General features: G+C 42.1%; 1 protein-coding gene across 7 annotated transcripts; it reads right to left on the bottom strand.

The window, feature by feature from the left end:
• Positions 1 to 40,969: 40,969 nt before the first annotated feature.
• On the bottom strand, positions 40,970 to 68,459 carry TMEM144 (transmembrane protein 144). Of its 7 annotated transcripts, none has more exons than XM_038400000.2 (13): positions 68,292 to 68,459; positions 67,513 to 67,665; positions 65,094 to 65,294; positions 63,358 to 63,480; positions 62,128 to 62,227; positions 61,529 to 61,609; positions 59,715 to 59,796; positions 58,497 to 58,573; positions 57,023 to 57,141; positions 55,290 to 55,409; positions 52,993 to 53,090; positions 44,380 to 44,433; positions 40,970 to 41,652 (listed from the first exon to the last, which is right to left on the bottom strand). In XM_038400000.2, the coding sequence occupies exons 3-13, from the start codon at positions 65,230 to 65,232 to the stop codon at positions 41,569 to 41,571; spliced, it is 1,077 nt and encodes a 358-aa protein (XP_038255928.1). In that variant the 5' UTR covers positions 65,233 to 65,294; positions 67,513 to 67,665; positions 68,292 to 68,459; the 3' UTR covers positions 40,970 to 41,568. The 7 variants fall into 7 exon arrangements, with proteins under 7 accessions (XP_038255928.1, XP_038255932.1, XP_038255933.1 ...); XM_038400004.2 differs by having other exon boundaries at positions 67,595 to 67,665; positions 68,292 to 68,438; XM_038400005.2 differs by having other exon boundaries at positions 67,595 to 67,665; positions 68,259 to 68,432.
• Between the last annotated feature and the right edge of the window lie 3,630 nt (positions 68,460 to 72,089).

The raw sequence follows: 72,089 nt of genomic DNA, 5'->3' as shown, positions 1-72,089 counted from the left end.
TGACTTTAGTAAGACTTTTGATACTGTCTCACATGACCTTCTCATAAATAAACTCGGGAAATACAACCTAGATCAGAAGTGGGAAAACTACAGCCCGTGGGCCACATCCGGACCACAGGACCATCCTGCCCAGCCCTTGAGTTTCTGGCCAGGGAGGCTAACCCCTGGCCCCTCCCCTCCTGTCCCCCTTCCCTGCAGCCACGCCACCATGCAGGCAGCACTCTGGACGGCGGGGCTGCCCGCTGATGCAGGGCAGCGCAGCAGCATGTCTGGCTCTGGCCAGGCAGCATGGCAGCCAGACATGCTGCTCTGAGTGGCATGGTAAGGGGGCTGGGGGGTTGGGTAAGGGGCAGGGGGTACTGGGGGGCAGTCAGGAGACAGGGAGCAGAGGGCAATTGGATGGGGCAGAGGTTTGGATGGGGGGCGGTTAGGGGACAGGGAACTGGGGGTGGTTGGATGGGGTGGAGGTTCTCGGGGGGGCAGTCAGAGGATGGGGAGCAGGAGGGTTGGATAGGGGGTGGGGTCCCAGGGGGCAATTAGGGGGTGAGGGTGTGGATAGGGGTCAGGGCACTCAGGGGACAGGGAGGGTTGGATAGGGGGTGGGGTCCTAGGGGGGTGGTTAGGGGCAGGGGAGGTCCAGGAGGGAGTGGTCAGGGGACAAGGAGCAGGGGGAGTTGGATCGGTGGGGAGTTCTGAGGGGGGCAGCCAGGGGGTGGGACGTGGGAGAGGGGCGGAGGCCAGGCTGTATGGGGAGGCACAGCCTTCCTTACCCAGCCCTCCATACAGTTTTGCATCCCAATATGGCCCTCAGGCCATAAAGTTTGCCCACCCCTGACCTAGATGGAGCTACTATAGGGTGGGTGCATAACTGGTTGGAAAACTGTTCCAAGTGAGTAATCAGTGTTTCACAGTCAGGCTGGAAGGGCATATTGAGTGAGGTGCCATAGGGATCATTTCTGGGTGTGGTTCTGTTCAATATTTTCATCAATGATTTAGATAATGGCATAGAAAGTATGTGTATAAAGTTTGCAGATGATATCAAGCTGGGAGGAGGTGCCAGTGCTTTGGAGGATAGGATTAAAATTCAAAATGATCTAGACAAACTAGAGGAATGATCTGAAGTAAACAGGATGAAATTCAATAAGGACAAATGCAAAGTACTCCATTTAGTAAGGAGAAAAGGAGTACTTGTGGCACCTTAGAGACTAACAAATTTATTAGAGCATAAGCTTTCGTGAGCTACAGCTCACTTCATCGGATGCATTTGGTGGAAAAAACAGAGGAGAGATTTATATACACACACACAGAGAACATGAAACAATGGGTTTATCATACACACTGTAAGGAGAGTGATCACTTAAGATAAGCCATCACCAACAGCAGGGGGGGGAAGGAGGAAAACCTTTCATGGTGACAAGCAGGTAGGCTAATTCCAGCAGTTAACAAGAATATCAGAGGAACAGTGGGGGGTGGGGTGGGAGGGAGAAATACCATGGGGAAATAGTTTTACTTTGTGTAATGACTCATCCATTCCCAGTCTCTATTCAAGCCTAAGTTAATTGTATCCAGTTTGCAAATTAATTCCAATTCAGCAGTCTCTCGTTGGAGTCTGTTTTTGAAGCTTTTTTGTTGAAGTATAGCCACTCTTAGGTCTGTGATCGAGTGACCAGAGAGATTGAAGTGTTCTCCAACTGGTTTTTGAATGTTATAATTCTTGACGTCTGATTTGTGTCCATTCATTCTTTTACGTAGAGACTGTCCAGTTTGGCCAATGTACATGGCAGAGGGGCATTGCTGGCACATGATGGCATATATCACATTGGTAGATGCGCAGGTGAACGAGCCTCTGATAGTGTGGCTGATGTGATTAGGCCCTATGATGGTATCCCCTGAATAGATATGTGGACAGAGTTGGCAACGGGCTTTGTTGCAAGGATAGGTTCCTGGGTTAGTGGTTCTGTTGTGTGGTGTGTGGTTGCTGGTGAGTATTTGCTTCAGATTGGGGGGCTGTCTGTAAGCAAGGACTGGTCTATCTCCCAAGATCTGAGAGAGCGATGGCTCGTCCTTCAGGATAGGTTGTAGATCCTTGATGATGCGTTGGAGGGGTTTTAGTTGGGGGCTGAAGGTGATGGCTAGTGGCGTTCTGTTGTTTTCTTTGTTGGGCCTGTCCTGTAGTAGGTGACTTCTGGGTACTCTTCTGGCTCTGTCAATCTGTTTCTTCACTTCAGCAGGTGGGTACTGTAGTTGTAGGAATGCATGATAGAGATCTTGTAGGTGTTTGTCTCTGTCTGAGGGGTTGGAGCAAATGCGGTTATATCGTAGCGCTTGGCTGTAGACAATGGATCGAGTGGTATGATCTGGATGAAAGCTAGAGGCATGTAGGTAGGAATAGCGGTCAGTAGGTTTCCGATATAGGGTGGTGTTTATGTGACCATCGCTTATTAGCACCGTAGTGTCCAGGAAGTGGATCTCTTGTGTGGACTGGTCCAGGCTGAGGTTGATGGTGGGATGGAAATTGTTGAAATCATGGTGGAATTCCTCAAGGGCTTCTTTTCCATGGGTCCAGATGATGAAGATGTCATCAATGTAGCGCAAGTAGAGTAGGGGCATTAGGGAACGAGAGCTGAGGAAGCGTTGTTCTAAGTCAGCCATAAAAATGTTGGCATACTGTGGGGCCATGCGGGTACCCATCGCAGTGCCGCTGATTTGAAGGTATACATTGTCACCAAATGTGAAATAGTTACGGGTCAGGACAAAGTCACAAAGTTCTGCCACCAGGTTAGCCGTGACAGTATCGGGGATACTGTTCCTGACGGCTTGTAGTCCATCTTTGTGTGGAATGTTGGTGTAGAGGGCTTCTACATCCATAGTGGCTAGGATGGTGTTTTTAGGAAGATCACCAATGGACTGTAGTTTCCTCAGGAAATCGGATTGACAGATTGACAGATTGACAGAGCCAGAAGAGTACCCAGAAGTCACCTACTACAGGACAGGCCCAACAAAGAAAACAACAGAACGCCACTAGCCATCACCTTCAGCCCCCAACTAAAACCCCTCCAACGCATCATCAAGGATCTACAACCTATCCTGAAGGACAAGCCATCGCTCTCTCAGATCTTGGGAGATAGACCAGTCCTTGCTTACAGACAGCCCCCCAATCTGAAGCAAATACTCACCAGCAACCACACACCACACAACAGAACCACTAACCCAGGAACCTATCCTTGCAACAAAGCCCGTTGCCAACTCTGTCCACATATCTATTCAGGGGATACCATCATAGGGCCTAATCACATCAGCCACACTATCAGAGGCTCGTTCACCTGCACATCTACCAATGTGATATATGCCATCATGTGCCAGCAATGCCCCTCTGCCATGTACATTGGCCAAACTGGACAGTCTCTACGTAAAAGAATGAATGGACACAAATCAGACGTCAAGAATTATAACATTCAAAAACCAGTTGGAGAACACTTCAATCTCTCTGGTCACTCGATCACAGACCTAAGAGTGGCTATACTTCAACAAAAAAGCTTCAAAAACAGACTCCAACGAGAGACTGCTGAATTGGAATTAATTTGCAAACTGGATACAATTAACTTAGGCTTGAATAGAGACTGGGAATGGATGAGTCATTACACAAAGTAAAACTATTTCCCCATGGTATTTCTCCCTCCCACCCCACCCCCCACTGTTCCTCTGATATTCTTGTTAACTGCTGGAATTAGCCTACCTGCTTGTCACCATGAAAGGTTTTCCTCCTTCCCCCCCCTGCTGTTGGTGATGGCTTATCTTAAGTGATCACTCTCCTTACAGTGTGTATGATAAACCCATTGTTTCATGTTCTCTGTGTGTGTGTATATAAATCTCTCCTCTGTTTTTTCCACCAAATGCATCCGATGAAGTGAGCTGTAGCTCACGAAAGCTTATGCTCTAATAAATTTGTTAGTCTCTAAGGTGCCACAAGTACTCCTTTTCTTTTTGCGAATACAGACTAACACGGCTGCTACTCTGAAACCTGCATTTAGTAAGGAACAGTCAATCAGTTGCACACATACAAAATGGGAAATGACTGCCTAGGAAGGGATCTGGGGGTCATAGTAGATCACAAGCTAAATATGAGTCAATAGCATAACACTGTTGGGGAAAAAAAAAAGCAAACATTCTGGGATGTATTAGCAGCAGTGTTGTCAGCCTAGGAGAAGTAATTCTTCTGCTCTACTCCATACTGATTAGGCCTCAACTGGAATATTGTGTCCAGTTCTGGGCGCCACATTTCAGGAAAGATGTCGACAAATTGGAGAAAGTCCACAGAAGAGCAACAAAAATGATTAAAGGTCTAGAAAACATGACCTATGAGGAAAGACTGAAAAAATTGGGTTTGTTTAGTCTGGAGAAGAGAAGACAGAGGGGACAGAACAGTTTTCAAGTACATAAAAGGTAGCCCAGGAAAAAATATGGGCTTTTTAGCAGGTGCAGAAAGTTAAAAATATCCCAGCTTTGACAGACCAAGGGGGTGACTGAGTTTCACATGCAAAGGCCCTTCATCACGAATGCCCTGGACATCTCCATTGCAAGAAGATTGAGTAATGCCATAGGATAGTTTACATTTCATACCCAGGCCTAAAACCTACTGACTGGGAGAAGGGTATAGAAATCCAAGGACTCAGATACTTCTAGAATTGCCCCTCTACAATCTTTTCAGCAAGTTTCTGTCCCCTCTAAAACACAGATTGGACATTGGTTAATACAAGGTGCAATATCAAGGTTCATTTAGAAGACCGTAGCATCCTTAGAATAACAAACCCTCTTCTCCCATTCCTTCAGGGAGCTATTCATAATATTGACCAACAACAAACCCTGTACTTCCCTACTGGCCTTCAACGTTTGGAAAGGATGTGGATTCAACTTATAGCTTGTAGCTCAGAGCACTTCCAGCATCCCATTACATCAGTGAGTAACACTAGCTGAAACTGAAGTAGAGAAGATTTCTTTAGCATGTGTGTCCTGGAGATAATTGTCTTGTCACCATGAAAAAACAGGAAAACTGACAGGTCAGGTCAGCTCTCAGTGATTTTGAATCTGTAAAAAAAACGTGATTCATCATGGCAACAAACTTGACTTAGTAACTGACAGACAGAAATCCAGATTAACCAGACTGCCCCCAAGCCAGAATACTGTCACCGTATGAGACTTTGCATATACTACTGATGTGGCAAAAAAATCCCCCAAAAAACAAAAAAAAAATCTGCCTTTTCCTCCTGTACAGCCATGACATAACTTATAACATTCTTTGTCACCATTTGTCAGATACCTTATGAGACTTCTGCCAATGGAACTCGGGTCATTGATCTTCCTGCTTTACTCACCTCAGGTCTTCTGTATAAACCATGATGATGTATGAGACAGAAGTGAGGTAAGGGGACACTTCAGGGCTATTGTACATTAATTATGATTATTCATATTACTAAGAGCGGTCAAATGCTGTGGCAGACCACAGGCTCGGTTGCCTGCTGCAGGTGGACTATCAGAAGGGATTTATTTTCCCCAATAAGAAAGTTGTGCTTTACTCTCTCACCTACAGAGAAGGTGGATAGTTGACTGCAACAGAGTAGTTGCTTCCTCTTCATCCTCCAGTCCATCTCATATACCATGTCCAGAATACAACCATCTATGGTTATGTTTACACTCCAAGACGAGGTGAAATTCCCAGATTGAGGAGGCATACCTACATACCTCTGATGAAAAGAGTATGTTGAAAATGCAGCATAGCCATGGCAGTGCATGTAGCAGGAGGGCTCACATAGTGGATGGCTAGCCCCCTTCTTCTGCTTGCACCACTGTGGCTATGCAGCCTCTCAGTTTTTAACACAATATATCTGCTTTAGGTTGACATTACACCCCCAGCTCCAAATGTAGACATACCCTAAGTGAGTTGGAAAAAATAAAACACGCTAAGACAGTCTTATGGTTGTCATGGCAGCCATGAGACTTTAAGCAGAAAAATTGTGTGTGTGCGTGCGCATGCATTGACATCACCAGCACTTCCACAGTGAAGAGCCTTCTCACCCCAATTTGGGTTTTGGTAGTGTAGTGTAGGTATTTGTATCCCAGATTAGACTCATGTAGCTGGGCAAAGGGGATTTCGTGAGAGTAAGGATCTAGCCCCACCTGTCCATATGGCAAAACATACAACCACAATTGGCACTAATAGATATTGTATTGGCAAGCTGAGCAGAATGGGCCCTAGGGCCTGAACTACCTTCTTATTTTCAGAGATGAACACTCAAGGTCAACAAGGAGACAAATTGTCAGGATGGTCTGAGGAAACTTTTACTACTACTGCTGCTGCTGGTGCTGAAGCTGTTCTGTATGTATAAATCAATCACAACAGGTACAATCCAGCACCTTTTACAACCACTAAATTTCAGACAAAAAGAAGCATTGGGAATTGTGCTAAGTGTTTTGGAGTAGTCATAAAAGAATGTGATCTACAGTTTGTACAAAAAAAAGCCTACTCCAAAAGGCTTAGCACAATTCCCAATGCTTCTTTTAGCACAAGTTCTAACTCTATAAATCATCAATCATCATCATCACCACAAAAAAATCCTGGAATTACATTAATATAATCCAGAAGGCACTCTCATAGTTTTAAACTGATTTCCAGACATTTATTTATTACTAGCATATATAAAACAGTTAGGTCACCGTTATTTAAATGAAAACCATCTTTGGGATGAAATGGAGCTATTTTAAGAGCGTACAGAAAGACCACACAACCATTTAGGAGAGGAAGTGAAGAATGCTATATCCTTTTGACATAAAATCTGCAGGAAAGCAGAATGTAATCCACAATATTGGAATTTGGCCAGGAACAAAACCAAGACTTGTACAAATAATGCCTTGGGATTGTTCATATCGTAAGTAGTTAGGACCTTGGTTTTGCATATCTTCAAAGATGGCTTGAAAGATTCAATGGAAGAGTTTCACAGATTAGAGAGCACCAATTCTTGGCTAATTCAGCCTAATCTCGACACTGAAATAACACACTCCAAAAATGACACAATGTTCCAATGTCCACTGATTTAATTTTAACTGCTATAATGCATTTCTAGCCAGTGATTTTCAAACAAAAACAAAATGAGGTATAAATGGAAAAATAGGTCATCTCAGGTTTGCCTTGGTTCCATGCATATAATTGTAGATGTTGCTTATACTCAAATGCTTGTTTTATCAAAATGAATCCAACTAGGGATTAAAATAATGAATCATTTTGAATACAATGCATAAAAGATCATCAGTCTCTGCTGTGCGTCACTACTATCCAGTGCCATCCAAGTTCTTCTCACATTGTCCTCTTCTGCCGAGCTTATTGCTCTTTTACAAACATCATTCAGCCAGCCTACTATCTTTCCAATATTGGCCACCCATAGTCATAATTTGAATTCATAAGATGCGGATCTGAAACATTGATTCTCCTCCAAATCCTGAAAGCTAACTCATTTATCAGATGTTTTCCAGGTCAATACTGCAACTTGATTTGGAGAGGTTAATCTTTTCTTCATTTCTCTTCATCCTACAACAATGAAATGATATGGGTTATTTATGGCACAGGTGAACGCCTTGGAACTGTCAGTTGTCCCCCCCAAAATTTGTAACAGTTGAAGGCTGAGTAGGCCTATAAGAGGTTATGAATGTCAAAGTAAATAAGATCACTCGTCACTAGTAGCTCACATAATAAAGCATCTTTTGAAATGGATATGCTTTTACGTCTATAGCCCAAAGTACTACAATCATTGTTCCATTGGCTTTTCCCTTGTATTAATGCTAAGGAGTACAGGATGTCAGCAAGCAGGGATCTTGTTCTTCACTCCATGCTGATTCATGCAAGGTCACTGGTTACAGTTACTGCCATCTGTGATTTGTTCAAGAATGAGACCCCCAACTCTGCATGTATAATTAGGGCCTGGCTGAATGACACTGCAGGCTTACTGTTGGAACAGTTGTCCTCGGTCAGGTTTTGATTCAGCATGAGGCAAGGGGAGATCAGGAAGGCAGTGTGCCAACAGATTGCAAATATACAAGGTCACCTAGCCCAGGGCTAGATGTGATTGTGTCCACCTTGTGTGGAAGTCCCTGGACAAAACTGAGGCTATGTCTACGTGAGATAGCTTACAGTGGCACAGCTGCACTGATGTAGCTGCACCTCTGTAGTGCTGCTAGTAAAGATGCTATAAGCTGATGGGTGAGAGCTCTCCCATTGACTTAATTACTCCAGCCCCAGCTAGCAGCAGTAGCTATGTAAATGGGAGAAGCTCTCCCACCCACATTATGCTGTCCACATGGGTGATTATGTTGGTGTAACTTAAGTCACTTGGGGAGTGGCTTATTGACACCCAAGGGACATGAGTTCTACCAACTTAAGTTGTAGTGTGTACATAACTTGAGATAGTCTACCATTGGTGTACAAATCATTCCATTGAATTACTAGAGCCCTACATGGAATCACCCCAAACACTCCCACTTGATCTCATATGTAATATTGATCTCCTCTTGAAGGCGTTCAAATTATGATCCAGTGGCCTTCCAGAGTCACAGGCAAATCCTCAGGGGCCCTCCTAAATTGTGGACATCTCATATTTTGTATTTTTAGACTCTAACCTGCCTGACATAGAGACCATGGCAAGCACACTGTTGGCACTTAATGAACGATAAATAATAATGGAAGTTTTTCTGAAGCTGTTTTCCACTACATTATTTTTTGGAGGTAACAAACTTTTGCAGTTCTGTAGAACTAGGCTCATACTGTAATTATTTTTCAATATTGTATTTAACGTGGCAATACAGCAAAATCCTCTGGCAGAGTGCAAAAAATAGTTAGTTAAAACATTTAAACACTTCCCACAATCAATCAGTTTTACATTCTGTAAACTAACTGGAAAGATACTCATGTGATCGATTTTCTGTAAAGGCTGTAAGAGCACAATCAACCCCAAAGGAGTCTTCCGCTGCAGCAAAATTCATGTAGTTACTAATTGACAGATTTCTAAGAAGATACCCTTCAGTAATCAATTGTAAGAGATGGACAATCAGGAAATCTGTTTGTTCCTTTAAAGTGTCTATTGTGGAAGAGGTCTAATAACTGCTTTTAAAATAGTAAAAATAAAATGATTTTTTCTACAAACTTAATCCCTCGCACTTTTGCTGCATTTGAAATATCAATAAAGTACACTGAAGAAAAAATAAACCATTTTAACAAGTGACTTCATTTCAGCTTTACATACCAACACTGAATGCCAGAAACCAAAACAAAAAGCTGACAAACTAGTAACTTTCCTCTGGAGCAGGGGTGGCCAACCTGAGCCTGAGAAGGAGCCAGAACTTACCAGTGTACATTGCCAAAGAGCCCCAGTAATACGTCAGTAGCCACTGCCCCCTCCCATCAGCTCCCCCCGCCCCCACTCCCACTCCCAGCACCTCCCGCCCACTGGCAGCCCCGCCAATCAGCACCTCCCCCTCCCTCCCTGCACCTCCCGATCAGCTGTTTTGTGTCATGCAGAAGGCTCGGAGGGGGAGGAGCGAGGGCATAACAGGCTCAGGTGACGGGTAGAGTGGGAGCAAGGCCTGTGGCAGAGTCACGGGTTGAGCAGTGAGCACCACCTGGCACATTGGAAAGTTGGCACCTGTAGCTCCAGCCCTGGAGTTGGTGCCTATACAAGAAGTTGCATATTAACTTCTGAAGAGCCACATGTGGCTTCAGAGCCACAGGTTGGCCACCCCGCTCTGGAGTGTTCATATTTCTTAAACCACAAGTCACTGCCAATTAATATTAGGAATCGGAGTCCTTGCTACACAAAAAGAAAATGCAGAGTTAAGTCTGAAATGCCTTTCTTAGTTAATTCACCAATTTTTCTGTAGATAAGCAGCAGATATTGTGGCACATGTGAGCTAGGTTTTGTATAAGCCTGACAGGTAAATGGTAGAACACTCATAGTACTGCGGGAACCTGCTTCAGTGATTTGCAGGATGAACAGGGTTTTGTTTTTTTTTAAAATGAGTCTAGTTTCCTAGAAGCCAGAACAATTGAATTGCAACTTGCACTTGTAGAACTTAATCCTAAAAGGTTTATCTTGCATTGAAGCCAGTAGAAGAAGAGGGTTGTCAACACCTTGCAGAATTGAGGCTATAGTATTTAGAGACAAGATCTAGATGAATACTGTTAAGAATAACCTCCAAAAGTTTGTGTATCTAAAACTAGTGAATACCATTATATCAAATTTCCACACACCTAATAGTTACTGTTCAGGAACGTTTAGATAGATGCTTAAATCTGAAAATACTTCGTTCTGAAGACCACCAGCAAGAGCTGATAATACTACTGATGCTTCATTTTGCATAATCTGAGCACCAATGGGATAAAGAATAATGGCAGACATTAGACTACTTCATATCTGCCAGGGATGTAGTGATGATGTTCAACAACTGAACTCCTCTTTCCCTGATAAATGATGAGCACTACAGATTTTATAAAAAAAATTATCCATCTTCCATAAAATACCTTGTAATGTTTTGTTTGACATGAAGCTGTACAATGACGATGAAGGGTTTATATTGTTGCTTTCCAAATGTTTTGTCATCAGACAGGGCTTTGTCTTTCTCCCAGCTTGTTTTAATAGCAGTTAAACTATTATACAGTTTAACTGAAATGAAGTACTTTAGATTCAGGAAATCAATTTAGTTATTTCATCTTAAATATACCAGAAAATTAGCACTCTAATTTGACAAAGATTGCTTTTCTTAAAGATTAAGAATGAAACAAAATTACCTGGGAAGAAAGAGCTGTGCAGAAAAACTACTTCATGTGTATTTTCTGGAAAGATAAATTACTTCTGGGATGTTCTACCTGCTGTGATACAGTACAGCCAGAGAGCAACAGGAGAATGTTAGAAGGAAGCCTTATTCCCTGTAGAGGGAAGAAAGTTTGCTATAAATTAATTAAAGCACCTGAAGCCAGTCACATGATAAAAACTCCCTGCTTTAATCAGACAAGAGGAGAAGTTGAAGCAGAGTGGATTGGTGTTAGAGTAGAGAGCAGTCTGAAGAAGTAATGGAGTGGGCTAAGAAGATTAAGACCCTAGGTAAAGGGACACCTGGGAAGCAGTCCAGGGGAAGGAACTGCTAGTTCTAGTGGTTTACTACTATTTCTAGGGCCCCTGAGCTGGGACCCAGAGTAGAGGGTAGGCCTGGGTTCCTCCATAGTGGGGCAGTTAATACCCCAGTTCAGGGGCAAAAAATGGTGCCCGGAACATCTGCTGCCCCTGCCCAAAGAAAAGAATGTGAGACCTATCATTGTAGTGCTAACAATTTGCCACGCTGCTTTGGATAAAGTTATTGAAGAGAACCATATTATACAGAGCAATCAATGAATATTTTGAGAAACCATCTCTCTCTTTTAACAACAAAATAAAGTGAGCTGATTTGATTTCTAATATGATTTATCTCCTGGAAAATTAATTGTTTTTAATCATAATGAAAGGGAATGCATTCTTGAAGAAAATCCAAAATGAATACATGTTGTGGCTCTGTTTGTCCAGCTACAGTTTTTTGCTTTCTTATAACTCAAAAGTAGCTTTAATTTTTTTCATGCAGTTAGTATCAATGTGAACTAGAAAGGTTTGTATTAAAAAAAAACACCCAAACAATTGAAGAATGGTCACCATCCTAAAGTTTTTAAAAATCACTTGCTGCCTGTATGATGCTATTTTCTGTTTCTTTAACTATTTTATTTAGATCCAGATTGTGGGTTGAACACTTGTGCAATTGCTAAATGAGGGCTAAATACTCTTCCTGTATTCTTCCTCAGCCTCCCCAGACCTGGGGGTCTGAACATGCAGAATTAGTCAGGTAATGTCATGGTGGGTCGAGAGAAAGAAGGAAGTGGGCAAAGTCTTGTGCAAGCCAGCTCAGCTCAATTTGTGCAGGTAGGGAGGGCAGTAATTTTGCTACTGGTTTAGCCAACACTATGCTTTATCATTGGGATTGACTCTGGGTGTGGGTGGATTAGTGAAACTGGTTTAAAAAGTGTGATGACTTTAAATAGGTAAAGTTTCTAATGATTTATTTTAACATTAGTTTAGGAAGTTTAGAGCAGCTTATCTATTTAGTCATGATGGAGCTATTTCTAATTCACTAGCATTTTCTTTTAAAACCCTTCCATTAATCAAGATAAGTAACATTTTCACTGTAATATCAGAAACTTTATTGTAGCTAATTGGCATGTCATAAGAATTAATTCAAGGAAATAATTAGTTTATAGATCCACACTGAAAATGCTTAATCTCTCTGCAAGGAAAATCTTCATAGTGGCCATAGCCTGAGATCCTTTCTCAGTTTCCCCTCAGTCCTTACAGGCAATGCCCAATAGAGTTCATGGGGCAGGTTCAAGGCCTCTAGATTCCCAGAGGAGAAATGTGGTTGTAGTCTGCATTCCATTCTAGTAAGGCCAGCTATATTAGCTAGTACAGGGGACAGGACAATAGCTCCATCATCACCTCTTTTCTTTCCCGTACCCATGTCTTTTGAGGAGATTAGTACAGCTGTCTGTCCTACTTTAAATCAGTCCTTGTGCTCTCAAAGCAGTCCTTGTGTGCCTTACTGCCCACTCCCCCTCACCACTTGTGCATCTTTGTAGTATTGGACACAGTACTAATTAGGCCAGATCCAAAGAACATGACACTTTCAAATGGACAGCATTGTTTTGGAGTAACATAAACAAGTGCTTCTTCCTATCTTAGCAAATCATTTTCAATACAGAGGCAAAAATAACAACTACCTATATTTGCAGCAGAAAATGTTCTGAGGGCAGTAGTGCCTAGATACATTTTGACAACATGGGGGGGAAAAACGTTTCCTTTATCTTGACACCTCTTGTAAGGAAAATATCCTGTAATTAACAAAACAAAATCTAGAAACATGTGGGCAATTAAATTAGTTGAACTTCCTTACAGGCCAGAATATTTACATATGGGCCATCAAAACAAAGATTTCTCTTGTTAGATACAAAAATGAAGACTGAAGCAGGCTTAAAACAAGAGTATATTTAGACTGTGTCACACTCAAACTTATTTAGCTTCATTAGTTTGTGTATGTGAAATCTCCCCCTTTACCTTGCTTAGTATATAAACATCTGAAAAAAGGTGCAAAAAACTATTTTTCAGTAAAGTGGTATTTAGTACACAAGCAAAATGCAGGATCATGATGCAGTCAACAAATATCTGACAAGACAAAAACTACTAGATATCATTTTATTGCCATGTAAAATGCTTATCTGAAATAAAGTGATTGAGCTGTAGCTCACGAAAGCTTATGCTCAAATAAATTTGTTAGTCTCTAAGGTGCCACAAGTACACCTTTTCTTTTTTGCGAATACAGACTAACACGGTTGCTACTCTGAAACCTGAAATAAAGTGTTGACAGTTTGTTTAGAAGCAATCAACATTTGTAAAAGTTTGATCAGTAAAATGGACAAGTTTTTTTTTTTTTGGCTTTTTCTGTTTTATATTGCTGCCTCAATAAAGCTATACTATACATTAATTGAGCATTTCTGCTGTAGCAGGAATAATCTAGCTAATATCTTGCTGCCTCATCTTGACATCCACCCACAAAGGTCAGGGAGAAAGGTGCTTTTGGAGGCAGGCAGCCCTGGCCCCTTTTGCATATCCCAGTGGAATAGGGAAAGAACAATCTTTGCTCATCTAAGCACAAGGATTGCAATTGTACTTTGTCCTTCTACAGGCAGTGCAAGAGATCGACGGTGCGAAAAGGCTCCTTGGACAGCGCTTTCTCCTCCATCCTCAACTCTGCACTCAGAGAAGGCCCAGGTGGAATCTGGATCTGAAAGAACACTCAGGCTGGCATTTTCAAAGGAACCTAAGGGAGGTAGCCCAACTCCTGTGGAATTTCAAAGAGGTGATAAGTGCCTAACTCCCTTAGGCTCCTTTGAAAATCCCAGCTTTTAACATCAGTATAAAGAATTATGGTTTATGCAAATATAAGAGCTATCACTGTTACCACAATCATTTGTCATATGTAGGTAGTGTCCAGTTGCTGTTCCGTTCCAACTTGGTTGCAATGATACTTACTCTTTTTTCAAAAAATAGTTTGAAACAAGAATTATATTGAAATATTGTTGTATGTTTTTACTTCTTTGACTGCTGACTGTTTACAAATTATGTGAGCCCCTGCAAGGCACTGCAACATTCACTCTCTGTGGGTATGTCTACACTATGAAATTAGGTCGAAGTTATAGAATTTGTTTTTTTAGAAATCATTTTTATATAGTCGATTGTATGTGTTCCCACACAAAATGCTTTAAGTGCATTAACTCGGCGGAGTGCTCCTACAGTACTGAGGCTAGCGTTGACTTCCGGAGTGTTGCACTGTGGGTAGCTATCCCACAGTTCCCGCAGTCTCCGCTGCCCATTGGAATTCTGGGTTGAGATCCCAATGCCTGATGGGTCAAAAAACATTGTCACGGGTGGTTCTAGGTACATGTCATCAGATCCTCCCTCCCTCTGTGAAAGCAACAGCAGACAATCATTTTGAGCCTTTTTTCCTGAGTTACCTGTGCAGACACCATACCACGGCAAACATGGAGCCCACTCAGCTCAGTGTCACCGTATGTCTCCTGGGTACTGGCAGATGCGGTACTGCATTGCTACACAGCAGCAGCAACCCATTGCCTTGTGGCAGCAGATGGTGCAATAGGCCTGAAAACCATCCTCATCGTGTCCAAGGTGCTCCTAACTGCCTCGGTAAGGTTGGTCAGGAGCGCATGGGCAGACATGGGCGCAGGGACTAAATTAGGAGTGACTCGACCAGGTCATTCTCTTTAGTCCTGCAGGCAGTCCTATTGTACCATCTTATGGTGAGCAGGCAGGAGACAAGGATGGCTAGCAGTCCTACTGCACTGTCTGCTGCCTGTCAAAGACCTAAAAGATAGATGGAATGGACCAAAACAAAAAATAGACCAGATTTGTTTTGTATTCATTTCCCCCCCCTCCCTTCATGAAATCAACGGCCGACAATCGTTTTGGTGAGGTCTATTGGGCACCTTGAGAACTTTAATGGAGATTCAGTCTTGCCCGAAATACCAGAGGAAGAAATAGCTTAGTGGGTTGAGCATTGGCCTGCTAAACCCAGGGTTTTGAGCTCAATCCTAGAGGGGGGCCATTCTGTGTGACAGTTTTTGTTTCTCCTTGATGTAAAGCCACTCCCTTTGTTGATTTTAATTCCCTGTAAGCCAACCCTGTAAGCCATGTCGTCAGTTGCCCCTCCCTCCGTCAGAGCAACGGCAGACAATCGTTCCATGCCTTTTTTCTGTGCAGACGCCATACCACGGCAAGCATGTAGCCTGCTCAGATCACTTTGGAATTTAGGAGCACATTAAACACCACACGCATTATCCAGCATCATATGCATCACCAGAACCTGGCAAAGCGAAACCGGGCGAGTAGGTGATGTCAGCGCGGTGCCAAGAGTGATGAGGACATGGACGCAGACTTCTTTCAAAGCACGGGCCCTGGCGATGCGGGCATCATTGTGTTAATGGGGCAGGTTCATGTGGTGGAACGCTGATTCTGGGTCCAGGGAACAAGCACAGAGTGGTAGGACCGCATAGTGTTGCAGGTCTGGGATGATTCCCAGTGCCTGCAAAACTTTCGCATGCATAAGGGCACTTTCATGGAACTTTGTGACTTGCTTTCCCCTGCCCTGAAGGGCATGAATACCAGGATGAGAGCAGCCCTCACAATTCACAAGTGAGTGGCGATAGCCCTGCGGAAGCTTGCAACTCCAGACAGCTACCGGTCAATCGGGAATCAATTTGGAGCAAATCTACTGTGGGGGCCGCTGTGATGCAAGTAGCCAACACAATCAAAGATCTGCTGATATCAAGGGTAGTGACCCTGGGAAATGTGCAGGTCATAGCGGATGGTTTTGCTGCAATGGGATTCCCTAACTGTGGTGGGGCCATAGATGGAGCCCATATCCCTATCTTGGGACTGGAGCACCAAGCCAGCAAGTACATAAACCACAAGGGGTACTTTTCAATAGTGCTGCAAGCACTGGTGGATCACAAGGGACATTTCACCAACATAAATGTGGGATGGCCGGGAAAGGTACACGATGCTCGCATCTTCAGGAACTCTGGTCTGTTTCAAAAGCTGCAGGAAGGGACTTTATTCCCAGACCAGAAAATAACCACTGGGGATGATGAAATGCCTATAGTTATCCTTGGGGACCTAGCCTACCCCTTAATGCCATGGCTCATGAAGCCATACATAGGCAGCCTGGACAGTAGTCAGGAGCTGTTCAACTACAGGCTGAGCAAGTGCAGAATGGTGGTGGAATGTGCATTTGGATGTTTAAAAGTGCGCTGGCGCAGTTTACTGACTCGGTTAGACCTCAGCAAAACCAATACTCCCACTGTTATTACTGCTTTCTGTGCACTCCACAATATCTGTGAGAGTAAGGGGGAGACGTTTATGGCAGGGTGGGAGGTTGAGGCAAATCGCCTGGCTGCTGGTTACGCACAGCCAGACACCAAGGCGGTTAGAAGAGCACAAGAGGGCGCGGTGCGCATCAGAGAAGCTTTGAAAACCAGTTTCATGACTGGCCAGGCTACGGTGTGAAAGTTCTGTTTGTTTCTCCTTGATGAAACCCCTCCGCCCCTTGGTTCACTCTACTTCCCTATAAGCTAACTACCTTCCTCTCCTCCCTTTGATCACTGCTTGCAGAGGCAATAAAGTTATTGTTGCTTCACATTCATGCACTCTTTATTTATTCATCACACAAATAGGGGGATAACTGCCAAGGTAGCCCGGGAAGGGTGGTGTAGGAGAGAAGCACAGGGAGGGGTGGTGGAGGAGGGAAGGACAAGGTCACACAGCACTTTAAATCTTATTGCATGCCAGCCTTCTGTTGCTTGGGCATCCTCTGGGGTGGAGTGGTGCCCCTCCCTCCCACCGCGTTCTTGGGTGTCTAGGTGAGGAGGCTATGGAACTTGGGGAAGAGGGTGGTTGGTTACACAGGGGCTGTAGCGGCGGTCTTTGCTCCTGCTGCCTTTCCTGCAGCTCAACCATATGCTAGAGCATATTAGTTTGATCCTCCAGCAGCCTCAGCATTGAATCCTGCCTCCTCTGATCACGCTGTCGCCACCTTTCAGCTTCAGCCCTCTCTTCAGCCCACCACTTACTCTCCTCAGCCCACCACCTCTCCTCCTGGTCATTTTGTGCTTTCCTGCACTCTGACATTGTCTGCCTCCATACATTCATCTGTGCTCTGTCAGTGTGGGAGGACAGCATGAGCTCAGAAAACATTTCATCGTGAGTGCATTTTTTTCGCCTTCTAATCTTCACTAGCCTCTGGGAAGGAGAAGATCCTGTGATCCTTGAAACACATGCAGCTGGTGGAGAAAAAAAAAGGGACTGTGGTATTTAAAAAGACACATTTTATAGAACAATGGGTACACTCTTTCACAGTAAACCTTGCTGTTACCATTACATACATAGCACATGTGCTTTCCTTCCAAGGTCATATTTTGCCTCCCCCCACCATGTGGCTAGCCCCTCCCCATGGCTAACAGCGGGGAACATTTCTGTTTAGCCACAGGCAAACAGCCCAGCAGGAATGGGCACCTCTGAATGTCCCCTTAAGAAAAGCACCCTATTTCAACCAGGTGACCATGAATGATATCACTCTCCTGAAGATAACACAGAAAGATAAAGAATGGATGTTGTTTGAATTCCAGCAAACATACACTGCAGTGCTTTGTTCTGCAATGATTCCCGAGTATGTGCTACTGGCCTGGAGTGGTAAAGTGTCCTACTGTGGTGGACGGAATAAGGCTGCCCTTCCCAGAAACCTTTTGCAAAGGCTTTGGGAGTACATCCAGGAGAGCTGCAAATGCCAGGGCAAATTAATCATTAAACATGCTTGCTTTTAAACTGTGAATACTATTTTAAAAGTATTCACCAGAGGTCCCTTCTCTGCCTGGCGGGTCTGGGAGGCAGCCTTGGGTAGGTTCAGGGGGTACTGGCTCCACGTCCAGGGTGAGAAACAGTTCCTGGGTGTTGGGAAAACCAGTTTCTCCGCTTGCTTGCTGTGAGCTATCTACAACTTCTTCATCATCATCTTCCTCGTCCCTCAAACTTGCTTCCATGTTGCCTCCATCTCCATTGAAGGAGTCAAACAACACGGCTGGGGTAGTGGTGGCCGAACCCCCTACAATGGCATGCAGCTCATCATAGAAGTGGCATGTTTGGGGCTCTGACCCAGAGTGGATGTTTGCCTCTCTGGTTTTCTGGTAGGCTTGCCTCAGCTCCCTAAGTTTCATGTGGCACTGCTTCGGGTCCCTGTTATGGCCTCTGTCCTTCATACCCTGGGAGATTTTGACAAATGTTTTGGCATTTCAAAAACTGGAACGGAGTTCTGATAGCACGAATTACTCTCCCCATACAGTGATCAGATCCTGTACCTCCGGTTCGGTCCATGCTGGAGTTCTTTTGTGATTCTGGGACTCCATCATGGTCACCTCTGCTGATGAGCTCTGCACTCACCTGCAGCTTGCCACTCTGGCCAAACAGGAAATTGAAATTCAAAAGTTTGCAGGCCTTTTCCTGTCTACCTGGCCAGTGCATCTGAGTTGAGAGTGCTATCCAGAGCGGTCACAATGGAGCACTCTGGGATAACTCCCGGAAGCCAATACCGTCTAATTGCATCCACAATACCCCAAATTCGACCCGGCAAGGCTGATTTCAGCACTCATCCCCTTGTCGGTGATGGAGTAAGAAAATCAAGCCCTTTAAGTTGAAAAAGGGCTTCGTCATGTGGACGGGTGCAGGGTTAAATCGATTTAACACTGCTAAATTCGACCTCAACTCCTAGTGTAGACCAGGGCTGAGCAAAAAGCAAACCTTTAGTGAGGGATTTCTAAAAGCAATACTAATTTCTCTATTAGTTCACTTTTCTCACCCATCTGTCAATCAGAAGATGAGCTTATCCTTTATATTAAGCCTCTTTATTTGTAACTGAATAATTTAAAATATATTCCTTCATGCATTTTGCTTTGGAAAAGCCATTTTAATTTTTCCTGCTATCAAAATGCTGTATAGTCAGAGATAAGGGGGTTGATTTTCTGCCTTATTAACCATGCCTGAAAATATTTTGTCATTTTGATAATGTAACTGCAAAGGGTGTGAAGACAGCAATGATCATTTGCTATTAGAAACGTTTGCTTCTATTATTAAAACATTGCATCAATAGAAACTATGCTATTGGTAATTGGCAATCCTGAACTTGAATTATATGGTTTTGATACTGTCAGGGTTCCCTCCCCACTCTGAATTCTAGGCTACAGATGTGGGGACCCACATGAAAGACCCGTAAGCTTATTTCTACTAGCTTAGGTTATAAACTTCCCCAAGGCACAAATCTCTATTTGTCCTTGGACTGAGGTATGCTGCCACCACCAAGTGATTTAGACAAAGAATCCGGGAAAGGACCACTAGGAGTTCCTATTCCCACAAAATATCCCCCCCAAGCCTACACCCCCTTTCCTGGGGAGGCTTGAAAAATAAACGAGGTGGGCACAAACTAGACCCTTGGGTTTGTAGGATACTAAAAACCCAATCAGATTTTTAAACAGAACTTTATTATAAAGGAAAAAAAAGTAAAAGAAACCCCTCTGTAAAATCAGGATAAAAGGTAATCTTACAGGACAATCAGATTCAAAACATAGAGGATTTCCCTCTAGGCCAAACTTTAAAGTTACAAAAAGAAAACCAGGAATACACCTTCTGCTCAGCACAGAGAAAATCAGAAACCAAAACAAAAATAAGCTAATGCATTCCCTTGTTAGTACGTACTGATTCTAATGGAGTTGGATTGCTTGCTTCCTTGATCGGTGTCCGGCAATAACTCAGAACAGACAGACGAAAACCTTTCTCCCCAACCCCCACTCCAGATTTGAAAGTATCTTATCCCCTTATTGGTCCTTTTGGTCAGATGCCAGCCAGGTTACCTGAGCTTCTTAACCCTTTACAGGTAAAAGGATTTTGTGCCTCTGGCCAGGATGGATTTTATAGTACTGTTTACAGGAAGGTTGTTACACTTCCCTTTATTTATGACAGGTACATAATATAAATATTTTTGGGTTGACATTTAATTTAGCAAAATAAATTTGTGCCCTCTGTATATGCATATGTTTAGTTCTATGATCATTAGCCCACAGAACACCCGATTTGACAGCATTGTTGTACATAAAACAAATAACATTTTAACTTAGCCTTTAGAATAACAATACTTCATTCTTATACTAAAAAGAAAAGGAGTACTTGTGACACCTTAGACTAACAAATTTATCTGAGCATCAGCTTTCGTGAGCTACAGTTCACTTCATCAATGCATACAGTGAAAAATACAGTGGGGAGATTTTATATACACAGAGAACATGAAACAGTGGGTGTTACCATACACACTGTGACGAGAGTGATCAGGTAAGGTAAGCTATTACCAGCAGGAGAGGAAAAGAAAACCTTTTGTAGTGATAATCAAGGTGGGCCATTTCCAGCAGTTGACAAGAATGTGTGAGGAATGGGGGGTTGGGGGGAATAAACATGGGGAAATAGTTTTACTTTGTGTAATGACACATCCACTCCCAGTCTTTATTCAAGACTAATTTAATGGTGTCCAGTTTGCAAATTCATTCCAATTCAGCAGTCTCTGACTGGAGTCTGTTTTTGAAGTTTTTTTTTGTTGAAGAGTTGCGACTTTTAGATCTGTAATTGAGTGACCAGAGAGATTGAACTGTTCTCCAACTGGTTTTTGAATGTTATAATTCTTGATGTCTGATTTGTGTCCATTTAGTCTTTTACATAGAGTCTGTTCGGTTTGGCCAATGTACATGGCAGAGGGGCAATGCAGGCACATGATGGCATATATCACATTGGTAGATGTGCAGGTGAACGAACCTCTGATAGAGTGGCTGATGTGATTAGGCCCTATAATGTCCCCTGAATAGGTATGTGGGCACAGTTGGCAATGGGCTTTGTTGCAAGGATAGGTTCCTGGGTTAGTGTTTTTCGTGTGTGGTGTGTGTGGCTGCTGGTGAGTATTTGCTTCAGGTTGGGAGGCTGTCTGTAAGTAAGGACTGGCCTGTCTCACAAGATCTGTGAGAGTGATGGGTCATCCTTCAGGATAGTTTGTAGATCCTTGATGATGCACTGGAGAGGTTTTAGTTGGGGGTTGAAGGTGAGTGCTCGTGGCATTCTGTTACTTTCTTTGTTGGGCCTGTCCTATAGTGGTGACTTCTGGGTACTCTTCTGGCTCTGTCAATCTGTTTCTTCACTTCCGCAAGTGGGTATTGTAGTTGTAAGAACGCTTGATAGAGATCTTGTAGGTGTTTGTCTCTGTCTGAGGGGTTAGAGCAAATGTGGTTGTATCTTAGAGCTTTGCTGTAGACAATTGATCGTGTGGTGTGGTCTGGATGAAAGCTGGAGGCATGTAGGTAAGCATAGTGGTCAGCAGGTTTCCGGTATAGGGTGGCGTGTATGTGACCATCGCTTATTAGCACTGTAGTGTCCAAGAAGTGGATCTCTTGTGTGGACTGGTCCAGGCTGAGGTTGATGGTGGGATGGATGTATCATTACACAAAGTAAGTCGATTTCCCCATGTTTATTTCAACCCCCGCCACTGTTCCTCACACATTCTTGTCAACTGCTGGAAACGGCCCACCTTGATTATCACTACAAAAGGTTTTTTTTCTCTCCTGCTGGTAATAGCTCACCTTACCTGATCACTCTTGTTACAGTGTGTATGGTAACACCCATTGTTTCATGTTCTCTGTGTATATACAATCTCCCCACTTTATTTTCCACTGCATGCATCCAATGAAGTGAGCTGTAGCTCACAAAAGCTTATGCTCAAATAAATTTTTTAGTCTCTAAGGTGCCACAAGTACTCCTTTTCTTTTTGTGGATACAGACTAACATGGCTGCTACTCTGAAACCTGTCATTCTTATTCTGTGATTTTACTTGGTAGATCTCAAAGCACTTTACAAAGGAGGTCAGTGTCATTATCCCTATTTTACAAATGGAGAAGCAGAGGCAAAATGACTTACCCAAGATCACACAGCTGGTGAGTGGCACAAGTAGGAATAGAACCTGACCCCTCCAACCATTGCTAAGATACAAAGTGCCATGTTGCATTAGGCCTATGGTCCACCTCACCCAATAGCCTGCCTCTGACAGTGACCAGCAGCTGGTGCTTCTGAAGAAAGTACAAGAAACCCTGCAATAATAAGCGTTTGTGGGGTAATCTGGCCCAAATAAAAGTCTCATTGTGATGCACTGTTCTCACCCCACACTAGCCTGGAAGGGGTTAATGAGGCTCAGAAGGGGTCAAGTAATCTGATAGGCCAGACTTGAGGGAGAATTAGGCTTGATGAGCAAGCAGTGACTGAGGATGGAGCTGCGCTGAGCAGAAGCAGGCAGGGCTAATATAAAGCCAGGAAGTAGGCAGCAGAAAAAGTGAAAGAAGATACTCTGAAAGGATTATTGAGTGCTTAGGGAAAGTGCTAGGGGTAGCATTAAAAAAACACGTTATTTCACTTCTTTTTAATGATACAGGACTTAGTGAGAGGACATAGGTTTTTTTTCCCCTTCTGTGAAAACTGTGGTAGATGGCAGTCATAGCCTCACATGCTGAGGCTGCTGTGTGATAAAATGACAGGAAAAGAAGGGGCGGGGGGGGGGGGGGAAGGATTGCAGTGAGGGAGCTTGTAGCCCCTCTCTGGGCTTTGAGAGGGAAAGGAAGAAATCCAGGGTGAGAGAGCATATATGTGTCAGTGGACTGTTGGCCCCTTCCTAAAACTCAGTGGGGTTTTTTTGGTTGGCTAGCTCCTAGTACCCAAAGGGAAGAGTGGATGGGAAATCAGGACCCTGAGACTGACAGCCCCCTGGAACAATGGGGAGAGGCCAATGCTCCAGGTCAGCTTGATTGACAGGGTGGGCAGGCTAACGAGGGGGTCAGGGAGGTCCCGTCCTCTGTGTGAGCTGAATTGCCTGGGTCATACATAGTGGGGCTGACCTAAGGAGGGAGCAGGAGCCCAAGCTGAGCTGGGGAGCAAAGCTGTGCTAAGGGAGCAGAGCCACAGAAATAAAAGCCTCAGAAGCAGCCCACAAAGCAGGCCTATGCTGGGACCAGAGCCACAGAAGCAGCCTGCAGAGCAGACCTGTGCTGGGAGGAGAACTGCAGCAATCAGAGCCAGAGGGGCCAGAAAAGTAGCCCAGGGAGCTGGAGGCAGAACAGTAGCAGTACTGAGGCAGAGTGGAGCTGGGGCTGGAGCAATCTCTGGAGCTGGGTGCAGTGAGCATCTGGGGAGAGAGGGGGACCCTGGGAAGCAGGCCCAGTGCAGGGAGATTCCCGCAGCCAAGAAGCCTTGCAGCCCAGACTTGGGGGAGGAAGGGGGATCATAAAACTGAGTGTGGGGGAGTGGGATGCTAGTAAGTGTGCCAGAAATCTTAAGAGGTTATCTGCTTCCTCTGGGCTTCTAGCTGTGAAAAGACTTGGCTTTCTTGTAATATTTCAATTCTCTGCTCTTGGCCCAATCCAGATGTTTGGATGAATGAGAAAAAGTAACCACTCCCCCTCTCCCCCACAAACTTGTGAGAAAGGTGTGCGTTGAGTTTTTTTTTGTTTTTTTGATCATCTTATTCTAACTAAACAAGTCAATCCACTCTCATTTGAGATACTGCTGATTTATAGAGAAGCTCAGTGTGCATGTGTGTATATACACACACATATACCCCCCTCCCCCACACACCAAAAAATAACCCCTGGCAATTCAACTTTTAACTTTCCTCTGGTCTCTAAAAGGAGTGGTAGCTATGAATCTCATGAATGCAAGCAAATTTCACTGTTTTCCTTCCTGTCACCTCAGTTTGTTTTAGTTTTAACTACAGCAAGTAGCATGTTAAAATAAAACACAATATGTTTTAATAACACCTCTGGCCCAGACCATTTCCTGTAAAATTAGTGATCAGCTTCTGGTTAGTGGCTTGAGGTAAATCAATTTATGGTTAATAATATTCAAGAAATGTCACAGAATGCTATAATTGGTGCTAAAATGATATGATATAAAAATATACAGATTGCAATGTTCTTCTTTCCCTTCAACATTAGTGGGATTCTTATTTTTTCAAGTACATCTTAATGATGAGCGATCCAGTCTCAATGAGGGTGATATTTACTGTCAGCTTTAAACTCTTCTGTGGCACTTAATTTTCTCACCTCTGCAAGAAGGTGATGTGCTATTGCTTCTGCCTATTTATACTAGTATTCCGCATCTTGTATTTTCTCTGTACAAACTCTCTTTAGAAGAAATGAAAGATATCTGATAAATTCTGAATCCTGGGTTATTTGTAATTGCCAACAAAATCTTTCAGTTAAAAATGTAGAATAATAACAATGGTAAGAGACATACATTTGCTTTATGTGAGGGGAATGAAAAATGAGATATAAAGGCGAGAGATGGGGTTGTGTATACACATAAACATAATTGTGTTAATAACATAAGAGGCTTAGCTTTGTGCAGATATTTAAGTCTGGAATAACAAGGATTTACAGCTTGAAAGGAAATGCAAGTATTTAAGTTAGGGTAAAGCTTTTATAGTGAGGCCACTGAGATGATAGAATAATTTACTACGGGAGGTAGCTGATGCACTGTGTGGTATGCAGGGATTGCACCTAGCTGCCTGCTTGTAAATTGGACTTCAGTGAGGTTTTGTCTGCTTAAGGGGTATGAGATACCTAGATAAGTGGCTTCTTCTACCCAAACTGATCCTCCGAAAGCTTATGCCCAAATAAATTCGTTAGTCTCTAAGGTGCCACAAGGACTCCTCGTTTTTAAGGTAGAATAATTATGCTGGAATAACTCCCCTAGACACACTGTTCTGGAATAGAAGTGACTTTATTTAGATAAGCCTTTCATTGTATATTAGAGTTCCATTATTATTAAATGCTCCATATCCGATAATTGTCCTTCAGTCACACATGATCCCTTTAAATCTGGACGAGTAGGAGAAAAATGGGTAGGAAAATCCTGTAGTTAAAAGGGGGGGTTTGATGAAAGTTTAAGGGTATGGGTAAAATTTAAGGTTACACACAATGGATTTGTAAGGGAGTGTTTAAATGCTTGTATTTTTAACTGAAAAAACCCGAAGCATTACTTTCATTAGCTACAAAATACTCTACCTGCTTAGTAATTATTTACTTAAGGGGTCCAAAAGACCAGATTGTTAAACAGCCTTAGTCATATTCTGTTTGTCTTAATAAAGACCTCTGTCATGATATGAAATCCATTAAGTTTCCATTTGTGATTTGGTGATGGCTGATAGTAATATTGAAGGAAAATTGTCACATCACTAGAATAAGGTTGAGGGCATGACTAATGTGAAATGTCCACTTCAAGGGAAGGAGGATTAAGTTTTTCTCCACCAAATGGTATTGGAAGAAGATTATTGCTCATGTTTTGTGTGGCTGATGAATAGTAATCACAAAATTCAAAGTACCTTTCCAAATTCTGGAAAAGAGTATAACGCCCGAGCCAAGGGGATGTGGGTGCAGAAAATATGCTCCAGTGTTGGAGAGCTAAGGCAAGGATATTATTGTACTTGATGTATCTCAAGCAGAGTGACATCTGTATCCCTGTCTACTCGCATCTCTTTCTTGGTCCTTAGTTGCTAACCAGCTCTACTATCTAACGAAATGTATTTTGCTGCTAAACACTTCTTGATTAAAATGGAAAAATTGTACTTTAGAGACGGTTCTACATCTATAATCAAACCACATACAAAAGATCAGACATCAGACGTCTCATCCTAGCATACTGTGAGACACAGCAGCTTAATGAATAGTTTCTAAATGCTTAATAAAACCATATTCGATTAGGTTTGAAATTAGGAGTTACCAAATACTGTCTTCATAAATTTGTTAGTCTCTAAGGTGCCACCGGTACTCCTTTTCTTTTTGCAAATACTGTCTGTAACCATATGTTTAATGGTAGGGAAATGCAAATTCAATTGCTCAAATATTTGGAATTACAGATTGTATTTATCCTCCAGTGTTCACATTTCAGAGGACTGTTACATTTGTAGAAACAGCAGCAAAAGTTGGGGAGGAATCCCATGCTCTGATTCAGCTAGTGGAACCATGAATCTGGCAAAGGGCAGGAAGGGTCAAGGAATGGGGTAAAAGCTTTCTCTTTCCATCCCCGCCAAATGCACAGAAGACCATCTGTGGAGCTCTAACTATTCTGTGCTAGATTCTCCCTAACCCATGAGACAAACAAAGTTACCCTCAGACATGGACAATGTAACTTCTCTGATAAGCAGGTTTTGGAGAAACGGTTGTAGACTAGGGAGCCCTGAGCAGCATAACTTTTTTTAGAAATTGTGTGGCTGAGGAACTCCAGGGAGCCCATGAAGCAGAATGGATGCAAGGCCTCAACATGGACACCCTTTGGTGCACTCATGGATTCCCCGAGAAATGCAATTTTAATGGCAGATAAATTACCAGGAAACTGAGTTAGTTGACACTTAATTTCTAGTCCCCTCTGCGGATTATCCTATGCCTTATAGGGAAGGATGGGCCCCTAGTTCAGGGCAGCAGGGAAGAATAGGGTAAAAAAAAATCCAGTTTAAATAAGCAAGTCCGTTCATATTAATCCATTTGCCTGTCAAGCAACTAAGGTTGTCACTGTGAAGGTGAACACATCTGGAATTAAAGCTAACGTGTCACACTTGGAAAGAAAGTTGTACTTGAGCACATCTTTCTGAAAGCTCAATCAGCAGGAAGCAGTGTGTGTTTTAAACTGTGAATTACTTTATTTATTTATTTAAAAAAGGCTTTTTGATATGCTACCATCTTGTGGCTCTGCAGAAGCCCAGTGTCGATCACAAATCATTTTCTATCCTCCTTCAAAAAGTTCCTACTGTCAGAATTTTTTTTTTAATCATTAGCAGTATTTATGTGAGTTCATTGTGACCTACCAAGGAAAAATGAAAACTGAGTTACTTAGGTTTTGGTGCTGAAAGTTGGGCAAAACATTGAACTGGTGAGCATAACAGCTGCCCTTCATTCAGGATAAATGTAAAGAAATAGTTAATCTCCTTTTGAAGTAAGATAGCTGAAACAATAGATGCCACTACCCCAAACCCAGGCCCCATGCAAGGCTGGTCAGAAACTGAGCTCAGGGTGAAGGGTTTCACTGGGGGCTGAATGCAAATAAAGAAATCTGAAAATCTGCAGAAATTGTTTTTACTGGGTGTGTGTAATTTGCCAAGTTAGCTAAAAGTTACTTTGGTGTTTTCTTCCACAGAGTCTGGCTCATTGAGGCTTTTCATCATGGAAACGTGACTGTAATTAAATTAATTTTACTAGGCAGATAACTAGTAAAGATTGTCTCCTGCAGAGATCCCACCTGTGTTAGGCACAGACCAGCTGCTGGCTTTGAATTGTAGTGTAGACACATCCTCAGCCAAGCAAAGGGAGATGTTTATTGGTGGTTTAGAAGTGACCACTATTTGTCTAAAAGCTCTAGTAATTTTAATCTTTGAAGTGTCCAAGCATCACTAAAAACATGAGCATATGGATCTGAACTGTCTGTCAATTATTTGAATTCTGATCTGGCTTGGCACATTGTGGGTGCAACATCCCATCCTCCCTGACCCCCACAGAGCCCCTATCCAAAGAGGTTATAATCTGTAGGGGGAAGAGAAGATTTGACTGCTAGGATCCAGAAGCTGAAGGGTTAATCCCATTCTCTTCTCTCTCCTCCCCCCTCCCCCACTTCTAAGAGATGCCACTATATCAATCCCTCTGCCAAGATAAGGATTACAGTGAAGAGATCTGGAAATTGCTAAAAATATATACAGAGTTAGTGATTAACTTTTCACCATAAAGGATAAAACATGCAGTAACCTGTTTAAGTGCTGCTGTTGCATTGTGAGTGATAGCCCACATTTTCTTGTATTTCTCAAATGGATATTCCATTTATGAATATGAATGTACAGTTTTCTTAGTTTTATGGGGCTACTTATAAATTCAAAATGAGTTATTGTCATGCTTTCCACTTGTCTTGTTTGACAGTTTTTAAAAGTTCTCAATGTTTCTTTGTTTCACATTTTTTAAAAAAACCTACGCATCCATTCCTGGACAACAAGTTCCAGAGCATTAAGGAAATTTGTCCTGTTTATCTCATAGAATATCAGGGTTGGAAGGGACCTCAGGAGGTCATCTAGTCCAACCCCCTGCTCAAAGCAGGACCAATCCCCAACTAAATCATCCCAGCCAGGGCTTTCTCAAGCCTGACCTTAAAAACTTCTAAGGAAGGAAATTCCACCACCTCCCTAGGTAACGCATTCCAGTGCTTCACCACCCTCCTAGTGAAAAAGTTTTTCCTAATATCCAACCTAAATCTCCCCCACTGCAACTTGAGACCATTACTCCTTGTTCTGTCATCTGCTACCACTGAGAAAAGTCTAGATCCATCCTCTTTGGAACCCCCTTTCAGTTAGCTGAAAGCAGCTATCAAATCCCCCCTCATTCTTCTCTTCCGCAGACTAAACAATCCCAGTTCCCTCAGCCTCTCCTCATAAGTCATGTGCTCCAGCCCCCTAATCATTTTTGTTGCCCTTTGCTGGATGTTTTCCAAATTTTTCCAATCCTTCTTGTAGTGTGGGGCCCAAAACTGGACACAGTACTCCAGATGAGGCCTCACCAATGTCGAATAGAGGGGAATGATCATGTCCCTCAATCTGCTGGCAATGCCCCTACTTATACATCCCAAAATGCCATTGGCCTTCTTGGCAACAACGGCACACTGTTACTCATATCCAGCTTCTCGTCCACTGTAACCCCTAGGTCCTTTTCTGCAGAACTGCTGCCAAGCCATTCGGTCCCTAGTCTGTAGCGGTGCATGGGATTCTTCCGTCCTAAATGCAGGACTCTGCACTTGTCCTCATTGAACCTCATCAGATTTCTTTTGGCCCAATCCTCTAATTTGTCTAGGTCCCTCTGTATCCTATCCCTACCCTCCAGCCTATCTACCTCTCCTCCCAGTTTAGTGTCATCTGCAAGCTTGCTGAGGGTGCAATCCACACCATCCTCCAGATGATTTATGAAGATATTGAACAAAACCGGCCCCAGGACCGACCCTTGGGGCACTCCACTTGATACTGGCTGCCAACTAGACATGGAGCCATTGATCACTACCCGTTGAGCCCGACAATCTAGCCAACTTTCTATCCACCTTATAGTCCATTCATCCAGCCCATACTTCTTTAACTTGCTGGCAAGAATACTGTGGGAGACCGTGTCAAAAGCTTTGCTAAAGTCAAGGAACAACATGTCCACTGCTTTCCCCTCATCCACAGAACCAGTTATCTCGTCGTAGAAGGCAATTAGATTAGTCAGGCATAACTTGACCTTGGTGAATCCATGCTGACTATTCCTGATCACTTTCCTCTCCTCTAAGTGCTTCAGAATTGATTCCTTGAGGACCTGCTCCATGACTTTTCCAGGGACTGAGGTGAGGCTGAATGGCCTGTAGTTCCTAGGATCCTCCCTCCTTCCCTTTTTTAAAGATGGGCACTACATTAGCCTTTTTCCAATTATCTGGGACTTCCCCCGATCGCCATGAGTTTTCAAAGATAATGGCCAATGACTCTGCAATCACATCCGCCAACTCCTTTAGCACTCTCGGATGCAGCACATCCGGTCCCATGGACTTGTGCTCGTTCAGCTTTTCTAAATAGTCCCGAACCACTTCTTTCTCCACAGAGGGCTGGTCACCTCCTCCCCATGCTTTGCTGCCCAGTGCAGTAGTCTGGGAGCTGACCTTGTTCATGAAGACAGAGGCAAAAAAAGCATTGAGTACATTAGCTTTTTCCACATTCTCTGTCACTAGGTTGCCTCCCTCATTCAGTAAGGGGCCCACACTTTCCCTGACCTTCTTCTTGTTGCTAACATACCTGAAGAAACCCTTCTTGTTACTCTTAACATCTCTTGCTAGCTGCAACTCTAGGTGTGATTTGGCCTTCCTGATTTCACTCCTGCATGCCCGAGCAATATTTTTATACTCTTCTCTGGTCATTTGTCCAATCTTCCACTTCTTGTAAGCTTCTTTTTTGTGTTTAAGATCAGCAAGGATTTCACTGTTAAGCCAAGCTGGTCGCCTGCCATATTTGCTATTCTTTCTACACATCGGGATGGTTTGTCCCTGTAACCTCAATAAGGATTCTTTAAAATACAGCCAACTTTCCTGGACTCCTTTCCCCCCTCATGTTATTCTCCCAGGGGATCCTGCCCATCAGTTCCCTGAGGGAGTCAAAGTCTGCTTTTCTGAAGTCCAGGGTCTGTATTCTGCTGCTCTCCTTTCTTCCCTGTGTCAGGATCCTGAACTCGACCATCTCATGGTCACTGCCTCCCAGGTTCCCATCCACTTTTGCTTCCCCTACTAATTCTTCCTGGTTTGTGAGTGGCAGGTCAAGAAGAGCTCTGCCCCTAGTTGGTTCCTCCAGCACTTGCACCAGGAAATTGTCCCATATACTTCCAAAAACTTCCTGGATTGTCTGTGCACCACTGTATTACTCTCCCAGCAGATATCAGGGTGACTGAAGTCTCCCAGGAGAACCAGGGCCTGCAATCTAGTAACTTCCGTGAGTTGCCGGAAGAAAGCCTCATTCACCTCATCTCCTGGTCCGGTGGTCTATAGCAGACTCCCACCACAACATCACCCTTGTTGCTCCCACTTCTAAACTTAATCCAGAGACTCTCAAGTTTTTCTGCAGTTTCATACTGGAGCTCTGAGCAGTCATACTGCTCCCTTACATACAATGCAACTCCCCCACCTTTTCTGCCCTGCCTGTCCTTCCTGAACAGTTTATTTCCATCCATGACAGTACTCCAGTCATGTGAGTTATCCCACCAAGTCTCTGTTATTCCAATCACATCATAATTTCTTGACTGTGCCAGGACTTCCAGTTCTCCCTGCTTGTTTCCCAGGCTCCTTGCATTTGTGTATAGGCACTTGAAATAACTAGCTGATCGTCCCTCTTTCTCAGTATGAGGCAGAAGTCCTGCCCTCTCGCGCACTCCTGCTCATGCTTCCTCCTGGTATCCCATTTCCCCACTTACCTCAGGGCTTTGGTCTCCTTCCCCTGGTGAACCTAGTTTAAAGCCCTCCTCACTAGCTTAGCCAGCCTGCTTGTGAAGATGCTCTTCCCTCTCTTCATTAGGTGGAGCCCATCTCTGCCTAGCACTCCTCCTTCTTGGAACACCATCCCATGGTCAAAGAATCCAAAGCCTTCTCTCCAACACCACCTGCGTAGCCATTCATTGACTTCCACGATTCAACGGTCTCCACCCAGGCCTTTTCCTTCCACAGGGAGGATGGATGAGAAGACCACTTGCACCTCAAACTCCTTTATCTTTCTTCCCAGAGCCACGTAGTCGGCAGTGATCCGCTCAAGGTCATTCTTGTCATTATCATTGGTGCCAGTGTAGAGAAGCAGGAAAGGGTAGCGATCCGAGGGCTTGATGAGTCTCGGCAGTCTCTCTGTCACATCGTGAATCCTAGCTCCTGGCAAGCAGAAGACTTCTCGGTTTTCCCGGTCAGGGAGGCAGATAGATGACTCAGTCCCCTGAGGAGAGAGTCCCCGACCACCACCACCCACCTCCTTCTCTTGGGAGTGGTGGTCGTGGAATCCCCAACCCTAGGACAGTGCATCTTATGCCTTCCAATCGGCGGAGTCTCTTTCTGTTCCCTTCCCTCAGATGTGTTATCTAGTCCACTCTCCGCATTAGTACCTGTGGAAAGAACATTAAAATGGTTACTTATCTGTATCTGCATTGCTGGTACATGGACGCTCCCCTTTCTTCTTCTGGAGATCAGATGCTGCCAAATTTCTTCCCCATCCTCCTGTCCCCACAGTGCAGCCTGCTCTGAATCTTCAGAACGTTGTATCTGTAGAAGCATATCCTGACATCTGTCCAGGAAATCTTCAGTTTCTCTTATGCAATGCAGGGTCGATACCTGTTGCTCCAGATCTTGAACCTTCTCTTCCAATATGGAGACCAACTTGCACTTTGTACAAAGTTGCTTCTGTCTTGTGGAAGAAAGACAAACATGGCACATCCAGTGCAGGTCACAACAGATGAACACTCCCCATCCATATTACCTTCCTTCTACAAGCTTCCTCAGGAATTATAGTAACTACTCAGAGAAGCTGGCAAGATGTAAGCCTCAGTGGGCTCTCCCCAGGCAAATTCCCTCTTAGACTCTCTGCTGTTCACTGCTCAGCTGGTTCGCAGCTGACTGGCTTTTTATAACAGTCAGGCCCTCTCAAGGCTCACCTGGAACAAAGCACTCCCAATTCACCCTTTTCAAACAACCAATCAAGCACATGGTCAAACTGTTCATCTGCAGTGAGTACCATATATAGAGCAACTCACTACTATAGCACCAGAATCAGTAGCATGTTTATTGCATGTTCTACCATCCTCATCTGGGCCAAGAGTGAGGTTTGAACCCAGAATTTTAATTCTAAAAGCATAAACCTCCATCACTTGTGTTATAGGACTAAATCCCACAGCTGCCAAACAAGAGCAAATTCATAAGCCTATTATATGGGCTAGCCTTCAGCAGGGGACAAGTATCTTCTTCCCCCCACCCCCTGATTACAGGAGAAGGCAGGGGCACTGGACTAGGGCTCAGGAGACCAGGGTTTTTGTCCTGGCTCTGCTGCTAACCTGCAGCAAGTTACTTCATCTTTGTGTCCCCTTCCATACGATAGCAAGTACAGTGGGCTGGTCATAAGGGAGGAAGTAAGCTGCACCCTTGAGGGCTTCAGCACACTATTTCCTACCTGCATCCAGAGAGGTGCCCTGGACTGGCAGAATTACATGCCACTCCTTACTCAAGGCTGTGGCTAAATTCCACCATCTAGCCTTAAGGAAATAAAAAGTTGGTGTACTGGTTTCTAATTAGGACCCAATCCTGCTCTTACTGACTCAACTGGTGCAGGAGTGGGCCTTAAATTTGAATGAACTCTGATGTGTGAACAATATTCTATAAAAGTCTTTGTTCTAGAAGCTTGTCACGGTACTTCTCATGGGGCCTCCAGGGAATGGACACTTTTTTCTCTGGATCACTTCAAGCTCTCTCTTTGACATATGAAAACTCAAATGACCAAAAAGCCTCCATCAAATTCTACATCACTAGCTTAAGCAGCTTCAATCACCAGCATAAAACCTGTGCAGTAGACAGGTGTTTATAAGGAGAGGTTATTTTAATGCACACCAAATCAATCCCTATGTAAAACCATCCTCCAAAGCCGAAAAATGTTAAACTTCTACTAAATTCCCAGTCTTACCTAAAAGGCAAGAGAAAGATACTTTTCACACATTTTGTAATGGAACTTCAAAACATGCCTGCTAAATATCTGTGAAAGTGTATGAACAAAGCTTTTCTTCTACACTAATTTTTCTTATGTATAAGGTGAGGCTTAATATAGAGTTGTCAGCTAAATTCACCACCAGCATCCCAACACTTGAGTTCAAATACTGTACAACAAATCCATTGTTTACATGCTCCAATTTTGGAGAGCAACAAAGAAATTATGCTGAATAGGCCAACTGGTATAGAATTGCTTGGCAGAACCTATAAATCCTTAAGTAGCTTGAAAAGTATTAGCTTTATTTGAATAAAGATTAAGGCAAAATCATCCCTCCCATGAAGAAAAAATAATTTGTGGGAGGAAAAAATGTGATAAGTTGACAGTGAGTTGTAGTTTCCTAAGCACACCAGGCAGATGGGAAGGACGCTCCTGACCTGCAGAAGCAGTGGGGGCATAGCCCTCTTGCTGCATGAAGTGACATGCCATGGTTTTCAGAATTTCCCTGCAAATCTGAGTTTAGTCCACAATGGGGTCCCTCCGATACTGGCAGCACTGCTCACCTAATTTTTTTAAAATGAAATGTTTTCTCTGCAAAACCCATTGTCCTTTTCAAATGTCTCACTTTGGGCTGGGACCCCCTGGTGACAGAGTAAGAAAAAGTTTAGCATGGCAGTTAGTTAGTACTGCAAGAAGAACTATGAACTGGAGCAATTCTGTAGGCTTGCTAGGGAATGTTGTTATATATTGTACTGCAGCTGGACACTGACTCCATTCACTCTGACCTTGCAGAATGCCAACCAGGCACTATGTCACAGTTCAATACTACCTGTGTTTTTGAGCCCTCTTCCACTCTCATTAAATACACCCTCTCAGGAGTCAGGCCTCTTGTCCCCACCTGTCCTGTTTGGAAATATGCAAATCTCCCACTTTCAGACTGTCTTCTACAAACTCTTTATACCAGCTGTTATAGCACAGAAAGGCCAACTGGGTTCCATGACAGCAAGCCTCCCTTTAGGAACTGTGACCAGCAGGTGAATAGTCACTCAAAATAGTCTTTTCAAAACCAAGTGTAGCTTAACCTCAACAGTAGGATCCAAGTATAGCAAGGGACTATTTTAACGTAAGTTTCCACACATATCTATCTTATCTAAAATTAGATAGGTCTTCATCCAGTTTTATGGGGACTGAAGTGGAATTCCTGCTTTTCTTCCCCTCTCTACACACATTGCACAAGGGAAGAGGTTATGTGGCCCTAAATCAGTGCCTATTGTTTCAGTGTTTACTATGTTCAGCTAGATGAAGAAATAGTGAATTCCACTATTGGGTTGATCTGCAATTAAAGTGGAAGGTGGTATAACTCCTTCCTAGAACAAAAAAACCCCGAGCTTTATCACTCTACAATGATACTATGAAAACAGACCCATGTATAATATCCACATAACACATCAAAAAAAATCACTTTGCTAGGCAACGCTGTGTAATGTCTATGGTATCCCTCTCTTTTTTACAGGCTACAGTGAATTACGGACACTCACACTGAAGGAGTGCAATTCTGGCCCTCGTGAAATCAATGGGAGTTTTGCCATTAACTTCAATGGAGCCAAGATTTCATCCAAAGTCCTGGTTAAATATAAGACAAAGTAGTTTGCCATTTTGAAGTCAGAATGTTGTGTGTATATAGCCTTTTTAGAGTTTTTCTGTTTATTTACAGATTACCTATTTAAAATAGAGATCTCATTTGTAAATTAATAGAGTACAAAATGTCTGTCAAGTATAGATTTTCGTAAGATTTTACTCACTTGGAAGGGAACTTTAGATACTTAGTTTGATTTTAATTTGAAGATGGACACGAACTCTTCATTGCTAGCTGGTTAGATTTTTTGACAGAGACAATTCAGCCATTCTTGCAATATGATATTTTAGTTTAGTTAGTGATCCTGTCTGTTACAATTCTGTCAAAACTGCTTCACTTTTCTCAAATTCAACTTGACTGAAATGTTGTCGTCTCTCCAAAAGCCATGCCGTGATGTGGGTCAATCGCAGAGCTGGGAGCCTGGATGTCTGCACTCTACTCCTCTATATACTTGCATAGCACTTTGCAAATATAATTTAGGTAAAAAGTCTGTAAAATAAAAATGTATTTACTGAGGGAGAGATGGAGGCCCAGCAAGGTTAGAAGGTTATTAATTAAATCACATGTAGCTATACACAATATACTACTGCTTATTTATATGATCAGAGCCTTAGTAATGGAATGGGACCCCATTATGCCTGACACTGTACAAACACAGAACAAAGATGGTATGTGCACTCCAAATAATAATTTTACAAAAGTGGTAGTACACAGTATGCTTTCATTAAATAAATTGTTTTATATTAACTTTTAGTATAAAACAATACACATTTTGTGATGAGCATGAAAAACAACTTTGCAGTTTAAAATATGTACACTTTTACAATCAACTGCAACATTTTGATCAGCCACCAAGCATTGTATTAATTTTATTTAAAAGAAAGTGGACTCAGTTTGTCACACAGTAATTGCGTAGTGCACCTTCAAACTGAATTGCTTTTGAAAATAATTAAACTTGACATTTGAGTCAATTGATGGTAGTCATAATTTCAGTTGACATTTCATTTTTACATCTGTAAAAAAGCTCAAGTCAGACTCTGAATTTTAATTTTGGATTAACAAGAAAATTGTAAAGGAGATATTAGAAACAGATTTAAATATAAATGTCCCTACTGATGCAAAAAAAATTGTCAGTTTTGCTGATTAGACGGCAGCATCAGTATATTGTCAACTTAAGACTGGTCTACACTGGGGAGGCGGGTGAACTAAGTCGGTGTAAGTTACGCAACTTCAGCTACGAAAATAGCATAGCTGAAGTCAACTTACTTAGAGCTACTTACCTTGGTGTCTTCACTGTGGTAGGTTGACTGCTGATGCTCCCCCATCACCTCTCTCTCTGCTTCTCGCTCTGGTGGAGTACTGGAGTCAATGGGAGAGCGCTCGGTGGTCGATTTATCGCATCTTCACTAGACGCAATAAATCGACCCATGCTGGATTGATCGCTCCAAAAGTAAAATGCAGACATGCCCTGAGTTTACACTTCCTTTTATAACCTACAGAACTGCTCGAATAGTCAAAAGACAGAAGGGTCTAGGACCATATCCAGATAATATAGGGAGAAGCAACAGGCAAGCATAAGAAAATCTACATGGTGCTAAGGATAATAGCAAAGATGGTAGTCCCCCACTTACATGGTTAACAGTTTTTGTTTTTTTACAAATTTATATATGCCATTAATTTTAAACTTCATGTATTTCTAAAGATTGCCACAACAAGACTATGTGGACAGAAGCAGAGAAATAAAGTTGAATATAAGCTGCAAGATAGTGATAGGTGAACCCAAATTGATAGACAAAGAAATTTTTGAAAATAGCTGCAGTGATATATTCCCTCCTTTTTCCCCTCACCCCATAAAAACCCCCCAGCATTATTTCTTTGTGGTCCTATTCTTTTATATTATATCAAGTATACATATAATGTAGGACAGCAAGCAAGTCATTTAAATATATTTAAGGCAAGATCTTCACCTCTTCGGTTTGCTCTGAATAATAAAACAAACTGAATCGTAGGGTTGTAGTTTTTTAAAAAAGAAAAAGTAACTTAATCCAATAGCTTCACTCTTTGTGTAAATCATTTGTCAGGGCTGGCATACTGTAATGGGAAATGGGCATGACAGATACCATAACCACTGGACACCTCCAATTTGCCCTAAATGCACTAATTTGTAAATGTAGCAGACTGACTGGAATTTGAAATAAAGGAGATAAACACAGGCCAGGTCAGTACAAGGCTCTTTATGTCTTGCCAATCTCCGTCAACTATGCCCTACAGGTTCTACTCCAAAGAGAAGAGATTAGTTTAGACTCCATTGCCATTCAGACCTTGGGCTCTCTGCCGAGACTCATGATTGACTGCTTACTAGGAATCAGACTGAAAAACCTCCAACTAACTTCACATGGGCTACTGAGGGGCACTTGCATGGTAAAGAGTTGGGATCACTACTAATCTGTCAGATTAGAACTGTTACCTAGAAGTGGTGTTAATGAGAGAAACAGCCTCTCTCTGAACCATCCAGTCTGCAAATCAAAACTCTGTACTGCGGTTCTCTTCTTTGAGTATAATCATTTCAGAAAAATATCACCCAGGTCTTGGGTGCGGTATGGAGGGCAACCCCTACTCTCTAGATACTGGCACTATGGGGCGTGCACAGAGATTTGACTCCCTCCACAGTTGCTGGCATGTGAGGAGTAAAGTGAGCTGCATGCTTAAGGGTTGTACTTACTTACTTTCCTTCCCTATGGAGCAAGAGGGGAGTAGGGGAAAAATTGTGACAGAGTCACAATTCATTTCTGGGGCTGCCCAGTCATTCATTGCCTCTTATGCAGGGTCCATGATGAACCTAAAAGATCAAGAAGGTGTTTATTCCTGCTTGTCTGTCTGGTTCAGAAAGCAAGATACATCTGGAGATTGTGGTGAGCAGAGGCAACTCAGTGTCAGAGAGCTGAATGTTCTGTAAATTCTATTTTTGGGGAAACATAACTCTATATCAATGGCTTCTAATAAGAACAGTGTGTCTCTGTCCTGGTTATTAGTTTTGAAATACCTATTTATTATTTCAAACACCAGGAAGAAATATTGGTCCAGTTCCTCACCTGGCTTAAATCTGTGTACGACGTTGAGATCAATGAAGCTTTGCTGATTTCTACCAGCTGAGGATCTGGCTCATTACTGCTATGAAACAAGCTCTAAACGTAATAAGTGTTTAGAAATGCTGTGTGTTCCTAGTGATATAACTTGTACGTTGTGTGTGAGGCTGGAATTAATAACTGGGCAAGCATAAAGTTAGAGACTGTCAGGAGAAGACTGTGTCAGACATTCAATGATTGTCCCCTCATAATCCATTAGGTACCCACCTCTAAATCCACACACACACACACGTCAGAGTGTATGTCAATTTATTGGGCTCCTACATTAGGTACCTAGAAGTGGCCACGTTTTTCAGACATGCCGAGCACATACATACAGTTCCCCTTGGTTTTACTGGAAAGTCTCAGCATGTTTGAAAATTTTAGACTATTTATTTATGTGTGTCTATTCGGATTTTGGTGCCTTACTTCAGGCTAAGTTTTGTGTGTGTGTGTGAAACTATATGTAGGTGGCTATATGAACAGAATGCAGCATTAGCGGAGACCCTGCTCAGCAGGTTCTGCCAACAGTATGAACAGAAAAGCATGAGGCTTTCATATTGACATGTCCTGAACTTCTGTGCCCTTTGAAAACAGATATCATATACTTTAATTTTGTTTAAAATCAGAAGATATGTTCTGTTCATTAAGTAAATTCCGACAGCAGTGTGGCCCAGAAATCTAGGCTTGCACAAATTTTTGATTTTTCACTGGAAAACAAATTCAGCCCCAAACTGTTCTTTATTCCTTTCCCATATATATTTTCCACAGGAGAAAATAACCCCCTATTTTCTAACCAGCAGTAGTCCTAAGGGTCTCAGGAAGCTGTCTGAGGTTAGAACAATATAATTCTACACATCCCTGCCACAGGCCATGGAGACGATCTCTGCAACATCACTGGTGGGGGGAAGGAGAGAATTTTGGGTGCGATGGAGATACAATCATACGCTTCCACACACTTCGTGATGACTTTTAGCCTTAAACCCCATGTTTGTACAAGCAACACATGCTGCTCTTCCCTAGGGTCTGGATTAGTTGCTGTAGCCCAGCTACAGAGTAGCCTGGCAGGTTGGGGCTGTGGATTTCATCCCTCTGTCCCTGAAAACTTCTGCATGAAGCAAAGCCCTTTCAGGCAGCATTTGGTCCTTTCAATTGTTTGTTCACTATGGGGAGTCTCACTCTATTTTGAAAGGTTTCAGAGTAGCAGCCGTGTTAGTCTGTATTCGCAAAAAGAAAAGGAGTACTTGTGGCACCTTAGAGACTAACAAATTTATTAGAGCATAAGCTTTCGTGAGCTACAGCTCACTTCATCGGATGCATTTGGTGGAAAAAACAGAGGAGAGATTTATATACACACACACAGAGAACATGAAACAATGGGTTTATCATACACACTGTAAGGAGAGTGATCACTTAAGATAAGCCATCACCAACAGCAGGGGGGGGAAGGAGGAAAACCTTTCATGGTGACAAGCAGGTAGGCTAATTCCAGCAGTTAACAAGAATATCAGAGGAACAGTGGGGGGTGGGGTGGGAGGGAGAAATACCATGGGGAAATAGTTTTACTTTGTGTAATGACTCATCCATTCCCAGTCTCTATTCAAGCCTAAGTTAATTGTATCCAGTTTGCAAATTAATTCCAATTCAGCAGTCTCTCGTTGGAGTCTGTTTTTGAAGCTTTTTTGTTGAAGTATAGCCACTCTTAGGTCTGTGATCGAGTGGCTATACTTCAACAAAAAAGCTTCAAAAACAGACTCCAACGAGAGACTGCTGAATTGGAATTAATTTGCAAACTGGATACAATTAACTTAGGCTTGAATAGAGACTGGGAATGGATGAGTCATTACACAAAGTAAAACTATTTCCCCATGGTATTTCTCCCTCCCACCCCACCCCCCACTGTTCCTCTGATATTCTTGTTAACTGCTGGAATTAGCCTACCTGCTTGTCACCATGAAAGGTTTTCCTCCTTCCCCCCCCTGCTGTTGGTGATGGCTTATCTTAAGTGATCACTCTCCTTACAGTGTGTATGATAAACCCATTGTTTCATGTTCTCTGTGTGTGTGTATATAAATCTCTCCTCTGTTTTTTCCACCAAATGCATCCGATGAAGTGAGCTGTAGCTCACGAAAGCTTATGCTCTAATAAATTTGTTAGTCTCTAAGGTGCCACAAGTACTCCTTTTCTATTTTGAAACTGTATGTGAAATCGGATCATGATACATCACATGAAATTTGCCCTTCACAAAACCTGTTTGACAACATAGAAATGACCATGAATTTTTAGTATAACCAATTACAAAATGTTACCGTGACAGCCACAGCTTTGATATGGAATGTGCTGCATGAAAAAGTCCAACTATTCAGAAAATGCACAATAATTGGTGCCTGTCAATAAATGTTTAACTGTATATATAATTTGGCAACAAACTTACATTTCTTATACTGAAGGTATTGCACCAGTTCCAGAAAAAATTGTTATTTGCATAGTTCCTCACAATTCTACTTCAACTGAGTAGATTTTAGAAAATAGTTCAAGAATGATGCCCAAGGTACTAATAGTTGCATAATTTAAATGGAACTGTAAACTACTTCTTTATCAAACAAAACAAGATGATAATCAATAAACGTTGTTGAATATTTTAACAACAAAGGTTTTACATTCAAAACTATAAAGTGAATAGCAGATTCAGTTTACCATAAAAAGTGTCACTTTAATAGATAATGTCCTAACAATACAAAACAATGCCCACTCCAACAAACCTTGCTTCAGTGATGCTATGGTTACTTTGTTTACAGGTTGTTTTGCATATCAGCCCTAATACACCAGAACACACAATATATTAAAACAAGTGTACTGCCTTGCAAAGAAGTAAAATATTAAGAACCCAGAATTAACATTCCCTTTATCCTCCAGCCTGCAAAGGCAAATTAAAACATATCCTGATTCAATGATAACTTATAGACCAATGCACTCTAACACAGAAAATTATAAAAATATTTGAAACCCTTTGAAGACCAGTTTTTGCTCCTACAATCATCCAGAAAGACAACACTGGCATCTTCCAATATATTAAAAAAATATATATTCCACACCATCTTTCACTTGTTTCAGGCCTGAAACAAACTGCTGAATTTTCTCAGTTGGCAAAAAAAATCTTGAACTTCAAATATTCATCTGTCTCGTCAGCATTAAGATCTATTAATCAGTTTAGAAAATTTCAGAGATTGCAGTCTTCTTAGGAGTGTTTTTATTAAACAGTAGCACCATCTGCTGGTCCAAGCAATCCCTTCAAATTTTAGAAAAAGCCGTGGAGAGTGACCCAGCCAAAATGACGCAAAATGCTACGGAGAGTAACAGGTAGTTTTTCAATCCCTATGTAGTCAAAGAAAGAGAAGAAAAATGTAATATCATCACTTGTATATAAAGCAGTGTTTGTTTTTAGAAAGGGGGGGAGTAAAATGAAGGTGAAGTTGCATTGTTCACAGTAGATTGCATGAATAACTGAGTTTTCTGGAATGGCATTTATTAGAAACAAATTTTAAGTGAATACTCATGGAAAGTGAATCCCAAGTTCAGTGCTTACAACAGAAGAGTTACTCTTTTCCAGTCAGGGAACCGAACATGATTGATGTGTCTATTCAAACCCAGCCAAACATTGCTTAAATAAGGCCTACAAAGTTAATAGGAGTCTTTCCGTTGACTTCAAAGGGAGCTGGCCTCGGTTCATAAAGAATGTTCACAAAGCAGCTCACGGTGAGTAATCTACACAGCCATATATATTTTTATATAGGAATTAGTCACAAAAACTATTCAGCAAATAACTTTGAATGTGTAGAGAAATTTCATTCTACTCCAGGGCAATTCTCAAACAGCAAAAGAGGCAAAATTAGTTGAACAGATTCTTACAAATTAACTGGGCAACTTGAGTTCTAATCCTGGTTTGGACACTGACTTGCTATCTGATGTTGGCTCAGGGAGGTTGGCTGATCCTCACTTTCCTCATATATGTAGCTCAGACAAGGATATTTACCAACTTTACTTAAAGTTAAGCATGTGCTTATGGGTATATACACACAGCAATACGAGGCCTGTGGCATGGTTGTGGCTGGCCCAGATCAGCTGACTCGGACTCATGGGGCTCAAAAATTGCAGTGTAGATGTTCGGGCTTGGTCTGGAGCCTGGGCTCTGAAACACTGCAAGGGGGGTGGCTTTCAAAGCCTGGCTGCTCGCACAAGCATGAATGTGTTCACTGAAATTTTTAGCCTCAACACCTGAGCCCTGCGTGCCTGGGTCAACTGATTTTGGGCTGCAGGTTTTTATTTCAGTGTGGATGTACCTATAAGAACATGCTTAAGTATGTGAGTAGTCCCACTGAAGTCAATCACATCAGCCACACTATCAGAGGCTCGTTCACCTGCGCATCTACCAATGTGATATATGCCATCATGTGCCAGCAATGCCCCTCTGCCATGTACATTGGCCAAACTGGACAGTCTCTACGTAAAAGAATGAATGGACACAAATCAGACGTCAAGAATTATAACATTCAAAAACCAGTTGGAGAACACTTCAATCTCTCTGGTCACTCGATCACAGACCTAAGAGTGGCTATACTTCAACAAAAAAGCTTCAAAAACAGACTCCAACGAGAGACTGCTGAATTGGAATTAATTTGCAAACTGGATACAATTAACTTAGGCTTGAATAGAGACTGGGAATGGATGAGTCATTACACAAAGTAAAACTATTTCCCCATGGTATTTCTCCCTCCCACCCCACCCCCCACTGTTCCTCTGATATTCTTGTTAACTGCTGGAATTAGCCTACCTGCTTGTCACCATGAAAGGTTTTCCTCCTTCCCCCCCCTGCTGTTGGTGATGGCTTATCTTAAGTGATCACTCTCCTTACAGTGTGTATGATAAACCCATTGTTTCATGTTCTCTGTGTGTGTGTATATAAATCTCTCCTCTGTTTTTTCCACCAAATGCATCCGATGAAGTGAGCTGTAGCTCACGAAAGCTTATGCTCTAATAAATTTGTTAGTCTCTAAGGTGCCACAAGTACTCCTTTTCTTTTTGCGAATACAGACTAACACGGCTGCTACTCTGAAAACTGAAGTCAATGACACTTTCATGTACTTACATGATCTTAAGTGCCAATACCTTTAAGGATTTGGGTCTTAGGCCCTTTTCCAACAAAAGCGCTTAACTCTCATTGATTTTAATGGGAATTAGGTGCATAATCCCCTATATGGGTCTATGTGCCTAATCCACTAGACAATGTGACTCATGGGACAGTGGCACCACCAGCTCTAGAAGTTTGTTCAAATTTCACAAGGGTGACTTTTAAAGTGAAAATGGCTTTTCAATTTTTTTTCCAAAAATAAAATAAAATAAAAATCAAAGCTCTCCAGTTTTATGTAAATTTCATAAACTACAAGCAAGCAACTGTTCAACGAGGGGGGGGGGGGAGAAGGATGACAAATATTTCATCCAGCTCTAGTTATAATGGTAGCATTTAGTAATCTCTCCAAACAGCAGAGACTAATTTTAGCGGTATTCCTGTTTTAATCTTTCAAAATGTAGAACTTTTAAAGTATATAATTTTTAAAATTACAGCAAAGCATATTGTCTACTCATGAGACTTCCAAAATCTTCTTTCAGACATCCAAAAATAGTACTCCAGTATTCTAAAACATGTTATAGCTACCTTTGTCCTTGTCAATCTAAAACATGTTTAATATCCAAAAAAATCTTTTGGTTATATTCTTAAATAATCCATTTGTTCTTGGGCTCTTGCCTTCTGATCCTGCTAAAAGTCCCTCATGCTTTCTCACCGCTTTTTATACAGATATGGAATTCAAGTTTTCATTCTTCTAAAGTGAATGAAAGCTCCCCAAAGTCACATCAAACTTTTTCTTAGAAAAAATACTCTGGCATGACAATGGTCAAAGCTCCATCTTGCATCTGCCCACTTATGACAAGTGCAGAAGAAGTCTCACAGAGATAGCATTGTACCATGTATCCTCAAGTCTCAGGTTTCACATGCAATTCTTGAAGTCAGCTACAGGTAAAAAGTTAGGACACCATTGGACTTACCTTTATTTCTTTAAATACCAGTACTCCCCACATAGCGGCTACAAAGCCAGGGCCCTAAAGAACAAGGTTAGCTTTGTTAATATATATAGCATTTCTTAAAAATGGGCAATTTTCTCAATACTTAATTCAGACCTTTCTTTCCTGTGTAATTCAACTATAAATGTTTATGAACAAAACAGAAACACTGTTGTAAAGATTTCAAAGGAAGGGTCAGTAAATCCTGAAGGAGGAAGAAAAGGGGGAGAAAATCTGAGGAGAGGGCATGATCTGGACTTAAATTAGACTGCAGAGACGAATCTTGAACCTGCCACTATATTCATTCTTGATATTCTCCAACTAGTAAATCTCACATCAGAGTTTCATCTGCAGTCCAGGTTGGAGAAGGCTACTCAGGCTTCTGCACATGATCTTAGCAGTTACCATGGTTATTCCTAATACTTATTTCATTATTACAACTAACTAGTTGAACAAAGTTTAAACACTTGTCGTGAAAGTGAAAGACTAAAAATACACCTTCTTTTATTTAGCAATAATCTGGATAATCCACATAGAGTCAGGCCAGATGGACAGGTCATAAAACTACCACTGATCAATGATGTTATACTACAGTTTTCCTAGCTGACAGCAAACTTAGTGATAATGAAGAGCACCTGGAAATACCATTCTTTTCCCACTGAAAGCTATATTATGACTTCCAATTCCTGAAGGAAAGAATTATTAAATACATACCAGGAAATCATCATACTATTACCCAAAATATGTCACTTAAAATACAGAGCAATGAATGAGTTCTCATGTTACACTTAATACATGCAAGGTGAATAAAGTGGGGAAGAGTGTCAATAACAGGTGTGTGACAGTGAGCTGGCTGGAAACCCATGATGCCAACCCCTCTAAAATGGAGTAGAGAGGTTGATTCAAACTAAAAAAAGTGCATTTCATCCAAAGCTAAAAGCATGATTGGCACTACAAGAATACAGTTCTCTTATACAAAAAGAAACATACATTAACAGCATAAGCTCATTTGCTACATCATCTCTTACACTGACAGAGTACCTGGCAAAGTGGCCCTTTATCTAGTGGAGGATAAAACTTATGCAGCTACAAAAGACTAAACTGCTCATATGTACTGTATCAAATATTTAAATAAAACAGGCAAAATTGGCCAGTTGCTGCTCATCTAAGGCCTGGTCTACATTATGAGTTTAGGTCAAATTTAGCAGCATTATCTCAATTTAACCCTGCACCCGTCCACATGACGAAGCCCTTTTTTGACTTAAAGGACTCTTAAAATTGATTTCTCCTCTCCCCCCCACGATGAGGGGATTAGCACTGAAATTGGCCTTGCTGGGTTGAATTTGGGGTACTGTGGACGCAATTTGACGGTATTGGCCTCCGGGAGCTATCCCAGAGTACTCAGTTGCGACTGCTCTGGACAGCGCTCTCAACTCAGATGCACTGGCCAGGTATACAGGAAAAGGCCCGTGAACTTTTGAATTTCATTTCCTGTTTAGCCAGCGTGGCGAGCTCACCTGCACAGGTCAGCATGCAGAGCTCATCATCACAGGTTTCAGAGTAGCAGCCGTGTTAGTCTGTATTCGCAAAAAGAAAAGGAGTACTTGTGGCACCTTAGAGACTAACAAATTTATTTGAGCATAAGCTTTTGTGAGCTACAGCTCACTTCATCCGATGCATTCAGTGGAAAACACAGTGGGGAGTTTTATATACACAGAGAACATGAAACAATGGGTGTTATCATACACGCTGTAAGGAGAGTGATCTCTTAAGATGAGCTATTACCAGCGGGGGGGGGGGGAGAGGAGAGGAAGAAAACCTTTTGTAGTGATAATCAAGGTGGGCCATTTCCAGCAGTTGACAAGAATGTCTGAGGAACAGTGGGGGGTGGGGAGAATAACATGGGGAAATAGTTTTACTTTGTGTAATGACCCATCCACTCCCAGTCTCTATTCAAGCTTAAGTTAATTGTATCCAGTTTGCAAATTAATTCCAATTCAGCAGTCTCGCGTTGGAGTCTGTTTTTGAAGTTTTTTGTTGTTGAAGAATAGCCACTCTGAGGTCTGTAATCAAGAGACCAGAGAGACTGAAGTGTTCTCCGACTGGTTTTTGAATGTTATAATTCTTGACATCTGATTTGTATCCATTTATTCTTTTACGTAGAGATCATCATCATCACAGGAGACCATGCAGTCCCAGAATCGCTGAAGAGCTCCAGCATGGACTGAACGGGAGGTACGGGATCTAATCGCTGTATGGGGAGACGAATCCGTGCTGGCAGAACTCCGTTCGAACAGACGAAATGCCAAAATATTTGAAAAAAATCTCCAATGGAATGAAGGACAGAAGCTATAACAGGGACCCGCAGCAATGCAGCGTGAAAATTAAGGAACTCAGGCAAGCCTACCAAAAAAACAGAGAGGCAAACGGCCGCTCCAGTTCAGAGCCTCATACATGCCGCTTCTATGATGAGCTGCATGCCATTCTAGGGGGTGCAGCCACCACTACCCCAACCCTGTGCTTGACTCCATCCAAGTAGTGGGAGGCAACATGGAAGCGGGTTTTGGGGACAAGGAAGATTATGATGATGAGGAGGATGTAGATAGCTCACAGCAAGGAAGTGGAGAAACCGGTTTCCCCAACAGCCAGGATCTGTTTATTACCCTGGACCTGGACTCAGTACCTCCTGAACCCACCCAAAGCGGGCTCCCGGACCCTGCAGGCAGAGAAGGGACCTCTGGTGAATATACCTTTGTAAATATTATACATGGTTTAAAAGCAAGCGTGTTTAATGATTTGCCCTGGCATTCGCAGCCAGTACAGCTTCTGGAAAAGTCTGTTAATGTGTCTGGGGATGGAGCGGAAATCCTCCAGGGACATCTCCATAAAGCTCTCCTGGATGTACTCCCAAAGCCTTTGCAAAAGGTTTCTGGGGAGGGCAGCCTTTTTCTGTCTTCCATGGTAGGACACTTTACCATGCCGGCCAGTAGCACGTAGTCGGGAATCATTGCAGAACAAAGTATTGCAATGTATGGTCCTGGTGTTTGCTGGCATTCAAACAACATTCATTCTTTATCTCTTTGTGTTACCCTCAGGAGAGTGATATTATTCATGGTCACGTGGTTGAAATAGGGTGGTTTTAGTAAGTGGACATTCAGAGGTGCCCGTTCCTGCTGGGCTGTTTGCCTGTGGCTGAACAGAAATCTTCCCCGTTGTTAGCCATGCGGTGGGGAGAGGGGTGAAGCCATCATCCCAGAGAACTGGATGTGTGTGTGTGGGGGGGAGGTTAGTTGGGTTTCTGCTGCACGTGAACCCGGAAACTGCAGCCCCTCCTTTTAAACTGCCAACCCATTTTAATGGCCAACCCAATGGCTCCTTCATATGGGAAAAGAGGGGGCTGCTGTTTGAAACCATTCCCACATGTTATGAAGGTTAAAGAATCCAAAAGACTGTAGCGTACCACGGCTGCCTGCAAGCCAAATTCTGTTGCCCGGCCCTGCATGAGTGATCTCTTACACCAAACCGGCATACCCTCAATAAGAGGCAAAATGCGACCTTGTAATGAAAACACATGTGCTATGTAATGTTAACAGCAAGGTCTACTGAAAGAGTGTACCCATTGTTCTATAAAATGTGTCTTTTTAACTACCACTCTCCCTTTTTTTTTCCTTCCACCAGCTGCATATGATTCTCCTTCCCAGAGGCTAGCAAAGATTAGAAGGCAAAAAAAATGCACTTGTGATGAAATGTTCTCTGACCTCATGCTGTCCTCCCATATTGACAGAGCACAGCAAAATACTTGGAGGCAGACAATCTCAGAGTGCAGGAAAACACAATATGACAGCGAGGAGAGGTGGCAAGCTGAAGATAGTGGGTGGCGTCAGCTTGCTGAAAGAAGGCAGGAGTCAATGCTCAGGCTGCTGGAGGATCAAACTCATATGCTCCAGTGTATGGTTGAGCTGCAGAAAAGGCAGCAGGAGCACAGACTGCAGCTACAGCCCCTGTGTAACCAACCACCCTCCTCCCCCAGACGCCCAAGAACGCGGTAGGGGGCCTCCGGCCACCCTGCCATTCCACCCCGGAGGATTGCCCAAGCAACAGAAGGCTGGCATTCAATACGTTGTAAAGTTTTAAAGTGCTGTGTGGCCTTGTCCTTCCCTCCTTCACCACCCCTCCCAGGCTACGTTGGCAGTTATCCCCCTATTTGTGTGATGAATAAAGAATGCCATGAATATGAAGTAACAAGGACTTTATTGCCTCTGCAAGCAGTGATCGAAGGGGGGAGGGGAGGGTGCTTAGCTTACAGGAAAGTAGAGCGGGGGGGAGGGAGAAACAAACAGAACTTTCACACCGTAGCCTAGCCATTCCTGAAACTGGTTTTCAAAGTTTCTCTGATTCGCACCGCACGATCCTGTACTCTTCTAACCACCCTAGTGTCTGGCCGCTCATAATCAGCGGCGAGGCAATTTGCCTCAACCTCCCACCCTCCATAAAAGTCTCTCCCTTACTCTCACAGATATTGTGGAGCGCACAGCAAGCAGTAATAACAATGGGAATATGGGTTTCACTGAGGTCTGAGTCAGTAAATTGCGCAAGCGCACTTTTAAATGCCCAAATGCACATTCTACCACCATTCTCCACTCGCTTAGCCTGTAGTTGAACAGCTCCTGATTACTGTCCAGGCTGCCTATGTATGGCTTCATGAGTCATGACATTAAGGGGTAGGCTAGGTCCCCAAGGATAACTATAGGCATTTCAACATCCCCAATGGTTATATTCTGGTCTGGGAAGAAAGTCCCTTCCTGCAGCTTTTGAAACGGACCAGAGTTCCTGAAGATGCGAGCATCATGTACCTTTCCCGGCCATCCCACATTGATGTTGGTGAAATGTCCCTTGTGATCCACCAGTGCTTGCAGCACCATTGAAAAATACCCCTTTTGGTTTATGTACTCGCTGCCTTGGTGCTCCGGTCCCAAGATAGGGATATGCGTTCCGTCTATCGCCCCACAACAGTTAGGGAATCCCATTACAGCAAAGCCATACACTATGACCTGCACATTTCCCAGGGTTACTACCCTTGATATCAGCAGCTCAGCGATTGCATTGACTACTTGCATCACAGCAGCCCCCACAGTAGATTAGCCCACTCCAAATTGATTCCCGACTGACCGGTAGCTGTCTGGCGTTGCAAGCTTCCACAGGGCTATTGCCACTCACTTCTGAACTGTGAGGGCTGCTCTCATCTTGGTATTCTTGCGCCTCAGGGCAGGGGAAAGCAAGTCACAAAGTTCCATGAAAGTGCCCTTATGCATGCGAAAGTTTTGCAGCCACTGGGAATCATCCCAGACGTGCAACACTATATGGTCCCATCAGTCTGTGCTTGTTTCCCAGGCCCAGTATCGGCGTTCCACGCCATGAACATGCCCAATTGACACTATGATGTGCACATTGCAGGGGCCCATACTTTGTGAGACATCTATATCCATATCCTCATGACTCTCGTCACCTCACTGCAGTCGCTTCCTCCTTGCCTGGTTTCGCTTTTCTTACAGGTTATGATTCTGCATATCCTGCTTGATAATGCGCGCGGTGTTTATAGTGCTCATAATTGCCGTGGTGATTTGAGTGGGCTCCATATTCCTAGTGCTACGGCATCTGTGCTCAAAAAAGGCGCGAAACAATTGTCTGCCGTTGCTCTGATGGAGGGAGGGGCAAGTGACAACATGGCTTACAGGGAATTAAAATCAATAAAGGGGACGGCTTTGCATCAAGAAGAAACAGAATGGCCCCCTGAAAGACAGAACTCAAAACCCTAGGTTTAGCAGGCTGTTGATTTCATGGAGGGAGGGAGGAAGGGGGAGAAAATGAACACAAAACAAATCTGGTCCATTTCTTGTTTTGATCAACTTCATCTATCTTTATACATCTTGCTGGTAGCAGACGGTACAGTACGACTGCTAGCCATCATCATCTCCTGGGTGCTCAGTGGAAGACGGTGCAGTATGACTGCTGGCAATCATCGTCTCCTGGCTGCTCATTAGAAGACGGTGCAGTACGAGTGCCGGCAGGTCTGAATCGCCATGAGACAAAACTTAAAAGGGAAATGACCTGGCTGAGTCACTCCCATATTTGCCCAGGCACCCGTGACTGACCTCACCGAGGTTGGCTAAAAGAGCACCCTGGAGTATGGCGATGATGGCTACCAGTCATACTGCACTGTCTGCTGCCAAAAGGCAATGAGCTGCTGCTGTGTAGCAATGCAGTACTGAATCTGCCAGCACCCAGGAGACATACGGTGACAGTGAGCTGAGCGGGCTCCACGCTTGCCGTGATATGCTGTCTGCACGGGTAACCCAGGAAAAAGGACACGAAATGATTGTCTGCTAGTGTTTTCATGGAGTGAGGAAAGGGGAGGCCTGACGATACGTACCCAGAACCACCTGTGACAATGTTTTTGCCCCATCAGGTTATTGGGATTTCTACCCAAAATTCAAATGGGCAGCGGAGACTGCGGGAACTGTGGGATAGCTACCCACAGTGCAATGCTCCAGAAGTCGACGGTTGCCTCGGTACTGTGGACGCACTCTGCCGACTAAATGCACTTAGAGCATTTGTGTGGGGACACACACACTTGACTGTATAAAAACGCTTTCTACAAAACTGACTTTTATAATTCGACCTAATGTCATACTGTAGATATAGCCTCAGTAACACAAATAGTACCATTAATCTTTGTAACAAAGAGCATGTTTTAGGTACTCACTTAAAGTTAACGTTAACTTAAAGTTAAGTTCCCGGTTAACGTTGTTACGTTGATCAATTAGGGAACATGCTCGTTTAAAGTTGCACAATGCTCCCTTATAATGTCATTGTTTGGCAGCCTCCTGATTTGGCCACAGCTTGCAGGAAGAACAGCCCGTTGCAGCTAGCTGGTGGGGGCTTGGAACCAGGGTGGACCAGCAGCCCCCCATCAACTCCCCTAAGTTCCCTGTGCAGCAGCCATCCAGCAGGCTATCAATTGCTGGCAGTTCAGTTGTCCCTCCCCGCACTGCCCTGTGCTGCTCCTGCCCTCTGCCTTGGAGCTGTTCCCAGAACCTCCTGATTGCTGGGGGGTGGAGGGGAGAGAAGAGGGGGCTAATGTCAGGGTGTCCCCTCCCCCTTGCTCCTGCATCCCACTTACCCTATCTCCATAGAGCAGGGGGACACTCGACAGGGCTCAGGACGGAGGGAGCTTCCTGGCGGTAGCCATAGTCTCACCTTCCTGATTAACTTAACAAGGCAGTGTACTTAAGAGTGGGTCAGCATACTTAAAGGGGAAATGTGCATCTCTCTCTCTCTCTCTCTCTCACACCCCCCCCCGTGTGTCTCTGTCTGCCATGCTATCTCCCCTCCCTCCATTCCTGCTGCCTTGGCGTGTGAGGCTACATTAAACAACAAGTTAACCCCTTGAAGGCTCAGCTGAGTGCTAGTTCATCATTTAGCACTAAGGCATTCCCTGGGAAATATCCCACCCTCTAACTTCACCACCTCAACCAAGCTTCACAATCATCATTGCTGTGTACCAGTATTAAATTGTTTAAAACTTATACACAGTGTAAGATTTAACAATAGCCTTTTGTCTGGCCAAAAAAAAAAAAAAAAATAATAATTCCCTGGAATTTAACCCCTGCTCTCAGAACCATACAGCTAATGGTAGCCTAGAATTCCTCCTTATCTGTAAGGGGTTAGGAAGCTCAGATAACCGGGTTAGCACCTGACCAACAGAACCAAAGATGCTTTCAAATCTTGTGAGGTGGAAAGGTTTCTTTTGTGCTCTTTGTTTTGCGTGGAGGTTCTCTCCTGGGACTGAGAGGGGCCAGACAGAAATCCATCTTCTCCAACCCATCCCAATCCAAGTCTCCAATATTGCAACCAGTATAGGTAAGCCAGGCAAGGTGGATTAATTTATCTTTTGTTTTTCTTGTGATTTTTCCCTGTGCTAAGAGGGAGGTTTATTCCTGTTTTCTGTAACTTTAAGGTTTTGCCAAGAGGATTCTATTTACATTAATTCTTATGGGAAAATTGGATTCGCTTAACATCGCTTCGCTTAAAGTCGCATTTTTCAGGAATATAACTACAACGTTAAGTGAGGAGTTACTGTATTGAAAACACACAAAAGGATTAATATCTGAATTCATAACTTTATGCAAAATAAATATTAAAGACAGAAAATATCACAAATTGTGAGGAATACAGTGAAAAGTATAACTGGCTGATCAGTGTCTCCTCCCTCCGCCCCCCATGCCTCATCTACAGAGGAGGAGAGTCTTTTACAGAGACTGACTCTCTTACTTAAAAATCTACTCATTCTTTTAGATGTGGAGGCCATTAATTCAACCCTTGATGTCATCCAAGATGGTTGCTGTCATAATTATATGTTCCTAAAAGCCAAAGGCTATGGGGGAGACACAGAACTAGGGTTCCTAAGAAAAGTCTATATAGACTGGCTGTTCAGACTGCACACCTCAAAGTTGAAAATTATCCCCCAAAAGGGAAAAGAAAACCCTCGTTTTAAATAATAATGACACAATGAACAACTTTTTTAAAAAAGGTACTCACAGCAGTGATTATTGGAAAGCTGACCACCGCACTGAGGTAGTGATTAGCTATGAACCAGCAACAATTGGCTATTGCCCAAAGTACACCAGCAACAAACCCTAGAAACAACAAATTCCAATCAGAAAACTAACAACAAAATATAGGCCACCTACAGCAGGCAGTGAAAGACATTACAATTTACTACGTGCAAATGTAAACAAGAATCTGAATAGTATGTTGATGATTATTATCTAAATTTAACATTAAGGGATAAAATCATCCTCTCCAAGAGAAACGGCCATAGAATGGTAACTCCAAAGGAAGTATTTCTGGGTGAGCAGTTCGGTGGTGTCAAAGTTCAGGAAACTGCATTCGTATTTCCCCTCAGTGGTTCAGCAAGGCACCCATTGTCAGACTTCCAGCTTCCCAACCATTGCTCTTGAATGGACCCCTGTGTCACTCTCTCTCTTCTTATTGGGGAATTTCCAGGTGGCACAGTTCCCTGCCTAGACTCTATTATTCCCAGCGCAGACAGGCTGCTTAAGGACACCTGCTTGCTTTCTCTTCAGAGATGGTTAATAAGTGTAATTGTTACAGTAAGCACTTTCTATGCATGCTTACTTTGTTCTTAAGGTAAAAAGCATTACCGAGAAAACATATTAAAAACAATAAAAACCTACACACGTACTAATAAGCTTACCAATGCTAACTGGATACTGGAGAGAGAGCAGTTCTTCAATCTCCCTCCCAAGGGGATTCCTTGTGGTTATAAGTTCAGCTCAAAGCAAATACACAGTGTTATGAGATCTCAGTGGGCCTAGTACTTCCAACCCTACCTAAAGACTGGAACTCTCTGTGGACCAGGAGTCCAGTCCATTTGCTTGATCAGAAAGAAGTCAGTTTAAAACCAGGCTATCAAAAACCTTTTTCTTGTCTGTTGGTTCCTTCAAAAGGTTGATAATGGAGAAAGTATATTAGCATTCCCCTCCGTCCTAGAGAAGGTACATACAATAACAATAACGTACCTCAAAGGTATTAAACCTAATTCAATAAGGTTTAACTTTATTTATTTAAGTTTATCTTAATTCCATAAGGTTTGTTCAGAATATTACAGGATATTGTTAGTCTGTCACAGCTAGCTCAGTCCTGGTTGGAGATATGGCTTGATCTCATTGTGCAGATTTTCTAAGATCTACAGTAGGATTTGACTGAAACAGTCAGGACTGATGTAATTGTATTTAGAATATATTTCATAATACAATGTTTGCATTTAAAATTGATCATGAAATTTGGTATCTTAAATGTTTCTGTTACTCAACATAAAGACAAAATATGAAGTACAATATGTGCCTTAATGTTACTAGCAAAAGTAAATGTTGATAGCATGGGCTGGAAAGAGAAGAACTTCTGCTGAAATCAAAAGAATCATTCTTTCAGACTCTAGTCTTTGTCCCAGGCAAATTATTATACTTTTGTTCTCTTAACACTTACATCAAAGAACACTTACAGAAAATGGCAATAACATAGTCAAATAATGCATTATTACAAAGTGAAAGAGCACATACATGGAGTAATTAATTGCTTTACTATTATACTGCTGTTTAGGAAATTGTGGTTTTGCATTCATATGTCGGTCTGGAAAATGTTTAGCCTGGCTTTTTGTTTGTTGGTTTTGCTTTGTTCAATGGGTGTTATTCACAGCATTAAATTAGAAAAAAAAATCAGTTAATCACTGATCATTTAATAACAGGACAAGAGTTTGAGATCAAAGTGTCTTTTGGCTTAAGACTATTTAGACTGTATGGGTGTCACAAAAATTCTGCTTAGACACTGAATTCTGGAAAAATTCATGTAATCCAAATGCGCTCACCACTACTGAATTTACAGCTATTTCTGTGGATTCAGTTTCTGTTTATTTTTCTTACATTGCAGTGACACCGCATCACCATCTGGCCTTTCATAAAGAGGATATTTTTTTTCTCCTCCCTCCTTCCCCACAAGTTCTAAAATTTTCAAAGGTCAGTACAACATGTAGGTCTCAGTTATAATTTTCTGGGCAATGTGTTCTCAGTTCTGGCAAAGTGTCAATTTCAGAACATCTTTAACATGCAACATCACATTTCAAATTGGACCACAATTTTTCATATAGTCTCCCAACCTTTTCACATGTGCTCTTTCAAAAAATACCAAAAGTCAAGAGATCGTAGTTCCAAAATTAACTATAATACCAAGAGTATGATTTGGAATCATTATAGTAGTACAGTTGAAATGATTCCAGGAAGTAACTTAAATTAATACCTATTTTATTGAAGTCATACCTGGTATTATGGCTTCAGGGTAAACTTTAGGTTTATTTTTCATGACTGCACAGTAGATCAAAAAATATATGGTACTTGTAAGAAAGATTCCACTAAAGTGTGCAAAGACATAGTCTAAATCTGAAACAGAAATGGCAGAGGTAAAGATATAAAATACATAAAAATGTAAATATTTTTACTAAACTTATTCTATGATGTTTCATACATAGTGTGCATAAATACAAAAATGCATAAGACACTTATACTAACAACTTGAAGTTTGCTCATTGTCCATCCATTTAAAAAAAAAAAATAAGAAAAACAAAGGAAGGGAGCTTGTTGCATTATCCACGTGACCCAAACATGACTGTAAATATTGCTATAGATGGAGTTGTTCAATCATGCAGGTTAAATTATATAAGGGACTTTCACTGGGTAGACTATGCCATAAAATCATATAAACATAGAGCTAGAAGAGACCTCAAGAGTATGGATCACAGTACAGCCTAAAAGTGGGATTTGGGTGCCTAAACCTCACACTTAAGCACCAATGTTTTTGTCTCAAGAAGAAAAGGAATCCCTTGTTTTTGCCCTAATGCTGCACTCCTAAGCTTGTTATGTGAGTAGACACTCTTTCCTTATTTGTGCTCTCTTAGGTCCTCTGCTCTATGTGAATTTGTCATGTGATGAAGACTGCAGGAGCCAAGAGGCTCGTTGTCCACCGGTCTAATTAGAGACTTTGGTTCATTATTACTGCAGCACTGTGAGGAGGACAATTTATGAAGGCTCCACTCCCACAAGAAATTGCAAGAGAATGACGGTGGTACAATACACTTGCATGAATCGTTGGAAGGCAAAGGAGACGCTGATCGGGCTGCAAAGTAGGGGGTGGTCAGCTCTGGGGAAGGATGGCTTGAAATGCTCCTTACAGCTCCGTTAGCAGGGACTAAATCAGTTTCTCTGCCCTGCTTGGGCTGGGCTCATGCCCTCAACCTACTCACTTCTGGCGCTATGCTGGCCAGGCTGGAGGAACACAGAATAGTAAGCCCTTGTGTTCTCTCACACCCACCCCAGGTGGAATTAATGCCACTGGAAGCCTGCAACCGAGAGAGAAAATTGAGCTTGTCTTGGTTGGCTGCAGCTGAATGCATTTCCACTTTTAAAGCAGGTGGTCTCTATATTTTCCCATAATTGTCCCCATACTTAATGGGGGTAATTAATATAAACATCATATAAATATATTTTCTGCACAGTAAAACCAGAGCATGAGCTGAAAAATGGATGAAGAAACCAAACATTTATATTAATTAGGCTCCTTACATATTTGGAATATTGCCTACCAATGCAACAGTGAAAATCTATATGGCCTCACAAGAAAAATAAGTAGAAAATGTGACTACATTTCAAAATGCTTCAAAGAAAAAACATTTTGTTGTGAATGAAATTATGTCTAAACATCAGTGAAGTTTGGCATTCACTGGGCCTGACTGGCCATTGCCTCACATCTTGTGTAGGGATTTACACCTGCACAAAGTGGGCGTAAAATGCTAACAGATCAGAATGGGAGTGATTGCACCCAGTTTGCCCAGCTGTAAGTGACTACAAACAGGGCAAGGTAGTGGAGAATGATGTGCACCGACTCCTTTGTCACCACAACACCAGGAGGCATGGCAAAAATCACCAAATCAATTTACAAAATCAATAGGATATACAGTAGTTATAAGGTGAAATAAAAATGGTTCATTGGCCTTTACCAAATTGACTTGCTCCTGTGTATAGCGTTTCATTTCTTCTACCATGATCCTTGATGTAGAGCACGGGCACAAAACTGGAACCATAGAATATTCCAGCTACTACTGCTAGGGTACAGCCTCTTAAAAAAAACACAAGAGAGAGAAAGAAAGGAATCCATTATTAACCAATAGACTAGATAATATACTTAAGACATAACAGGTCGAGAATGATACTATGTAAAACACACTGCACATGCAAATTGCTAGTAATGATACAGAAATTACACCTCTTGTCACATTTTTATATTACAGTAGTACCTAGAGCCCTATCCAGGGCCCCACTGAGCTAGGTGCTGTATAAGCATGTAACAAAGAGCTAATGAGTGTACAATCAAGGATAATGACAAGACACAACAATGAACTTTACTAAGATGTGGTGGTAGCTGTGAACATTTAGAACTAATATAGGGGGTGCCCACTAACGGGCATAAAGCAAGCAGGTAAAAGTCTCATAGACTTTAAGGTCAGACATCATCTAATCTGACCTCCTGCACATTGCAGGCCACAGAACCTCACCTACCCACTCCTGAAATAGACCCCCTATCCTCTGGCTGAGTTATTGAAGTCCTCAAATCATGGTTTAAAGACTTCAAGCTACAGAGAATTCACCATTTACACTAGTTCAAACCTGTGAGCGATCCTTGCCCCATGCTGCAGAGGAAGGTGAAAACCCCCCAGGGTCTCCGCCAATCTGACCGAGGGGAAAATTCCTTCCCAACCCCAAATATGGCCATCCGTTAGACCCTGAGCATGTGGGCAAGACCTACCAGAAAGATACCTGGAAAAGAATTCTCTGTAGTAACTCAGAACGCTCCCCATATAGCGTCCTGTCTCCAGCCATTGGGGATTTTTGCTTTTGCCAGTGGGCCACATGCCATCCCTTCCATAAACTTATCAAACCGAGTCTTGAAGCCAGTTAGGTTTTTTGCCTCCACTGCTTCCCATGGAAGTCTGTTCCATAATTTCACTCCTCTGATGGTTAGAAACCTTTGCCTAATTTCAAGCTTAAACTCAGTCTGTGTCAAGAGAAAATAAACACAGTCTTGCATAAAACTGACCACAGCATCCTGTGTTTCTGTAATCTCTGCATATGATGGCAAACACATATTGGGACAATTGAAAAGTCACTGAAAATCTATTTTAAGTAATCTCCACAAGACAATATAGATCATTTGTAATTGTAATTAATATTGTGGCCAGTAAGAGACAGCACATTGAAGAATTAGAAGCAAACTCTTTTATCCAGTTAAAATGTATCTAAGTAGTTTTACAGTTATACCTCTTCATTATAGTACTAACATTTATAAAAATCAATCATTTGTTACAGTATGCTTCATACAGTACAGGACACAGAATTTCCTTTACTATTTTGTAGCAACTTCAAGAGACCCAGGTCAACCAGCAAGAATGAAGAAAAGAAATGGTAACTACTTACATTACTCTTTTTCGTAGTGGAGAAAGACCGTCTACCCATGAAGCATCAGAACAGGTATTTTCAGAATGGTTGACTGACTGTTGACAACAGTTACAATTTTACTGTCAAATGTTTTGGAAAACATCCAAAAAAAGTGCATATTTTAAAATAGACCAGTCACACATCAGGGGAAAAAAATCTTCTCAACAAAAGTCAGGAGACATGGGTTTACAGATAGGCCCAAACCAAAAATATTTGGCTCAGGATTTCAAAGGCTTCAGGGTGTCTGACTGTGGGGCTTAACTCAATACACTGTAGAGAGAGAGAATCCAGATACAAATTTGGATTTCAAAACATGTTTTCCCTTAAATTTGGTGAGTGCTACAATCCAGAGGTCTTGTTTGTTCTCTGTTTCCAGTGTTGTTGTTGACTGTGCGGGTCCTTTGCCATCACTAGTATCATTTCAGATCCGTAACGATTTCTGCTTATTTTCGCCTTCCCGTGCACACACTGAATCCTTCTCTATAATACAAGCAGATTCTATGCCACTCTCTGCTTTCTGTGCTCCACCCACAAATCTCCTGCTGAGGATTCCCTTGATATGGAGGAATCCCAGTGGGCATAGTTGGTTCCTATGCCTCCCTTCCAGCTCAGGCAGCATAGTGAAGTGAGGATAGAGATTGAATGAAGTGTGCTGCTGTGCTCCAGTTATCCTTCCCTGGTTCATGTTCCCTAAGGGACAACAGCCATCTGGCACCAGCCTCGGGTCTCTAACCTGTGCCAAGGCCAGGGTCAAGAAACAGGGAGTCATAATTACCTGCCTACTAGCTTCCCCACTCTGCTGTGCAGCAGGGAATCTGGCTGCCAAGACACATTGTTTGCTTCCTTTTATCCAATATTCTGCTTTTACAGTTCAGTTTTAGCTCCAAAAGCTGTAATTAAAATTATTTCCCCTTTCTGACATGGGGGGATATTCTCAATCATTTATAAAATCTGTCATAATGGAAAAGGACTTGTGAACTTATAAAACATGCCAAGCCAGTAACAACCAGACTGTTGCGAAAAGCTGTTTCTGTTGCCATATGCTATTGATCTTACAAGACCCATAAACTGAAGTTCATATAAATGGGCATCTCCATTTGATCATGAATATTGGCAAATCTAGGTAACATCAAGTAACTGCTTTTCTTTTTATGCTCATGCATATTTTCACTGAAGTAAAACAGTCAGTGTACTTACACTCTCTCTCAGTAATGGGGTAGCTTCTAATGAAGTTGAAGAACTTTGAACTTCACTTTTTACAAAAAGAAATATGATAGTGCTGTGAAGAGAAAAGTACATTAACATGTACCAAACATCATTTCATAACATTTAATACCCCAGGGCAAAAACAAAGTTGTTGAAGGCATAATCCGCATTTTCATTTTGTTCCTTATTTTTCATCCTTGGTTTGACAATGTCACACTTCAGTATATCTTGAAATGAACTCTTAACTATCTTGATTAATCTTATTAATTAATTTAAACACAAGTATATAATCTGATCAAATCCACTTTAAAAACGTAGTACTGTCCTTATAGTTATCTCTTGTCATATTAATAGGATGTAAATGTCGCCGTTCTGATATATCACAACATTATTTTTCTAAAGACAGTTGTTATAGACCAGTACCGCATTTTCAAACTATAGCAGATGTACACTGGGATATCCTAAGTGAAATTCTATATACACCCTCCATAAGATGGGGGCGAGCGGGTAATGAGAGGAGAAAATGAATGAGACCTTCTTTTCAAAAAGCAAAAGCATACTATATGTACCAGAATTAGTGTTTCTAATTAGTGTAATTAAACTGTTCATAATAAGGATGTTTTTAAACACACCTTTACATTTACAGCTTCTGTGCAGCAGACTCAACAGCTTACTGCACTTAGTTTGACCTGGGACATAAACGGAGAATAGAAATTCTAGGTCCATTTCCTCAGGCAGTACTCGGATTTGTTTTTTGTTTTGTTTTTTATAGTCTTAAATATTTTTCAGTTCAATTCAACTGCAAATGTTAAGCCCCTCCTCAGAAGCCTAGTTCTGTGATTGGTAGGAACGTGGAACATTGAGGTTTAAATAGGAGTAATTACCAACATATTTAACTTTCAAATTTGATCAGGTAAATCTGTGAATCAGGATTAGCAGGGTTGGGTTTTAATGCCAAGGAATGGTGCGGGTCCCCTTCATGCATGGTTCTTCCCTCTCCTGAGAGGATAGGAAGGAATATTGGTAAGGGGGGATTTCAGCCTCCTCCATGAAGACCAGACAAACACACATTGTTCCCCCTCCATGCCTATGAAGCTTAGATGAAATGCTTAAACTGTGAGTTCCATCCTCCCTAAGTGTCTGGAAAGTGTCTTGCATAGAACAGCTGCTCCCATATATAAATAAAGAATTGGAGGCCCTGTAGGGGGTCCTGGAGGATGCCATGGTTGGGGAATTCTGGCAGTATGGCTTCAGAGCTTCACTGTTGGGGATTGCAGAGCCTCTGGGGGCAAGAGGTGGTGTGGATGGTCCCGGATTCAGCTGAATCTATGCAGTCTGCCAGGTTTGAGGAAGGGTCTTGTGGCCTAGTCTATGGAAAGGGGCAAAGAAGAAGCAAACTCCACCTCTCTGAAGGATTGATCAGAGATAAATTCCACCAGGAGATCATAGCCTTTTCTAGAGAAGGCTTTGCCCAACAATTTGCGAAGTGAAACATTTGAGGAATTTAACTATGACAATCAAACAATCTACATCTGGGATGCTATTTAACATGTCCATTGGCATAAAAATGCACTTCTCCATTTATGAAGACCTATTTTGCCATTGAATTGGAATTAACATTTGTCTAATTCTGAAAATATTTTTCTGTCTCACTGGATAGGACAACTTATTAAGTTTTAAATGAACTGCATTTGCAAAATATATTCAACTAACACACATCCTCTCCTATTAAATCAGTATCTCAGTCGTTAAATCTATGATCTTTTAAATCAAAGGAATTGTTTATTATTAGGAAGAGTATTTACCTTAACACTGAAAGCCCAGCTCCGATATAATTTAAGATGGGTTTTGTTACCTCTTCTGGGTCAATTCCAAACCAGCCGAACCTGGAATATTTAACCACAGCTTTATTTGATTCCATTTACATGTATTAAATTTAAAATTAGATTCCAGTCTTGGAAATCCTTACTAATGCAAGTAGTCCCACTGAAGTCCAGATTATCAGGACTGAGCTCATGCTTAGTGAAGTTTTGCCAAAAGGCATGTAAATGTAAATGTCCAAGCTAAAAGAAATTAATTTAACCATGCACAATTATGATGATAAAGAAAACAAGCAAATAAACAGCATTTTACTTGCACATGAAAAATATGATTTTAATTAATCAGATGAGTGAGCATGTAGGCTCTTTTGCAAAGAAGATCCAGTAAACATTTTCCTCTTATTGCAAATCTCACAAATAAGGGAGCACAATGGATTACAATTAATTTGTATATTCCACTGGGAGAAAAAAAATCTTTTCTATTTAATACATCTTTTGCATTCATGTTGAATATTTCTTCATTAACAACTCTAATGAAAATGACAGCATTCATGTTGTGCAGTTTAAAGTTCAAATGCAGTTACCTTGAGCTTGCCCAGCCAGTTAGCAAATTAAAAGAAGCCCAGATTAAGAGTCCAAGACCTAAACCAATGGTTTTAACAATGGGAACAACTGTAATGTTACCTGCAATATGGAAAAAGACAAAAGCAAAATTATTCCATTGCCAAAATATTTTGGTTTTAAAATTGAGTACTCATATTTGTACTTTGAATTTCAATATGGTTTGTAAATTCAGATCTTTGAACAACATCAGTCAATATGCAGTACATGATGTTGTTAAATATTTAACAAATGCACGCACGCACACACAAACACAATTTACTCAATTCTTCATCATCCACAATTTTGAAAGCTATTTTTGGTGTGAATTTGGTGCTTACAAAAGGAAGGTGCTGAAGGCATTGTATGCAAGGTCTTTAATGCACCTCAACCCTACAAGAATGCCTGGTGTTCTGGTCCTCAATTTCTCTCAAGAAGAGAATGCCATTTATGTCTAACTGTGCAATAATCATGTTTTAGGAATAGGAAGAGACCAGTATTCTTGAGTTTTTATATTTTCCCATGTACTTACTAAACTGAAAAGTTCTGTATTCTGCAAAGAGTTTTTAAGAGATATTTCTGTCCCTAAGGAGAAGAATCTGTCTGTCTTATGCAGTGATGCTTCCTGTTAAAGAGCCCTGCACCGGACTACAGCTTAGAGGATCTAGTCATTTCATGCCTTTTTTTTTTTTGGATATTTCTTTAAGGTTTAATTGATATCAATCCAATTTGAGGACAAAATTAGGAAATACACAGTGCTTATCACCCAGCAGCTCCCACTGGCTTCAGTGGGAGCTGCTGGCTGCTCAGCACTTTTGAAAATCAGGTCACTTATTTAGAAGCTTAACTTTGGACTTCCGAAAAACTTGAACCAATAGGTTTCTTACAGCCATTTAAAATGTAAGCATTCAGCCTATGTTGCTATATGGTTAAGGTAACTTTAGCATCTTGTTTCTTCAGCCCTTCTAAAACATGGATATTATTTGGTACCTGTATTACTTTAGGTTTTTAAATAAGGTTGCTGAAGACCACTGTCAATGATAAAACTGTAAAATATCATGTTCACAGTAATACATATAATAATGGCAGAGATCCACAGTGTAGAAAATAACAAAGATCCATTTAGTATATTAAATATTTCAATGTTATCTCTGCCTCCTCTGAGGAATTAGCTTTACTTTGTCTCTGAAGAAGTAGGATCTCTTCCTCATTACCTGTAGCCCATACACTTCCCCCAACCATAGCAAGAGGCCAAAACCTAGGGCTATGCTGAATAAGGTTCACCACCAATGATACTATCCATATTGCAGCACAGAGAATCCACTGGAAGAACATTCCTGGGGAGAAAACAGACAAACTAATGAATATGTTACCATCAATGGTTTAAAAAAAAAATTTCTTTCAAGTATTGTATGTGTGAACCTGTTGTTTCTTGTTCATATAATATGTCTCAGATGAAATTATTCAGATACAATTGAAATCTGGTCACATATTTTAGAGAACTATGCCTTATGATGTTTACGTAGCCATGTTACAATATTTTTTAAAGGTTATATTTTGAGGCAAGATGTTAGCAGTCAACCAGTCATTTTTTTCTGGGTTCACGCGTTCTCCATATGCTTGGTAACTACATTTGCTTGGACACAGTTAATACTGCCCAGATCCCCAGGTGCACAGGAGCTCTGCTTGGCTCTTGAAGAGGATGGACTTAAGTTACTTTCCCTCCCAACCATGAACATGTTAGAACAGCCTAGAAATTACTCTAACTCAGTGGCTCTCAAACTTTTTTTTTTTTTTTTTTTTTACAGGTGACCCCTTTGACATAGCAAGCCTCTGAGTGCGATCCCCCTTATATATTAAAAAGTGTTTTTAATATATTTAACACCATTACAAATGCTGGAGGCAAAGCAGGGTTTGAGGTGGAGGCTGACAGCTCGTGATCCCCCATGTAATAACCTCGCAACCCCCTGAGGGGTCCCGACCCCCAATTTGAGAACCCCTGCTCTAACTTGCTGTGTGTGGGACAGTCCTGGAGCTGTACCAGTAACACAGGATAGCCAGATTGTTGTACACTCTGGCCAAACTTCCTCTCACTCCCAGCAGATCCTGTGCTCGGAGGGGCCAGGAGTGGGTGAAGTATTTACTGGTTTTATGCCCCTCCTTCCCCAGGACTTCCCTTACACAAGGGGAATCCTTTGCTGAATATTTAAGCCCACTTTTTTGTCCCTTTTGCAGTGCTGGATTGGCTCAAATAGAGGAGAAAACAGAGGCCAGAATCCACCCTGTAATGCAGACATGGTTACAGAAAAGTAATTTGGGATAAGCCTTTTTTGATCGTGGGACTCTGGTAATCAACAATGTGTCTTCATATATACCTAGATATAGCATGACCCCAGTATAAAGCAAGTGAAGTGCTGTGGCAAAATCAAACCATAAGTAAGAAACTAAAGGGGTTGTTTCGTGATATCAGATTCTCAAGACAGAAGTACTCAAGTTTCTACTTTTGATTGCTTTTAACGTTATCTACAATAACATGACTCAAGGGACGGAGATATTTAATAGATCACCAGCTATAAAGGGTAAATAATACATACTGAAGTGTGTATTTGAGAATGTGCAAACTGCAGGGGACTGAAAGGCCCTTCACTTTTTGCTTTTCCATCTTGCAGCATCCTGCAGTATACTCCATCTCTCGTAAGTGGATGGCAAGATATAAGAAGGGCCTCTCAAAGTTTTTCCACTTCCTGGCGTTTTCATTATTGCATTTACAAAATGAATTGTTGTGAATTAAAAATGCTGTGATTCTTCCACCTCTCTCTGTAGCTTAAGGCTGTGCTGGGGCAAATGTGGACATAGCCGGGAAGTTTCAGTAACCAGCAGATTCCATATTCTCACTGAAAGTGTTAAAACTATTAAAAAAAAAAAACAAAACCAAAAACAGATTGTTTACCATCACCAGTATCAAATTTCTTAACAGGTACAAAATTTGTCCCAAATAAAAAGACAGCTATCACAGAAGAGGTAAAGCCAATAGTGAGATCTGTTCCATTGCTGTTGACGGAGCTGTTATTTGCTCTCCAGCTGTTCATTTCTGTTCTGAAAATGCTTCTTGTTGAGGTGCTGTTTAAATGAAGATCCTTTCAGATAGCTTCTGAAAACAGAGACCAGAATTAAATAAATATATGTCATTGGATCATAGCAGTCCTAATGGGGTTTGATTTTTAGTAATGTGGGGGTTTAAAAGGTCCTACTTTCTACTTCCCAAAAGCGGAAAAAAATTGTAAGGGATAATATAGCCTAATGAGCTACCGCCATAAAATTTTGATTAGGGAGAAAAACATGAGTAGTTAGAGAACAGACACAGCCATAATACAGAATTATGAATACTCAAATGTATCTAGCTTAAGGGAAGGCCTGTGGTTCTTTATGGACAGGTGCTAATATTGGAATGTTGGAATGATCTTAGCTCCAGAATGTTGCTATGGGAGATTGCCTGGAACCAAGCAGGCTGATGTCTTTTGGGTTTGCATGACAGCAAGTATTAGGCAATTCAGTGCAATCTCTTCCTCTGGTGAAAGTAGTCTTGGCAGTGAGACTCTAGTCACACCACATTGCCTAGAAATCAGAATGGAGTGGAAGGTGGGCAGGGCAGTGGTTCCACAGAACCAGTATGGAAGCCCAGGATTGCTGCAGCTCTTACAATCCATGGAGTTTAAGGGGCCCTGGGTTTTTTTCTGCGGAATGTGTCGGGGGGAAGCCATAAAGTTTCTTCCTTAAACCTCCATGGAAACTTTTGGGAAGAAGGCAGTGAGGGAAAGCTTGCAGAGAGCGTTTGCTCTCACAGACACTACTGAAATGCCATTTCATGCAGGTAGAAGCATGTAACAAATATTAAATACATTAGAAACGCCACATTTAGAGGACTATGGGTAAAAGCTAATGCTGGGAATTTATCAGGAAATAGCCCCAGCTGGCAATGAAATGTAAAACATTTCATTCACACGAAATCACTGGACTTTGTCCATGACAGCAGAAGTTTAATATGCAAAGATTCCAAAAACTAAATATAAAGGAGAGTATTTGGTGTGCTAGTTATGTGGTACCATTGTATTTGTACCACCTTTATACTAGACTAAAATAACATCCCAGTGCAGTCTGGCATCTTCACACGCAGATGTACTAAATACTGCTATTGGAAAAGTAGCACATACTTATAAATAACAGTGACCATAATTTTCCAAACCTGGGTTCCAATATTAGTCATCAAAATAAGTGACCTGAATTTCAAAGGTGCTCAGGCCTGTGAAATCAGGGCATTTTTATTGAGGTGCTTCATTTTTGTGGATGAGATTTTGGCCAATCTTCCTAGTTGTAGCTTCTGGTGCTAGGATCATGGTAATAACTGCAAATGTTCCTTAGTTGGCCTCAGTGGTTAAAGCAGGTTGAAACCAGATGGGGAACTCTTACATGAACAGCCAAAGAAGAGAGGGAGATCTCCCTCTGCTTTTAGCAAAGGAGGAAGAGCTGTGTTCCCCCACGTCCATTCCTGCTGCACTGGCACTACTATCCACTGTGGCAGCAGAGTCATAGGTTTTGCTTGAAACTAGTGATTTGTATCAGCAGGTGAAAAGTTTACTCTCCACATGGAGCGAAATGAATGTAATTATTTAAATGTTTCCCTCTGGAGGATGTTGGGGTGTTTTCTCTTTGAACACCCAAGAAAAAAAAAAAACAGGAGATTCCTTAGGGTTGGAGTAGAAGGTACTCCACCATGAGAAGAGCATGGGGTAACTTACTCCACCTTTCTAGGCCTCTGTTTTCCCTCACATCCTTTGTCTGTCTGGTCTATTTAGAATGCAAGCTGTTTCAGAGAGTTTTTACAGTATTTTGCTATGTGTTTGTAAAAAAATAAATAAAAAAAACCCCAAAACAAACAAACAATATAACGGAGTGGCAATTTTGCAACAGAAAAGCTTCAAAAAACAGACTCCAAGGAGAAACTGCTGAGCTCTAATTAATACGCAAACTAGATACCATTAACTTGGGTTTGAATAGAGACTGGGAGTGGCTGGGTCATTACGCATATTGAATCTGTTTCCCCGTGTTAAGTATCCTCTTACTATATATTCCATTCTATGCATCCAATGAAGTGAGCTGTAGCCCACGAAAGCTTATGCTCTAATAAATTTGTTAGTCTCTAAGGTGTCACAAGTACTCCTGTTCTTTTTGTGGATACAGACTAACACGGCTGCTACTCTGAAAACTGTCATAGAAAAAATAGTTGTTTGCAGTGTTGTTTAGCTGTCTTGGCCCCAAGATATTTGAGAGACAAGGTAGGTTGGCCCAGTAAAAGACAATGCCTCACTTACCTTTTTTCTCTCTCATAGAAAAAATATGCAGTTCAATTCACCAGGGCCAGATTTTACCTCCCTTACTCATGCTGAGTAGTACCTTATTCCATGATGTCAAGGGAACTACACTCAGAGTAAAGGACTTCCCAACAAGAATACAGATGGCGGAATCTGGCCAGAAATAAGTAATAACAGCACATGTAATTTATTTTTTCACATATGAATCAGCAAATATTGTGCAACTCTTCAAAAATGTAACTGAAGTGGTAACTGAGAACTCAAAGTCTCTGTTATCCTTTTCCCTTTTCAAACAAAAGCAGCATGGATGATAGTCCATTTAATAATTACGATTGTAATGGATTTGTTTCCACAGTCAGCGTTCTTGTGGAGGGGACCTAGCACGAAATCGTGTCTTGTTGGAAGTGGGCTCAGCTCTAGAGACTTCTGTGTAGCCTCGCTCACAGACATCAGCAGGTATTTCTCCCCTTTCATCTCACTCACTCCAGAAGCATTAATTAGAGAAGCATTAACATATCCACAGAAGCATCATAGGCACAGTACATCCTCTCCTTTGGACTTTCATTCACTTCTTATGCTCAAATAAATGTGTTAGTCTCTAAGGTGCCACAAGTCCTCCTTTTCCTTTTGCCAGTACAGACTAACACAGCTGCGACCCTGAAACCACCCACTTCCTTCACATGATCATATCATTAAAAAGCACTGAAATTATTTAAAAGTGTTTAACTTAAATGGCAGTATCTTACTTTGAGTTTAATGAAGGGATCATACGGCTTTACCTGTTCACTCTGTCAATCCAGCTGCTGGATTTAGCTTCATTTCTCTCTGCCCATTTTATTTTGGACCGTCACATCTCCTTTACTTCCGCGCTTTATAAATGCCCCTCCCCTTAGGCGTCCACGTTTACTAGTGTAACTGCAGACGGGGCAGACTAGCCGCCCCAGCCCCGCCCGCCGGGCCGGTCTCCTTCCCTTTTGTGCCTCCGCGGTGTCAGCCGCTGGGGTCCGATCACGAGCCCGGGCCGCGGCCGGAAGCAGGAGGAGGAGTAAGGGGCTGCAGTAGCTAAGGCAAAAAAGAAAAGGCGTACTTGCGGCACCTCAGCGGCTAAGCAGTTTATTAGCGAAGGCAGTTTCGGTAGGGCAGGCTTAATGTAACTCGATGTTTTGGGGATTTCTAAGACTTCAAGCCTTCTTAAAGATAACCCCCCCCCCCCAACCCTCACATGCTTTCAAAAGAAATAGGCACTCACAACACTGATTTGTGCCTGCGGCTTTAACAAGATCTTAATTCAGTTGTTTGTGTGGAGACACATATGCACAGAAAAATAGTTAAAAGAACGGGAGGGGGGCAGGGATAGCTCAGTGCATCCGATGAAGGGAGCTGTAGCTCAGGAAAGCTTATGCTCTAATCAATTGGTTAGTCTCTAAGGGGCCCCAAGTCCTCCTTTTCTTTTTGCGAATACAGACTAACACGGCTGCTACTCTGAAACTCAGTGCTTTGAGCATTGGCCTGCTAAACCCAGGGTCGTGAGTTCAATCCTCGAGGGGGCCATTTAGGGATCTGGGGCAAAACTTGGGGACTGGTCCTGCTTTGAGCAGGGGGTTGGACCTAGATGACCTCCTGAGGGGTCCTTTCCTACCCTGATATTCTATGATTAACATTATTGAGGTTGCAGTCGAGTGCTCAAAAGTTCAGAAATGCCAGAATGAAGGTTGCCTGTGCAACCTTTATTCACCCCACTTGTCCCTGTGTATTACAATACAGCCATTGATTACATACTGTTTTTTCATGCATCATTCTGTGCACAAGAATGGTGCTCAGTTAATGAGCTGCTATTCAATATTCTCCTTATTGTTCAATGAGTGGCCCCCAGCCTTATTTACCGCACACTATTCAAACCTTGCTCTGGAAACAGAATTGTTAATTTCCTCACAGGTGTTTCTGTAGCCCTTATCACTATAGTATCTGAATGCTTCACAAACATTAATATTTATTTTCACATCACTCCTGTGAGGTCGGGGGTGATATTATCCCCATTTTACAGATGTGGAACTGAGGCACACAGAGATTAAGATCAAAAGTTCCCAGTACTTTTTGGTGCTCAATTTGAAATGCCTAAGACCTGATTTTTCATAGGATTTAGCATTTTTATACCACTTCATAAATTCAAAGCACCACTCTAATCTATTTCATATGCTCAGCACTTCTGCAAATCCAGTCCCAGGTAAGTCAAGCTTGACAATCCAAAAATGAACACACAATTAGTGATCACATGTGAAAATTTTGGTTTAAATGACTTGCCCAGTATCACTCTGTGTGGAAGCAGGGGATATAATCCAGTTCTCCTGAATGGAATTACCTGGCTGGGGTCTTGTGGAAAAAACTAGTGATTGATCATGTAATTAGAGACTGACTATATCATAATTCACAAGGGGACAGAATTAAGGTTGTGCCTTAATTCTGGCATTTTCAATGTCCCCCTTCTGTTTCCCTCCACTCCCACCCAAACTCCTGCCGCTCCTATCCTCCTATCCCTCTGCTCCTATCCATTCCTACCCACCCATTCCACTTTGCTGCTTAACCACTTTTGTCCCCTGTCTTCAAGTTTAAAGTATATCTTCAACTTCTTTGTTGCTTCACTTCTTCTTTTTGATATTATTGAACCTTAATTTGAGAGTGTCAGGTTCTTTTTCAACTATCTTATATTTTCAAAATAAAACAGCAAAGCTAATGCCTGAACTAATTTCTTAGAAGTGGAGATATTCATGAGCAAAATCTTGCTTGCTTTATTTATTATGGATGTTCTATGGATTGTGGGTTGCCTGAGGATGACGTGGATATGGTACACACAGCTTGCCATGATGTACAGATGTATCTCTAGATCAGTGTTTCCCAAACTTGGGACGCCGCTTGTTCAGGGAAAGCCCCTGGTGGGCTGGGCCGGTTTGTTTACCTGCCACGTCCGCAGGTTTGGCCGATTGCGGCTCCCACTGGTAATTTAAATTCACTCACCTTTTGGAAAACTGTGGGGTTGTACCAAGTAGAGCGGAATCTTTATGCAAAAGTAAATAGGAATGGAGGAGAACATTTAGATAGAAACAAAACATGCGGCACTAATAACTGGCTGAATTCCCACTTGTAGTTTTGGGATATGGTATTTATAATGCATGATATAGCCTTCAATCTAATGGTATTTGCATTGTCAGGCTGGATTCCACAGTGAAGTTATAATCCTGGCCTTGATCCTGCTCTACTCAAATACTTGGAGGGTGCAAAGTTTTCCACAAATCTTTGAAGATGTTTGCATGTGTGTACCTTCCTCTCACCCCCTTGCAAGAAATTAGTTGAGATTCTTCCCCAAGTCACCCATACCCTTTGAATCCTCATGGACAAGAGCCAGCGGTATGGAGATCCGGTGCCTCTATACTGGTGCTGGGACCCCAGCACACTCAACCCGCTCCATGGCAATCCGACTGAGATAGAGCAGCCGTGCTATCAGGATTCCCTTGATTGTGACTGCCCTTGCTGTTTCCTATCTGGATTGGCTAAATGGAAAGGTAGTTTATCACTGTATCAACTCTTTTGGTTAATCTTTGAGAATACTTGGTGGATGATTGCATTTCCCACCCTCTTCCCCATTGCATACTCAACTCCTAATCCTTGCTCCAACACAGACTGACCCTGGGAAAGCCATCTGTGTGATCACATGAAAGGATTGGGGAGATAGTGCAGTGTCGTTGCAGTGATTTTATAGACATATGTACACACTTCCTTCATGGGATAGGTGAAATCCACTTGGGAGGGGCCTCCATGCACAGGTGTGGGTGAGGCTATCTGGATCCTTATTTGTGATATTAGAATGTGATGCACAGGGAATGGTAGAGTTGTGACAAAGGCATCATTATCACATTGCTGCAGATTGAAGCAGAAAGAGAGCATTCTGTGAACCAACCTTTTGCCAGATACAAATATCTTTAAAAATTTGTAAAAATAATTAGGGACAACTATTTTTAAAATATCAAACAAATGTAAAAATAATATGTTGTACCTTTGGGCTGAGTGGTTAGTCTATATCTGAGGCCTAGCTGGGCTATTTCCATTAAAAGGAAAAATTGATAATAGGAGTCAGGTATTTCTTTGATGCAAACTCTGCTCCCTCTCAGGCCCACACTCATGACTGCTTTTCTGGCTTTCTTTTGGCTCTCTCAACCCAGCAACCAATCAATGCCTAAGTTCCTGCATTTGCAATCAGGCCCCAGAAACCCCCCCCCGTGGCCCGTATGGCTCAACTTCTAATTGGCCCTGCATGCAGCCTAGTGCCTTAGGCTTCTATTGTCTCCTCCTATTTTATGCCACAAAGGAGATCTATTGCATCTTTCATTTAGCCTGAATGAAGGGTGATTAGCATGCCCATCAGCTTTTAACAATGCCAAACCAACCTAACTTCCTTCTTTGACAGGGTTACTGGCCTAGTGGCTTGGGTGAAAGCTGTAGATGTGATATATCTTGATTTTTAGACCCGGTCCCACATGATATTCTCATAAGCAAACTAGGGAAATGTGGGCTAAATGAAATTA

Source organism: Dermochelys coriacea, chromosome 4 (genome assembly GCF_009764565.3).
Source record: "Dermochelys coriacea isolate rDerCor1 chromosome 4, rDerCor1.pri.v4, whole genome shotgun sequence".
Lineage (NCBI taxonomy): Eukaryota > Metazoa > Chordata > Testudines > Dermochelyidae > Dermochelys > Dermochelys coriacea.
This window is presented reverse-complemented; position numbering and strand designations above follow the sequence as displayed.

Bases quoted from the DNA above. Each gene is read 5' to 3' on its own strand.
- TMEM144 (XM_038400000.2), bottom strand. From the start codon at position 65,232: ATGAACAGCTGGAGAGCAAATAACAGCTCCGTCAACAGCAATGGAACA. The intron at 55,410-57,022 runs GTAAAGGCCAAT...TTTCTGTTTCAG, and splicing joins CACAGGAGCAAGTCAATTTG to ATTTAGACTATGTCTTTGCA. The intron at 44,434-52,992 runs GTGAGTACCTTT...CTTGTTCTTTAG, and splicing joins GCTTTCCAATAATCACTGCT to GGCCCTGGCTTTGTAGCCGC.